The sequence below is a fragment of the Pinus tabuliformis genome, chromosome 3_2 (genome assembly GCF_031772625.1).
Source record: "Pinus tabuliformis cultivar Carrire ecotype Pingquan chromosome 3_2, CPIR1, whole genome shotgun sequence".
NCBI lineage: Eukaryota > Viridiplantae > Streptophyta > Pinopsida > Pinales > Pinaceae > Pinus > Pinus tabuliformis.
Window position 1 is genome coordinate 36,772,665 of NC_142302.1, and position 72,089 is coordinate 36,844,753.

At 37.3% G+C, this 72,089-nt stretch overlaps 1 long non-coding RNA gene across 1 annotated transcript; it reads right to left on the minus strand.

The window, feature by feature from the left end:
• Window positions 1-30,878: 30,878 nt before the first annotated feature.
• LOC149179697 (uncharacterized) lies at window positions 30,879-32,020 on the minus strand. Its single transcript, XR_016257402.1, has 3 exons — window positions 31,744-32,020; window positions 31,265-31,433; window positions 30,879-31,121 (listed from the first exon to the last, which is right to left on the minus strand). It is a non-coding gene; the product is annotated as an uncharacterized LOC149179697 (long non-coding RNA).
• Window positions 32,021-72,089: the final 40,069 nt, after the last annotated feature.

The window sequence follows — 72,089 nt, forward strand, 5'->3', positions numbered from 1 at the left end:
CGACGTAATAGAACTGCGACGTACGTCGGATGTGACAGCGGGGAAACCGCTTTCCCCGCGGGTTAAATCGCGGGCAGTTCGCACGATTGGGAGGAGCGACTACCATTGATCAGGCGACGGACGGTCGGATGGCGGGGAACGTGCATGAGGTTTAACGTGCAGGGGAAAACGCAGAGACCGTTAGATCGGGGTGATCAACGGCGGAGGAGCGATCGCAGTATCACGTCGGCGTTAGACACGGGGGCGGCTTTATAACAATTTATGCGATTTGCTAATTTGCGATGAGGGAAAAGGGACTTAAGAAAGGCACACGGTCATACGATCATGGTCATATGACCATTTGAACACGGCGCCCTGGGGCTAAGGAAATATGGTCTTTAATGAATTTCGGGGAGTTTTAAACGAAAAATGGAGAGGTTTTATGGAAGAAATAGAGATAACGGGGCTAGGAGAGTATGAGGAAATTGAATGGAAAGAAGGTAGATGACTGCTGCGAGCTCCCTTTCAGCATAAACACATGGCGGAGCTGGTATTTGGTTCTCCAAATGCTGAAGTTTGTAGCAAAGCTAACATTGGCTCCTTCTGGGGATGAGATCCTCCCTGTGAGGTCTCAAGAACTGCAGACCAATGCCTTCATACAAAATCAACTTAAAAACATTGCCTAGTATCCATTGGGCATGGAGTCTAATTAAGTCTATACTAAAAAGAACACAATTACAACATTAAGGCTTGAAAACTTAAAACTTCAAAAACTGCCCATCTGCTGGGCCACCAAAATTGTTGCCTGTCAGCCGGTTCATCAAAAAGCTGCAAAACTGGATTTATTTGATCATCTACCTCAAAGAGTTTAGGACTTTTGAGGTTAATAGGTAGATATGGATCAAATTTCATCCCCTCTCTATGTGCTCTCTTCCTTGGACGTTCTTCATTGGAGCCTCTGCACACCTACTGAATAAACACTGTTGCTGTGTACTTATCTTTGTCGCCTGTGGCCTGCACAATTAATATGAATGGAAAACCAATGTATTCTTGTGTGGAGGACACAGAGACATCATCTGCTCCTGCATCTTGCTTAGAACAGTCTTCATCCAAGGAGGGGTCCCAAAACTGTGCACCCTCTTCCTCTGTCATCTGGCAAGTTGCCCTTTCAATCTGTGTGGAGGCTACCTGAGCAGGTTTCAGAATATCAAAACTGAGGTGATCAGTCTCAACCTTGAGAATGGAGCTATTACCTGCCTCAGTGCCTAGTGGGCCACTGTGAGGGATTCTCTTTTAAGCAGGCAGAGGGACAAAAGATGATGGGGAGCTTTCCTCTCCCTTTTTGATCACTATGCTGGGGATGATAGCAGGCTGGGTAATTTGCAGATCTGCATAGTCATGTGAAGATGAGCTAGCTTTGGGCACAGATTCTTGGAGGATGGTGGGACCTGCTGTTGGCTGCTTCTGCTGATCAGCTTGTTGTTCTGCAAGTACAACAAACTGACAAGCAGTGCCTCTGGATAATGCTTCTTCATAGGCAGCTCTAGTTAGGAAAGGGGCAGTGCCCTTGTCTTCCAAACCATGGACCTCCTCCTCTTCTTCTTCATATTGCTCTTCTTCCATGATTATATTTTGTAAAAGGGTCTTCACCCCTTTATCTTCATTTGTAACGTTATCTCTTTGCACAATCTACAAATGCTCACTTGCTCCTCTATATGGATTTGGAGTTGGAAGAGCAAAGGTACAAGGAGCTCCTGCTTCCTGAGAATACTGCTCAGCTTTTAATTTGGAAACTTGAGAGGCTAACAACTCAATCATCCTGGCCATTTTATCTATCTCAGGATTTGAGGATAATGAGGACTCACCTCCCTGTCTTCTCCTTTCAGCATTGTCTTCGAGTCTTTCTGCAGCAATGATGTTTACTTCTACTTCAAAGGCTGCAGTTTGCATATCAGCCAAGGAAGCACATCCTCTTTCTCTCAATAGTAGGCAGAATTGAGAATCGAAGGCATGGGCATAAGTGATCATAGCAGAAGTAGGGGTGGGTTTTACTTCACATGGTATTCTGTTGTATATATGGTTGAATCTCTTGTTGAAATCAGACAGCAGCTCACCATCTTCTCTCTGCAAGTTCCCAAATTCAGTATGATAAAAGAGCAAATCCTTCTTATCCCCCCAATGCTTTAAAAACACATCATCTAGGGCCTCAATATTTGCTATAGACCTAGGGGTTAATTCTCTAAACCATTTTCTAGCCTCCCCATCTAGGCTTTGAACAAAAACCCTCATCCACACATCCTCTTCATTAATATCCAGGTTATCAGCATAGCTATAAAAGGATTTTAAATGCTCTTCAGCTGTTACTCCTTCTGTACCAGTAAACTTAGGCATAAATTCTTGATAATCTCCTGCAGGCATGGCATTTAAAGGGACAGGCAAGACCAGGGGTCCATACCTAGCAGCAACTATTCTTTCTATCTTTGTGAGAGCTTGCTGGCCTGCCATGATTGAGGTAAGTGGAAGGACACTGGTAGACTGAGTGATATGGATTAATGAAAAGGATGACAGAGATAGAGGAATACGATGGACAGCATGGGACTTTTTTGGACTAAGAACCGAAAGGGAAATGAATGACTATGGAGCTTTATGAATCTCTGAAGGTGATTTTCACTAACAGAGATACATGGGATTTTTAAGGCTTACCCGGTCCTGATGCTCCTTTCTATGAGATTTTCTTCTGCTTAATGATCTTCTCAGGGTCAGGCACTGGTTCAGCTGGTGGTTTTTGAAAATTTCTTCGAGCATGCCTCACAAACTGAGGCAGGTCGCCAAATGTTGGTCTTCCCCAGTGGAGTCACCAAATAGATGTATACAACAAAAAATGTGCCCAAACCTTGTCTATCATCAAAATCTGGAACTGTGTCATTCTCCTAGGGAAGCTGAGCTTCAATCTCCTCTCTCTGGCAACAGCGCCAATTAATGTTATCACCCCAAGAAACTCTCCTAGGTTGTATCTCAAGGATGCTTGGGAACATTACAAGCTCAACAAAAATGTTGGAAATAGGTGGATGAATGGAAGGAATGATGCATATTCAAGCCAGATAACCACTTCTACTATGCTTAACCCCAGACATGGGTGAACACCCCCAGACTACAAGACTTTAGACCACCAATTACTCATAGTTTGAGGAACAGGTGAAGATGGAGAATACTGACCACACCAGTAGATGCACAGAACCCTGTGATGGCTGACTGCAACTAGTTAAAAGGTTTGCAAATCTATTTCCTAATGCACAGACAGGATGACAGCTCTCTGGCATTAAAATAACAGAAACCTGCATACACATTCAATGATACATACTAGATTCTAACACAGAGGTGGGATGACAGCCCCTCTAATGCTAAACATCAAGAGCACATGAAAAAATGCATGACAGGCACAGCCTGGAACAAAGAAGAAGTGGAAAGTGAGCAATTAACAGCAAAAGAAGCTTGCATTAGCTGAAAATGAAGACCAGATGCTGCAGGTATCACAGTAGTTACAGTCTCCAGAAGTTGAACTTTACATCAAAACAATATCCATCAACCCTCATTACATCTTCTTTCTGGGTATTTATAGAGTTTGTTTACAAAGATATTCTGCTATGCTACGTGCAGAGGAGTCATAATTGACCACCAACCACATTAACTCTCTGAAATGGGCCTCTGCTGCAATTTGACTGCTTTAATGAACAAAACTGATCTTTTCTGATATTCTGCTATCCTTCCTGAGCAGGTGGAATGTTGTCTAAGAGGAGCGCCATAACTGATGAACGCGTTGATCTGCTCGAGGCCGTCCTTTTTCTTCTTGGCCATCCTCTTCCTTAAATATAGTTGTTGAGGAATTATTATGCAGAGTGCTGGATTCTGGCCTTCTTCCTCCTTCGGGTACACTGGACAGGCTATGGACACGGCAGTATGGCGGAGGCGTGCATATGACGAGAACAATTATTGGCCATCGGATCCAACAGCTGAACGGCGAAGATTGAATCGGAGGGAACTATTGGGAGGAAATGTGGATGGAGAAACGAGGGCTGTTGGATCTAGATGCGGCAGATCTGATGGTTATCGAGAGCGGAAAATATGCGGGCAATAACGAGCGGAGGACGTACGAGTGGGCGGTAAGCGGTTTCCCTGCACCGCTTCGGGAGGGTAGGTGGTAGCCGTATGCGAGGGTGCGACATAATAGAACTGCAACACGTGTCGGATGTGACGGCGGGGAAACCGCTTTCCCCGCGGGTTAAATCGCGGGCATCTCGCGCGATCGGGAGGAGCGACTACCGTTGATCAGGCGACGGACGGTCGGATGGCGGGGAACACGCATGAGGTTTAACGTGCAGGGGAAAATGCAAAGACTGTTAGATCGGGGTGATCAACGGCGGAGGAGCGAACGCAGTATCGCGTCGGCGTTAGACACGGGGGCGGCTTTATAACGATTTATGCGATTTGCCGATTTGTGATGAGGGAAAAGGGACTTAAGTAAGGCACACGGTAATACGATCATGGTCATATGACCGTTTGAACATGATGCCCGAGGGCTAAGGAAATATGGTCTTTAATGAATTTCGGGAAGTTTTAAACGAAAAATGGAGAGGTTTTAAGGAAGAAACAAAGATAACGGGGCTAGGAGAGTATGAGGAAATTGAAGGGAAAGAAGGTAGATGACTGCTGCAAGCTCCCTTTCAGCGTAAACACATGGCCGAGCTGATATTTGGTTCTCCAAATGCTGAAGTTTGTAGCAGAGCTAACAATTATCACAATATATAATAGTGGGATCCATCAATCCTCCAAATAAATCAAATAGAAGCTTCCTAAACCAAACAACTTCCTTTCCAATCTCACAAGCAACAACATATCCTTCAATCATTAATATGCTCATTAGATGAAAACTTCAATATTATCAGGGTTTTTGTAGCTCCCTCTTTCCATCATGCTCATCATTATCACGAGGTCATCATCAAGCATGAGATTTGATTTTTGTTCTTACATTTTCTCATCTAGTTTTCACAATTTTGAAAACCATCTTCATGTACCTACAATTTTCATCAACAAGTAAAACCAAGCAAAATATACACATAAGAGCATGATGTTAATTCTGTCAATCTAGGGTTATCATGACTTCAAAAGTGTGCATCTAGGGTTTTGGTTACAAACCTTAGATATCCCATGACCTAACCCTTATTAGGGTTTTTATCACATACCCTAGATTCTATCTACAAACCCTAGAAATCAAGAGCTAGGGCTTCAAGAGGGAACAAATAATAAGGGTTATAGTTTTCACTATTCTAGGGTTTTTCTAATTCAAGTCCCATCTAGGTTTTACAAACCCTAGATACCAAAAACCTTCAAAAATGTAAAGTCTACAAACCCTAGATTCTAATCATGCAAAATATGCCATCTTCAAACCCTAACACTTTCATTGTCTTTTAGACCTATCATAAAGAAACTACAAAACCCTAACACTTCACATGCAAAGACTATGCATTATTAACTAAATGATTGTACCTCCTTTTGATTTTTATTTTAAGATTGAACTACTCCCTCTGAATCAAAGCTTCTTTTAAATTCAAAGTTTTTCCAAGATTGAAATCTCCCTTTGAGGCTCCCTCTAAATCTAGCCACAATCTTTTGACTTCTTCTTCCACAAATAGCCTTTAGAATATACCTACAATCATTTTGTGGGAGATCATTAAAGAAAAAGATATAGTCAAGCAATGTATATAAAAACAAATGACAGTTAAAGAAAATAAGAGTATAAGAAGAGAGATAGAGCACTTATCTTTCAATAATCCCATTTGTAGTCAGCAGTCTTTCAAGAGACTATATCGGATGTTGATCACTATCTTTAGTTTCAACTATCATGTCTTCCATCCGGAAGAGTTCCAAACTTATCTAAAACTTATCCATACCATGTTCATTTTTGAGTTATCAAGCATATTCTTCTTCTTTCAAACAACCATCTAGTCTACTTCTTTTGAACGAATTGCCTCTTTTCTTGAAGATGAGACTTCATGTTATAATTGTACCTACAAACTTATTATACGATTACCATGTCATAATGATTCTTCCATATATTGAAACGCCTTTTCATGATTCTATCCTTGTAGAGGATCCTTTTGATCCTTATGATGACAAAGTGTTGTTGCATGAATAGGTCTTGTTGTCGCTTAAATTGTACACCAGAATGCAACAACGCTCAGGACAGGAGTTGTCAGTCTGATCACGACCCTCTCCCTTTAAGTTGTCTTTGTAAAGCAGGCTAAGGGGGTAGTCCCTATGGATGAGATGATGAGTTCGGGAGACACAACTGAATGGCCTAGAAACTTGGTTAAGGATAATTGGAAAGTTTAATTATTTAGCACAACTTGATTAGATTTATTGAGATTATCAATTAGAGACCAGTGCCTTAGGAGTCAATTTACTTGCACAATATGAATTAAAATTCCAAGTTACCAGATGAACAACTGCTGCTAGGATGAAAACTATCTTATATGAGATGCAACACTGAAACTAAGTGAGATGCAAGCTCTTGGTTAATTTTAGTTAGAATTCCTATTCTAGGTGAATCCTTACTCTCAATTGTTTTGAAATAAGTCTCAAATGTAGGTTGTAGAGGGAAGCCCACAAAAAGGAGGCTCTAGCCTCATTAACAATACCTCCAATGAGGTTCTAACCACCCAAGCATCTTTGTTCCTACAAGATATTGCTCACAAGAGAACTGCAAGATCACCTGTGTTAACCAAACATGATGGTCGAAACTTCGCAAGTCAGATGAAAAAGGTTTGTCCTATCTTTTTACAACCAAGCTTATGCTGAGAGGTATATTTTACAAATGCACTTCTAGTCCTAGAATGAAATACAAATGTGTGAGTGAATGCTTCAATGATATTAATTTGATTAAGATTAATTACTCCAATAAGATTATTTATTTTAGATATTCAATATGAGAACAACTTTGATGAAGTACTTAACAACTGGATTGAAAACTATCTCAAATGAAGCAAGATGGAAAATAAAAGAGATTACTTAGCAAAAGATTGATGGGTCTTGTTATCACAATAGCACTTAAAGAGCCAAAATTAGCTAACAATTCCAAGTGATTAGCAATATTAGGCAATCAAGATCTACAACAAGATTTATTTGATTTCAAAATACTTGTACAACTAACAAGAGAAACTTGAAATCACAATGCTTCAAGATATGCTGCCCAATTTGAATTATTCCACTAACTCACTGTTCATCAATGATTAACAAGTGAGAAGATATCATTAACAATATAGGAACATCCACCACAATGATTATCTAATATAGCCAATTAAGATTCACTTGTTGCCACAATGAAAATCAATGTTTATTGCGAGAGCACAAAAGAGATTGCTAACAATGATTTTTATAATTAGAGAACATTAACCATCAATGACTCAAATGCAATTATGCAACATAAAAATGAAATGCAATCATAGATCTTTTCACCACAGATCAACATTACACAAGACGCAAATGACCCCAAACAAGAGAGGTAAGGCCTATGTTGATTTCTAGTAGCATCGGATGTGCACTTAGTCTCAAAGTTTGCAGGGAGGCTTAGACACATGTATTATCCAATACGCAGAAATCGTTTTGGGAAATTCCACCCAGAGACAGTTTTATTAAAATAATTAATTTTTTTAATGGGACCATAAGTCTAAACTTAGGAAATTAAAATAATTAAAGAGCATTAATCTAAACTGTGGGTGGAACTTCTAGAAGAAGGCGGAGATCAAGTCAATATGATCCTAGCCATTGATTAGAATCTAATCTGGGTGATTGATTGATCAACGAGAGGATTATAAGAGAAGGCTTGATGGGCACTTGGAGAACACACAGAGAGAGTTCAGAAGATCGAATTTCTGACGCAGAGCAGCTGCCGGTGAGAAATTCAAAGTGAGTTTTTGCAGTGAGGGGCAAGGATAGTATTCGAAGGGAAATCTTTCCCGGTAGGAGAATACTCAGCGAAGAAGGCAGAGGGAAATCCAGCAGTAGCAGTGCAGACGCAGAGGGGTTGACACAAGGCCACACAGAGGCAGCGCAAAAGTCAAGAGGAAGTTTGAAAAATTGCTGGAGGAATCGATTGCAGAAGCCAAGAGCCATGGTGTGAGACCGGGAGGTAGAAATCAAAGTTCCTGGGTAGCAAATCGACCAGCTGAAGGAGTGACGTTGTCCCCAAAGGGTTTAACTCTAGGCTAACATAGAGACTGCGCAGAAGCAACGTAGAGGGCGATCATTCAGGGGCTGGATCAGTCAAGATTTCCAGTGATAGTGTGAGGTAATCTCATAGATCTCTCTATCAGTGATATTCTCTGTAACTGGATTGCCGAGAAGGCATCCAAAAGTTGTATTTAGAAATTACTACTGCATAATAATAAAACCCTTAGAGTTGTTGCACCAATTTTCTTGCATTGGGTTTTTCTGGGGACATTTGTCCAAAAATAACTGTGTAGATGTGTTGTATCTTTTTCCTGTTCAATTTCTTGTTTCAACATATTATTTTAAATAGTGAATGTTGCAATTGTATTTACTTTGATATTTACCGTAGAACACAGTCAATAACTTGTATGGATTAACAAGTAGGAGAAGTAACATCAGTTTGATATAGTAGGGATTCTGGATTTAGGAATTTTCACTTGGTATTACAGCTGCAAGTGAAGCAAGAAGAGCAGAGCTGAAAGACCTAGCGCTAAAGGAAGAAGGAAATTTGAAATTCTTGTAGAGGCAACAATTCGAATTCCCAAAGGGATTGCACAGTTCAGGCCAGGAGGGCAAGATTTTCGTGGTAAATCTCTCTCTAAGTGAGTCGACAAAGAGGTAAGATTTATAGATCAAAATCTGTCAACGACAAAGGGAGCAGCATAGCAGAAGATTCAGCAAAGAGGGGTTTTCTGATGGGACGCAGTTTTCTGCAGGCAGTTGTTGAACAGAAAGACGTTTGAGGGAAGAGAGAGACATGGTTGAGGGAATTCTTCCTCAGAGGACTTCTAGCCAAGGAGTCTGAATTCTCACTAGCTAAGTAGCAGCGGACAAGGGCAGATCTACAAGCTCCAGAAGGGAGTGTGTAGGCCAGTCTAGTGTTGCACAAAGGATAGAGGAGGCTATTCGACTTTTTCGATTGGCAGAGATGGCAGCTAGTGGACTGAGAGATCAAGATAGGTTGCATGGGGCATCCAACTATGTGATCTGGAAGGCAAGGATGTCATGCCTTTTGGATGAGCATTTTCTCAAAGTCTACGTTGACAGCATGGTAGCTAAGCCCATAGATCCAGATCAGCTCAAGAAGTACAAGGGAGAAATGGCGAAGACAAAAAGAATGATCCTCGATAGAGTGAAGGATCATATAGTCTGTCACATAGCTGGCAGAAACACTGCCAAGGAGATGTGGGATGCATTGTCGACATTGTATCAAGGATCTTCTGAGCAACGGAAGATGTACTTGGAGAAAAAGATGAGATCTACGCAGATGCAGAAGGGGGAACACATTGATCCGTTCCTCACGAAGCTTCAGGAGACCCAAGATGAATTGGAAGTTGTGGGGTCAACACCTCAAGGTTTCGAGATGATAAGACTAGCCCTAAATTCAGTATCTAAGGAGTGGCAAGTCTTTGTCCAAAGCATCCTAGACAGGGCGACTTTGCCAAACTGGGATGAGATGTGGGTGGCTCTTAAGCAAGAGGAGCTGAGGAGGGACTTGGTCAAGTGTAAACCTGATGGAAGAAGCAGCAGTGGGTCGAAGCCCAAGGAGGAGGATGAGAATGCAGCCCTCGCATCCAAGGGGCAACAAGAGCAACGAAAGAAGAAGAAAGATGTTTTGAAGATCACATGCTTCAGGTGTGGTGAATTCGGTCACTATGCAACACAGTGTCCTCTCGGGAAGAAGGACAAAGATGAGAAGCATGATCCGAAGGTTGCAACCGTGAAGATCGAGGAGGATGAATTTGCCATGACAACCGCAATACCTTCAGGAGGGAGGCAGGTTTATTTAGTGCTGTAGTTTGAAGAAGCTACAGATGGTCAGGATCCTTGAGGAGCCCACCTCTTGGATCAATTCCTTGCTATGGGAGCCTAGAACAGAAGTAGTAGGATGGACTGGGCCAGTTGATACAAAGGAGTGTCAGAGTGACAGTTGCGGTAGCTAGTAGCACCAGAGATTGGATAGTGCGAAGCAGAGTTAGCAGTAGTGCAGATGGCACAAAGAAGAGGTCAGCAATAGCGTAAAGGCTTTAGAGGGTCAGCGTAGAGACTAGCAGCAGTCAAACTCGAGCAGTGAGATGCATCATAGTGAACACCAGTTCAGTAATTCGGGATGCATTTCCGTTGCTGAAGCAGTAGCAGTAGTAGTTGGAGAAGGTTGCAGTGTAGATGAAGTTGACAGTGACAGTGCCAGCAGCAGCATGGATGCAGAATTAAGAGAGAGTTGCAGTACGGATGCAATGTTGACAGTGGCAGGGTCAACAGCAGTACAGATGTATCATTTGCGCAGTAGTTGGTGGACAGGATGTCAGACATTAGTAGCACAGAAAGAGATGTTACAGAACAGAGTGATGCTTCAGCAGGTTGCATTGCTAGAGCACATTCCTCGTTAAGAGGGAGTGTTTATTTCTGGTAGCATCGGATGTGCTCTAAGTCTCAAATTTTGTAGGGAGGCTTAGACACATGTATTCTCCAATACCCAAAAATCGTTTTGGGAAATTCCGCCCGGAGACAATTTTATCAAAATAATTAATTATTTTTAATGGGACCCTAAGTCTAAACTTAGGAAATTAAAATAATTAAAGGGTATTAATCTAAAATACGGGTGAAACTTCTAGAAGAACGCAGAGATCAAGTCAATATGATCTTAGCCATTGATCTGCATCGTTGATTGATCAACGAGAGGATTATAAGAGAAGGTTTGATGGGCACTTGGAAAAAACACAGAGAGAGTTCAGAAGATTGAATTTTTGAAGCAGAGCAGCTGCTGGTCAAAAATTCTAAGTGAGTTTTTGCAGTGAGGGGGAGGGATAGTATTCGAAGGGAAATATTTCCTGATCGGAGAATACTCAGCAGAGAAGACAAAGGGAGATCCAGCAGTAGCAGTGCAAAGGTAGAGGGGTTGACGCAGAGCCACGTAGGGCCACACAGAAGCAGCACAAAAGCTGAGAGGAAGTCTGAAAATTTGCCAAAGGAATCGATTGCAGAAACCGGGAGCCGGGGAGGCAAAAATCAAAGTTCCTAGGCAGCAAATTGATCAGCTAAAGGAGTGACGATGTCCCCATAGGGTTTGACGTTGGGTTGATGCAGAGACTACGCAGAGGCATTGCAGAGGCAACCAGGGTCTGTCATTCAGGGGTTGGATCAACTAGGATTTCCAGTGATAGTGTGAGGTAATCTCACAGATCTCTATAAGTGATATTCTCTATAACTGGATTGTCGACAAGGCATCCAGAAGTGGTATTCAAAAATTACTACTGCATAATAATAAAACCCTTAGAGTTGTTGCACCGGTTTTCCCGCATTGGGTTTTTCCGGGGACATTTGTCCAAAAATAACTATGTAGATGTGTTGTATCTTTTTCCTATTCAGTTTCTTGTTTCAGCATATTATTTTAAATAGTGAATGCTACAATTGTATTTACTTCGATATTTACCGTAGAACACAGTAAATGACTTGTATGGATTAACAAGTAGGAGAAGTAACATCAGTTTGCTGCAGTAGGAATTCTGGATTTAGGAATTTTCACAGCCTCTAGGGTTAAAGATGAGTTATTTATGAGTTTTAGAGCCTCTTTAGGTGTTCTTTAACCATTGCCGCAAATATATATCAGACCTCAAAATGCTTATATCAGAATTCAGAAATTACAAGCCAGACTTCCAAAATCACTTAGATGAGGCACAAAAGACAAGCACATGAGTTGATTAGCCTTATTAGATTAATGTGCAATGAGTATACCTTAAGTGAGAAATTTTCTTAGGGTTATTAATGGGTTTAGATCAGATTTATGCTATTGTTATGAGAGTTCTTTAGTTATGAACAATAAACAGTGAGGAAGATAATAGGGTGAGAGAGCAAACCCTTGACCCCTAGGGCCTTGTTGGATGGCTAGTTGACCTCAATGAATGCAAAGACCTACAAAACCACTTGTTAGTCCAAGAATACTAAGGATCAATGGCAAGACAATGATGCAATCCACTTCAAACCCTTGCCCAACTTCACCTAAGCCTGCAACCACAAACTATTAGCATGAAAACCCTTACCTAGGCCTGCAAAACAAGGATTAGTGTCAAAATCAACTATAAAATCCCACAAATAAGCTGACACAAGCCTGCAATAAAGGGAAAAATGGCCCAAAAGGGTTGCGATGTAGAGTTTCAAGGCCAAATCGGCCTTTATCCTAGGACTAGAAGCCCTCTAAGGCCTGCGGCTACACATAAAAAGGCCTCTAAGGCCCACAGAAAGGGTAAAGGGTCCTCCTAAGGGTTGCGGCTAAGGGAATGAGGCCCCTTATGGGCTGCGGCCTAGCAAAATAGACCTTCTAGGGGCTGTGGCTAGGCCTTAAAGACCTTAAAGCCCTTACGGCTAACCTCCAAGAGCCTTCAAATCCTCACGAAACCCCTGCAAACACAAAAATTTAAATTTTTACCTCAAAAATCACTACAAAATTGGCTCCAAGGGTTGTTGTCCTCCTTTCTGAGCTACACGTTGAGTAACAAGGGCTTGGAATGGCTTAGACCTTACCCTCTAGGGCCTAGATCAGCCCTCAAAACCCCAACGATTTCTTCCTTCAGCTTGGACGGCTTGCTCAAAGGGCTTAGAAACCCTCAAAACCCTAGTCGTCTAGGCTAGGTGAGGCTAATGGCTTCCCAAAATCAAAATCTCTTCAAATCCTTGAACCAATGTACCTACAAAAATGAGAAATGGAGATCCAAGAACCCAATATATACAAAAAAACCCCAAAACCCCAACAGTGATACAAAAATAAAAGGTTAGTATAAAAAATACAAGGGCTAGTGGAAAAATAATTTTACAAATATTTACAAAATAAAATTTGTTGTCATCAACATATTAATACTTTATGGCACAAGTAAATAAATTTGAGGATATTGAGAAAAAAAAATAGATTTTTCCAAAGCCCTCCTACATAGGAAATTCATTAGATTAAGACTTGAAGCCAAACAAGGGTGTGATCCCTTCATAGTCTGTGAACTTGGAAGTCAAGGGTTGGAGCAACTTGTATCTCAATGCACTTCAAATGATATATTATTAAATCAAAAGGTATTTGATCAACACAAAGGATCTATGGACTTGGAGGTACCTACCAAATCCCCTAAACCTGGAGTGCTTACTCTAGCCCAACACCTAAGGAAAGATACATGTACCAATAGATGTTCCTACTACTAACAATTGAAATAATAATCAACATTATAATAGTTCAAAGCATATCAATAAAACATCCAGCACATACCACAGATCAACAAGCGAGAGACACCTTGAATTGAACCCCAAAGACTTTTTATTAAGTGCAAAGAAATTCCAGCAGAGCCTTGCTCAGTACATCAGATAATCGTTACATCATCCAAAGATGAAATGAGGAGCTTGATAGCTTCCTTATATAGAAAATGAGAGAAGAAAACCCCTCCAAGTGGAAAATAATGGCTAGTTGGGTTGATCCTCATCAAAATAATCTCATCCATCGATCTTTACTTGAAATAACTTGATCTCCTCCGTCGATTTCTTATTTTTTTACTTTTGAGGAAAAACTCGATTTTTTCTTAAAATTATTTTTTTCTTTATTGAAAAGTTAATATTTTGGACTTTTGTCCTCAAAAAATTCAATTTGACTTGACCACCTAGGTCCAAGGGGTCAATTTCTCTCAAAATTTTCATTTTTCCCTTGGTGGAGGACCTTTAAAATTTAATTCTTTTTTAACCCACGATTTTTTTATGATTTTCCACTTGGAGAGAATTTATTTCTCTCAAATTAATTTTTTGACTCAAAAATAATTAATTCTCTAGCTAATTATTATTTTTTATTTTTTGCCAAAAAAAATTAATTAAAAGACTCAAGAGGGGAATAAATATCTTTTCCCCCCTCTAAGTGTATCTATAATAAAATAATTTAGCCATGGTGTCTAAATATGAGTAACCATGCACTAAATTATTCCTAGATACACTTTTACATCAAAAAATTACATTATCAACCCTTAAAAGGGGAAATACACATTGACATAGACCCTCAAGACTCTACCCAATTCTGCAACAAGACACATGATCTAGTATGAAAAATACATAGATTTGATAAACACTAGGATTGACCTAAGACCTTGTCAAAGAATTCCACCCTAGCTTTGGGGTATATCTGTGAGAAAAAACACCAAGGGTTATCTCAACTGGTCAAATTCCCATTTCTAAGTACCTTGCCTATCGGGAGGTCACAGGGTCAATTCTCCTTGACACCTTTAGGGTTAGGCCTTGCTAGTTTTGCCGGCAAGATTTGTGATTCCCTTGGGGGTTGATCTACCCGGATTTTCTCGTGGATGTAGCGGCCACCACTGTCCATGAACCACCATATATAAAATAAAAAACAAAAAAACAAAAAAAATCTGGGAGAAAAACTTTGTGGATTATCCGTGTTTATAAACACACATAATTTGGGGAGGTTAACAAACTCCCTAGAATGAAATCTTTTGAGAAGAATCATAGGCTTACTTAGGTGTTATTACATGGCTAAAAAGTCATACTAGAATCATTTACAATAAACTTGCAGAAATTGGGTTTGCAATGATAAAAATTATGTTGAATGATGATGATGATCTTTGGAAAAAATTGTCCACTGCTTTGTACCCTAATTCTTGAACTGTTGACATGTACATGGTCAAGAGGTCCAAAACATTCTATTCTTGCTAGATGATTACTTCCAATGCAACTGTCTATATGTATTCGAACTATTTTAATGCCATATACTTCTATCCATGATTTCATGAGACTTCAATAAAAGAGATCCTTGCGATCTACAAACATCAGCTTCTTTTCAGTTTCTTTTCTATCTACAGTTGTGTGAGCTCCATCCCTTGTTTCTTATTGTTCATTCTATTTTGAGGATTCTTAACACAATTACATCCATAGCATTTCATTTTGGACATATCTTGTCTTCCTCAAAATTTATTCTTTTGATGAGGTTTAAACTTTCCAAACCTTCCTTTCTTCTACTTCTTTCCTTTAGTAGCAAAGGCTTGAGACTTTTCATATGTGACTTTATACTTCTTCATAACTAGACTTAGATGACCCTTGATGGATTCAATGAGAATTTGTAATGTTCCAAACTTAAATAAATAGTGATGCAAAACAAAATCGATTTGTGACAGAGGAAATTAAAACAATCAGCAAATGCTCATTAAAACTCCAGAAGTGAGGACCAGCTGAGCCATTTTATTAATGAAATGGAGCAAGTACAATAATATGTACAAATGCACCTGGGCTTGCCTCAGGGGCAAGCTTTATAGGACGTAGGTGATAAAACAATAATCTCGAAGCTGGAAATGACTGCTTCTCTAATGCTTTGTGTTGTCCCCAGAAACTGCACTGCTAGCTGGAAAGGAACTGCAAGAAACCCCATCTCTAGTGCTCAGAAAATGCTGAAACTTCATATCTGGGATCCTTGTCAAAAACCCAAAAAGGGTTTGGCTTATCTCCAAGCCAAAGTCGAACCCATAAATTGGTGCAAATTCCCCAGCTACTGGCAATTCGCCTTGTTATAAGAATGAGGATTTCATACCCGAATATCACCCAGAAAATTCTGAAATTTTAACCACAGACTCCTCTCACAAAACCCAGAAAAAACCCAGAAATGGTTTGGCCGATTTTGACCTTCCAAAATCAACCTCCAATATGCCCCACGCCCTCCAAACTGCTCAAGAATACGGCCTGCAAGGGACACCAACAAAATCCTCCTCCCAAGCTCTGAAAATGAAGCAATCTCCTCCACAAATGCTTCCCTTAACTTCCCCGGCAAATTTCAGCCTCAAAGACTGATACTCTACCTCCCACATGTGCACCAAGTGTTGCCTCTGTGCTGGCCCAGGAAGTGCGAAAATCACACTGCAAAGAAGCACTCTCCTCCAGCTCCCAAACTCTCCAAGATGACAGCAAATCTCTTAGGCCTCCTCTCTGGAAAATCTCCCAACCAAACTCCACGGCAAGCCACCACAAGCAAACTCGACCTCCTCTTCACTGCATCCTCTAGTAATACGCACCACCAGAAGATGAATGCAACTGCTGGAAATCACAACGAAATCCCTCCTCTGGAAGAATGAAGAAAAACCTTCCTAGGGTGGCACTCGAAGTCCCCCGAAGAAAGGGTGAGCTCTTCGCTTGAAGAACTCGTGTTGAATAGCAAGTGACTCAACTAAGCAGCTCGAGCAACCAAAGAGAAATCAGTATGCCAAAAGATGATGAAATGAAGAGTGTTGCCTTCCTTTTATAGATTTCGTGTAGCCTTTTTCCCTCCATTTTCCCTCCACGAGTCCCTCACTAAGCCATTGATTTTCCCTCTCATGCAATTCGAACTATTGTCTTAGGGAATGCATATTTTCCTTGTGTGGGTGGCCCGCATATGCTACTAATAAAACAAAAATAACTTACTTCTAACTCCTAAGTTTCCTAATAAAATTGAATGGGCCCCAATTCCTACAAAATTGGCCCCAAAATGTAGAAATTAATCTTGTTCCAAAATAATTTAGGAAGGGACATTACAGTTCTCCCCTCCCAAATGTTGCTTGTCCCCAAGCAACTTCAATGTTGGATTCTCACATATGTGTTCACCCTCCTAGGTGGCATCCTCATCCGACAAGTTCCTCCAATGCACGACAAATTGCTTGTCCTCAAGCAATGCTTAAACAAGTGCCCTCTCTGACTGCGGACCCCCACTGTCACTATAACCTTCACCAGGGTCCCAAATGTGCCATTGGATTGTCCCTGATCATTGTGCTATCCTATAGTGAAGGAGTCCCTCGATACCAGGATCCCAAGCCAACCTGATCAATGTGAAGCCCCCCTTGCCAGATATGGGCGTTAGAACCCCTCTGTCTACCGCCAATAAGTAGAGCATCGCGACGATGTAAAACTATGTCCAAATCCTCATGATCCTGCCAGATATGGGCATTAGAACCCCTCTGTCTACCGCCAATAAGTAGAGCATCGCGACGATGTAAAACTATGTCCAAATCCTCATGAAGCTGCCCTACCGAATAGTCCACCCGATTCACTCAGATTGTGGGCCCCTAAAGATACAACTCAATCCCTATGAGAATGAAGCCTCTCCTACATGGGCTCCTCCTGAAATCTTCTCGTTGGGCATCCTGCCATGTTGATGAAGTCTCCCACACCCTCAACGAATCACTAAAACCCGATGGAGAATCTGGATGACACTCCCCTATAGAAACCAACTCACCCCTATGGGTAGCTGAACCGCTAATTACTGTGACACTAGGGTCCCATGCCCAATGCAGTAAGAAATTGTCCTGCTGACCCCGCGAAACCCTGGTCATCACTAATTGTCTAGCATGCTCGTACCAGAGCCTCCTCTTGCATAGGCCTCGGCCACAATCTATGCGATGATCAAGGTTAGGCCCAACCTGCCAAAGCAACGAAATAGTGCCATCGCCTATCTCTCCATCGCTAGCCCCAATCCTAAGCAACAATCTACCTTTCCCTATGGTGAGGGTTTTGGTGATTCCCCACATGTCTGCCTGTGAATGACTCAACTCGCCTATTATCTTGCCCAGCTCACTGAGGAGTGGAGTATCCCACCAATCCACTGGATCCCTGGATCCCATAACCATAATGGAGGTCCACAACCCCCAATCCTCTCTTCCTGTCGTTGTGATATGCTACTAGCCGTTGGGACTCCTTTGTGCCCTATTTCCGACTCATGTAGGTATCCAATAGGTAGGCACCAAGCATCAAGAACCTATGTTGTGAATAACCAACTGCTTCATGCCTGCCAAATCATACAGCAAGATCTATTGTCCCAACTCCTAATGAAGTGCTCGGGTCCTTCCAGAACCCTAAGCATCATCCTGCCAACAAGGGCTACCATTCCCCGCACCTCATGCTCACCTAATGTCTCGAGTTGTCCAGCTGGAAAAGCACCATACAACTCCCTCTCGGTCACCTCCCCAAGTGTGAGCCTAGGGTTGGAACATATGCTACCTCGACAATCCACCATGCCATCCCTAAGCCTGTAGTCGTCAACTCGTGCACCTACAAAGTGTCTCAACTAGAGAGTCTCCCACTAGCCCATGACATGCGGTGTCTCATCCAACTACCTAGGGTGAGCCTCCCATGCCCTATTGCCTTAATGGAGAGTGTCAAGGGGCAACAACCAAACACTTTGTGACTATAAGCGACACCGAAGGAGGATGGGTGGGTATGTCCCAAAGGCTATGATCAAGAGTCTGCCAAAATGCTCAAGAGTAATCCTACAGATGTCCCTATCACTGCCTCGGATCTGCTGACAACCCCCTCAAAGCCCTGTCTCCGTTAAACATGGTGTCACCAGATGCTCAACCATGTCCTCATCGATCCTAGGTGAGCTGCATCTAATGGTACACCTACTGCCTCTATCCATAAATCTCCTTGGAGGTAACGCTCCAAGCGCCCGCTGCACCGCATCTTCTGCCACTGCATACCACCCAGTATCACCGCACTCCTCGACATGCCACGGTATATCGCAACCTGTCCCTATACACCATTGGATACCCCCGACTAGAGCTATACCATCTTGTATCGTCCCATGTCCCTCCTGTGTCACTGCACCTGTCACTCCCCACATGTACTCAATGTGATGTGAGGTACTCCTACTCCTCAACGCAGTCCAACATACTAAGGCACACCCCCATGCATCTCCAGGCCCATCCGCAAACCACTGCGCCACGCTAGATGCTCCTACCCATCCCTCGATGTGATGGCCTAATGCTATGTCCATGTGTGTCGACCCACACCCGACCAGTATTATCACCTCCATCGTCGTATCACCATGCTCTCCGATGAGGGGATCTCCCCTCCAAATTCTCCCTAAGGGGCCCAAGAAGTGAATCTCTCTAGGGACTATTAGTGATGCCACTATTGCTCTGCTCCTTTGTGTCCTTCGTGCCCTACACAAGTGTGAGGAATCCCCAACTCCATACAAGGCACTGTCTAGTAGCCTAAAAATGCCACCCCCTCCGACAAACTCCTACCAAGGTACACTGATCATCCTATGCCCCCACATACGGCCAACATGCTAAGACAACTCATGGAGTCTGCCTGCTCCTCTGTCTGCTCGACCTGTCACGGGTGTTGTCCAAAACTCTGGTGGGAATATGAGAATGGGGGTGAGTCCAATCATTGGATCTACCATCCTGCTAATACCATGTCCAACCCAATTCATGGAGTGGTTGGGACTCCCACCTGGATCCCAATGATGATCCAGCCCTCAAGCCCCTATGGAAAACCATGGCCCCTGCTGAACTATGCTCCTGATCATGGATGTATCCAAAAACCTAGTCAACCCTATCAAGTACCAACTCAATATCTCTTGCCACCCAACCCCATGAGAGGGATCAAATGCAAGAGTCCCCGACTACATAACAAGTCCATCATGCGAGTGTTGCACCCTACGCAACTTATGTCGCCTCGTCTCACTAGCCCGGTCATCATATACAACCTGTCTAGGTAACCTAGCTAATCTCCCCCCAACGTGCAGAGGTAACCTAACAATACTACAGGCCCCATCTACGTAATATTGAAGAGAGTTATTGTCTGGAAGCACTGTAACTTTGTTGGTTGCCTGCGCATCTATCTGCTCCCCCACAAGCAGCTCATCGAGCATAACATCCTCATCTAGCTCACGCTCCTTAAGGTGCTCTCCCTAGTAATACGCACCACTAGAAGATGAATGCAACTGCTGGAAATCACAACGAAATCCCTTCTTTGGAAAAATGAAGAAAAACCTTCCTAGGGTGGCACTCGAAGTCCCCCGAAGAAAGGGTGATCTCTTCGCTCGAAGAACTCGTGCTGAATGGCAAGTGACCCGGCTAAGCAACTTGAGAAACCAAAGAGAAATCAATATGCCAAAAGTTGATGGAATGAGGAGTGTTGCCTTCCTTTTATAGATTTCGTGGAGCCTTTTTCCCTCCATTTTCCCTCCTTCATGGGTCCCTCACTAAGCCATCGATTTTCCCTCTCATGCAATTTGAACTATTGGCTTAGGGAGTGTGTATTTTCCTTGTGTGGGTGGCCCCCATATGCTACTAATAAAACCAAAATAACTTACTTCTAACTCCTAAGTTTCCTAATAAAATTGAATGGGCCCCATCTCCTCCAAAATTGGCCCTAAAATGTAGAAATTAATCATGTTCCAAAATAATTTAGGAAAGGACACTACAAAATCCTTTTAATCCTCACTTCACTTTTAAAGTACTTTGTCCATTCTTCAGTCTTATTCTTGCTTAGTTCTGCAACTACGCTTGTCAATAGATACTTGAAGATGATATTCCTTGATGCCTTCAAGAGGTATCCTTCTTGCTTTGATGATATTCCCAAGGTGCTTGTCACTTCTTAAGCCTTCTTTAATGATGCTCCAAAGGTACTTGATATTTCTTCAAACTTACTTTAATGATGGTCCCAAGATTCTTGTTTTCTTCAAAGACTTTCTAGAAGATCTTTCAAGAGAGAGAGATCCTTCTTCAAGATAATGACCTATAATCAAGAGCTTCCAATTAAAGAGAGAGAAAATTTCTTCCTTCTACCTTGCAAATGATGTCTTCCAAAGTCCTCAAAAGATCTTCCAAGATGCTTCTTTCAAGATGTTCCAAGATGTCTTCAAAAGTCTTTTCTCAAGATGATCTCTTGTAAACAAGAGCCTCTTAGTCTAGTAGCCTTCCTTCAAGATGAATGATGAACCTTCTTTCCTTAGAGCTTCTCCTTGCATTCTTCCTTATGTTCTTCCTTGTGACTCTCTTGTGTCCTTTCTTATGTCCTTCCAAGATGATTAGAACACATGTCCTCTTCTTATATCCTCAAGAGTGATCTCCAAGCTGCCTCTTCCTTCTTCACCTTAGCTCTGATACCATGTTGAGAAATCTATATGGCAGCACTTAGGGTGATTTCTCTTACTTGATAATTGCTTGTGATATTATATTAACTTCTTCTTATTATTATTATTATGTTATCTTTTATCAAACAAATACCAAACCATAAAACAATGAACGAAAGATGTAGGCTATTGAATCAAGGCTTTTGTGATCCATATCAAGTTTTTTGAGAATTATTTTCGGCGATAATCACATCAAAATTCATTTGTTGACGCGTTTCGAACCAGCAAGTGTGGTTCATCTTGTCCCGGTGATGAACCACACTTGCTGGTACGAAACACGTCAACAAATGAATTTTGAAAAGATGTAGGCTCCCAGCCAAGACAAAACCCCTCTTAGGGGAAAACTCAGTCAGAAATCTTCTCTTCTTATAGAAATAGCTTCAAATGAGAAATCCAAACCAAAAACCCTAGATCAAGGCCTCTTCCAAGCACCAAATTGTTGATTTGGGGTAACATCAGATGTGCTCTAGCCACAAAAATTGGTGGAGAGGCTAAGGCACATGAGATATCCAATACCCAAAAAGGGTTTGGGCAGATTCTAAACAATTTGGGAGATATTAAAATAATTAATATTTTTAATGGAGTCCCTAAATCTAAACATAGGGAAAATAAAATATTAATGTGAATTAATATAAAACTGTGTTAGAATGGTCCAAAAGTCATGGATCAAGCCAGATCTAATATTAGTCATTGATTAGGGACTTAATCTCATCCGTTGATTTGTCAACGAGAAAAGTATAAGAGGAGGCTTGAGGGTCACTTGGAGAACACACCAAGAGATCAAGATTTTGACTTTCTGGCGCTGGGTTTGCTGAGAAAGTTGAGAGAATGATCAAAGTTGCAGCTGAGGGGCAGTAAATACAGAAGCAGAGAGGCAGAGATAGCACTGGGAGGATTAGCGTAGTAGCTGGAGAGAGGGACGCAGAAGAAGCCAAGGGTTCACGCACAGCCAGCCAGCGCTCACGCAAAGGCAGTGAGGAGCTGCGCAGTGCCTCAGAGGGCCAGCGTGGGTGATGCAGAGGGCTAGAGCACTGATGCGGTGCCTCGAGAGGCTGACGCAGGCTAAGCCAGGGTGACGTTGGGCTAACATTGGGCCAGAGAGAGGCTGACGTTGGGGTTTTGTGGGGCAGATTGGAACTGTGTAGCTGCCGGAGTGTTTATCTGGGGTTTCATCTTGAATATCTGCTTTCGAGTAGAGAGGTACTACTGCTGAGATTTTTCTTTATTGGGTGAGCCAGATTTGGCACCCAAATTGTATTCTAAAATTGCTTAATAAATCAAACCCTCAGATAGCTGCACCGGCTTTCCCGCATTGGGTTTTTCCGGGGACATTAGTCCAAAAACAACTGTGTCACTTGTGTGCTTGTTTTTGTTTCCTTCAGTTGATGATCTGTAATGTGTTGAGCATATACTTGTATTTATTTCCAGTATTTACATGGTAAATAACTTGTTAATTAACAGAACAAGTAGGTAGGAATAAATCAGAAAGTACATGAAGGATTTCTAATGGGTTAGACTTAGAAATTCCAACACAAATCAGCGCTCCAACAAAAACCCTTCCAACTAGTCAAAGTCAAACCAAGTCAACAAAGGTCAAACCCTTCCAGAACTGCTACAAACTCAAAATTTTGGCCCCCAACATCTAAATTTCAAACCTGCAGTAGGTCTGCAATTTCGGCCCCTTGCAGCATCTCAGAATTTCGCACGTGTGATAGAAAATAGGCCAGAAACTAGGTCAGAACTTCTATTTTCCTTCTTCCTCGCTTCAGCTTCTCCCTCGTTTGACATTCTTGGCTTATTCCTTCAATTTCACACTCTTCTATTGCAGATCAAACTTCTTGTGTTAAGGGTTTATAATAAGGTCAAAATCACTTGTATTTATACCCTTTTCAAGGGCTCAAATAGCCTCTTCTAGGCCGACTTGGTCTTGGAGGTCAATATTGACAATTACTACTAAAAACTAATTCTTCTTTTCTTGTTACAAATTGCCCAATAGGGTCTTATACATAGGAAAAAGACTCTCTTGACTCATGACACATCTCTTATTGACTTGACAAATCCTAGGAGCATGAAATGCATGCTTGACCTAGATGACCACTTAAATGGAGCATGAAACCCATGCTTGAAAAATATTAATTTTATTTCTTCTTTTGATAGATACATAATATATACATAATGACATGAGAACAATGACAATTATGAAGACCGAACATAGTTACATTTTCAAAACTCTAGGCTTCGAATTGATTGAGGCACCCACCTCCTTCTCCAACTTCTTGTGGACCTCTTTTCAAAATCTTTCAAACTGAATCCACCTGCTTCTTTAATCAATATAAATATTTAAACTAAACAAATTGTTGTTGTAACACTGCTATCAACAATTTGTCATACCTTGTCCAAACTCTATTCCAACCTACTCATTAATTTGGTCACATAAAACCCTTTGCGAAACTTGTTCTTGCCATAAACTCAACATCAACTATAACTTGCTCATAAGCTCTCAAAACACATAAGATGGATTCTAAACATCAAAAATACATCATCAAGACTCTTCATGCCTCTAGGATTGTTCACCATTAACTCTGATCATCATGCTTCTTCCAGAATCCAAATTGGACTTAAAATGAGCCTAGAAACCTCCAAAAAATATCTAAGACTATATAAACAATTAATTCTTCTACAAAATGGATTATTCTAGATGCATCCTACAAAACAACAATTTATGGGCATCGAAAAATTTTAAGTGTTCAACAAAATGAACAAAACAGGTGCACCAATAACCCTTCTACAAAAAAAATTGAACGAGTCTCCCCAGGCTCGAACCCACGACCTGAACTGTACAAACCATATCATATAACCAACTGACCTGATCATGGAGTCGTGATTCGTGGGTGTGGTGCTATCACATATACTAAGCTTGGAACCTGAACAACAAAAACTGGTTTCAATGGAAATACCACACACACATGTAAAAAAAACATGCTTGAGAACTTGAACCATTAATTAATACGCAATAGATCAATTGTGCTACCACCTCAAGCTCACCACAAACCACAAATAGGATTTCATATTTTGTTCCGGTTGATTGATATTTGGATGGAATCGTGCTAATATATATATATATATATATATATATATATATATATATATATATATATATATATATATATATATATATATATATATGCGTGGGTGTTGTCTCGACCGACCTCGACGCTGACCACAAATTCATATAATTCTCATTCAAAAATTTGATGTGCGTATAACCTGGGGCTTAGCCCCACAAACGATAGAACCATGACCATATGACCTTACCTAAAATTTGCACTCAGCCTCATATTACCTTTCCATGTGACCCTGACCTAGGGGTCCATGGTCATCTGCATGTGACGTCAGCATGATGTCATCATGATATTGATTTATGGTAGCATCAGATGTGCTCTAAGCCTCAAAATTTGCAAGGAGGCTAGGACACATGTATTCTAGAATACCCAGAAATAGTTGTCGGAAGTTCCACCTGGAGATAGTTCTATTAAAATAATTAAAATAATTAATTATTTTTAATGGATGCCTAAGTCTAAACTTAGGAAATTAAAATAATTAAAGGGTATTAATAAAACTAGGTGTGAATCTTCTAGAAAAAGACGGAGATCGAGTCAATATGATCTAAGTCATTGATTAGAATTTAATATGGGTCGTTGATTACTCAACAAGAAGATTATAAGAAGGACTTCGATGGGCATTTGGAAGACACATCAAGTGAGATCAAGAGAGCAACGTAGCAGTTTCCAGAGAAGACATCGAGGATATTTCTTGCAATGAGGGGCAGGGATAGTTTTCTAGTTGGAGAGTTTCTTGATCAGGGGATACATTGCAAAGAAGTCAAAGAAATATCCAGAAGAGGCAGCGCAGTGCCACGCAGAGGCAGCGCAGAGCTTTAGAGGGAGTCTGAGATTCAACTGGGAAGTCAAGTTCTAGAGCCAGAAGTCGGGGTGTGAGACCGGACGGCCAGAGGAACGAAGTTCGAGACAACATAAAATCCATGGAAGACGTGACGTAGACCCTAGATATGTTGACGTAGATCTGCGTAGGCTGACACAGAGGTTGCGCAAAGCCAATGTGGGGCCAAGCATCGAGGGCCTGGATCGGTGTCGGTTCGCCAGTGATAGTGTGACGTATTTCTCACTAATTCCTCTGCCAGTCAGATTCTCTGTATCGGATAGCCAGTAAGGCATCCAAAGATTGTATTCAGAAACTATTGCATAATAATACAAACCCTCATTTGTTGCACCGGTTTTCCCGCATTGGGTTTTTCGGGGGACATTTGTCCAAAAACAACGGTGTCAATTATGTGTGTGGTTATTTCTTCTTGCTCACTTCTTGCTTCCGCATATAATTTAATTAGTGAAGGTTGCAGTTGTATTTATTTCGATATTTACAATGTAACGCAGTAAATAACTTGCATGAATTAACAAGTAGGAGAAGCAATATCAATTTGCTGAAGTAGGGATTTGGGTCTCCAAATTTCACATGGTATCAGAGGGCAAGCGAAGCAAGAGAGCAGATCAGAAGAGCCTAGCATTGAAGAGGAGGGAAAAGGAAGTGTTGCATAGGCAACAGATCAAATCCCTAGAGGGATTGCGCAATCCAGGCCAGGAGGGCAAGATTCTCAAGGAAAATCTCTCTCTGAGTGAGTTGATAGAGAGGTAAGATTTCCAATTCGTAATTTGTCTGTGGCAAAGGGAGCAGCACAACAGCGGATTCAACGCAAAGCAATCTTCAGGTGGGACGTTGTTTTTTGTAGCGTTTGCTGGGTTAGAAAAGCGTCAAAAGAAGGAAGAAGACACCTTTTGAGGGAATTTCTTCCTCAGTGAATTCCGAGCCAAGGAATTCTATTTCTTAGTTGCTAAGCAACAATAGCGAGGAGCAGATCTACTAACCCCCACAGGGAGTGTGTAGGCCAACCTAGCAGCTACGTAGAGGAGAGAGTGATCAGTTCGAATTTTATTGGCAGAGATGGCAGCTAATGGGCTGAGAGATCAAGATTGATTGGACGGAGCATCGAACTATGTGATCTAGAAGGCTAGGATCTCTTGCCTTCTAGATGAGCATGATCTCAAAGCATATGTCGATAGTGTGGTAGTTGTACCCGTCGATGCAGATCCACTCAAGAAGTACAAGGCTGAGATGGTGAAGGCCAAGCGGTTGATCGTCGACAGAGTGAGGGATCACGTTGTATGTCACATTGCTGGCAAAGGAATGGCCAAAGAGATGTGGGATGCCTTGGCTACGTTGTATCAAGGATCTTCTGAGCAGTGGAAGATGTACTTGGAGGAGAAAATGACATCCATAAGGATGCAGAAGGGGGAACGCATTGATCCGTTCCCATCGAAGCTTCACAAAGTCCGAAATCAATTGGCAGTTGTAGGATCAGCGCCTCAACCTATAGAGATGGTGAGGTTGGCCCTAAATTCAGTCTCAGAAGAATGGCAAGTATTTGTCCAGAGTATCCTGGGCAGAGAAAAACTACCGGATTGGGAAGGGATGTGGGCCGCTCTTCAACAGGAAGAGATGAGGTGAGACTTAGTCAAGTGCAAACTTGATGGCAGCAGCAACAGTGGGACGAAGCCCAAGGAGGAGGTGGAGAATGTAGCCCTTGCATCAAAGGGGCAACAGGAGCAGAGGAGGCAGAAGAAGGACATCTCTAAAATCAAATGTTTCTGATGTGGTAAATGTGGTCACTACACTACGCAGTGTCATCTCAAGAAGAAGGACAAGGACGAGAAACATGATCCACAGGCTGCAACCGCAAGGATTGAGGAGGAGGAGTTTGCCATGATTGCCCAGATACCTCCAAGGGAGAGGTGGGGTGATCTAGTACTGTAGTTCGAAAGAACTGCAAATGGGCAGGATCCTTGAGGAATCCACCTCTTGGATCAATACCTTGCTATGGGAGCCCATATCAGAAGTAGTAGGATGGACCAGTGTCAGTTGGTGCAGAGGAATGTCGGAGTGACAGTTGCATTGGCTAAGAGTGCCAGAGACTAAGTAGCACAAAGCAGAGTTGGCAGCAGTGCAATTGGTACAGTGTAGAGTCAGCAGCAACATAGAGACTTCAGAGGGTCAGCGCAAAGACTAACATCAGTCAGAACTCCAACAGCAGATGCATCACGTTGAACACCTTTGGTTCAGTATTTTGGATTTTTTTGTGTTGCAACAACAACAGAGTTGCAGTACAGATGCAGTTGGCAGCAACATACAAAGTCAGCAGTAGCACAGATGCAAAATTTGCACAATAGTTAATGGGCAATGATGTCAGACATCAGCATCGCAGAGGGAGATGTTATAGAGTCAAGGTGATGTTTCAGCATGTTGCATTATTAGAGCACATTCCTCGCTAAGAGGGAGTATTGATTTCTGGTAGCATTGGATGTGCTCTAAGCCTCAAAATTTTCAGGGAGGCTAGGACACATGTATTCCAGAATACCCAGAAATCGTTTTGGGAAATTCCACCCAGAGACAGTTTTATTAAAATAATTAATTATTTTTAATGGATGCCTAAGTCTAAACTTAGGAAATTAAAATAATTAAAGGGTATTAATAAAACTGGGTGTGAATCTTCTAGAAAAAGATAGAGATCGAGTCAATATGATCTGAACCATTGATTAGAATTTAATCTGGACTGTTGATTACTCAACAAGAACATTATAAGGACTTCGATGGGCATTTGGAAGACACATCAAGTGAGATCAAGAGATTGATTTCTCAAGAGAGCAGCTCAGCAGTTGCCAGAGAAGTCATCGAGGAGATTTCTTGCAGTGAGGGGCAAGTATAGTTTTCCGGTTAGAGAGTTTCCTGAACCGAGGATACATTGCAGAGAAGGTAGATAGAGATCCAAAAGAGGCAGTGCAATGCCACGCAGAGGCAGTACAGAGCTTCAGAGGGAGTCCGAGATTCAGCTGGGAAGTCAAGTTCCAGAGCCAAAAGTCGGGGTGTGAGACCAGAGGGCCAGAGGAACGAAGTTCCAGATAGTAGAAGATCCATGGAAGAGGTGACGCAAACCCCAGAGAGGCTGCGCAAAGCCAGCGTGGGGCTAGCCATCTAGGGTCTGGATCAATGTTAGTTCGCTAGAGATAGTGTGAGGTATTTCTCACTAATTTATCTGACAGTTAGATTCTCTGTATCGGATATCCAGTAAGGCATCCAAAGATTGTATTCAAAAACTACTGCATAATAATACAAACCCTCAGCTACTGCACCAGTTTTCCTGCAATGGGTTTTGCTAGGGACATTTGTCCAAAAACAATGGTGTCAATTGTGTGTGTGGTTATTTCTTCTTGCAAGTTAGTTCTTCTTTCTGTGTATAATTTAATTAGTGAAGGTTGCAGTCATATTTACTTCGATATGTGTAACACAGTAAATAACTTGCATGAATTAACAAGTAGGAGAAGTAATATTAGTTTACTACAGTAGGGATTTGGGTCTTCAAATTTTCACACATGCCACATGGAAACCAGTGAGGGGTGCCACGTGTCACCAATTTTTAACCGTTTGACCAACCAAAAGTTGTCATTTGGACCTACCGCATGGAAACCCTGGAGGTGCAACATCATCCCGCTGACATCACCTTGTCCAACCAAAACATGCCACATCATCCAATCAAATGCTACCAGGTGTCATCCATGCTACTACGTCATGGGTGAATGTTCATAGGGGGCCACGTCATAACCAAATTATCCAATCAAACACCGTCGTGTGTCATACCAGGATTAACCACTGTGGCGGGACTACTTCAGTTAACCAGTGCACATGTTGGCATATATCTACCATTCGATCTGAGCAATGTGAGCACTCTTTAATCATGTTAAAATTTGTGCATGTCTAGTCATCATCTGTGGAGGATTTAATTAATTAGCTATTGATCTACCCAGGAGTTAGCGCATTGTTTAACATATTAATGTTGGGGGGGCATCTCCCAATAGTTTTTGGTCCTTTACAAGTGTTGATTTTCAAATGACCATAATTTCTCATCCAGAAAGAGTTTTTTAGAGTGGGATATACCATTGGAAAGCTCTTAACGAGGACTACCCAACCATTTGTTTATAGGATAATTAGGGCATCATAACTTTGTGAAAAACTCAATAAACTTCATACCTCTTTTGACTTCACCTAATAAGGGCATGCAAGATATCTAGCTGTCATCCTGCTTTCTTTAACTCATGAAATACACTACTGCAGTTTTGAACATCCCCTTTGACATCAATGACACTTGTTGTCGTCAATAACAACACTATCTGCAACAAACCACTCATCACTATTGATCTGAGTCCTTCTACATGTCGTGACTTGTTTCTTTATTGACCCCGTGATCCTGCAAGTCATGAATGAACTTTAATAAAAAAATCTCAAAATGTTGAGAACTTGAAGGTTGAGTTCCTCAAACATAGCTTGACTGTTTTAGAAGTCCACATTGTGAATCTTTTTAACTAGATGACCTCTCCAGCCTTTCCACCCTCCTTGACCTCATAGATCATCCATCCCATCTACATGTTTAGAGATCAAAATGCCCTAATAGATTATCAAACCATCATGATTCAGCATACACCAAGATTTCACTCTTCCATACTTTAGTTGCACCTTCTCTCCTTTATGATTGTGAGGTTTGAAGCCAATATCTAATGCAAATTTGTCAAAACCATACTAGAAGGTTCTCATTACATTGTTGCCAAAACATATTCATGCCAAGACCAACAATGCAAAAGGTCCTCCTTCTTCCTAGGGCAGAAATAAATTTGAAGCTCTCCAAATCTGAGAACTTCATGGATGAAGAAAAATGTATAGATTTTAACACAAAAAATGCAAGAAGAGGTTCAGGACTGACTTAAGGGAAATATCTCCTTGATTCCTAATGGCATTACTGCCCCGTTCACCAACTTAGCAATATGTGGAGGAAAGTTTCATTAACTTCATAGACATTTGCAGCAGATCAAAAGTAAGGACAGAGCTGGGAATAAATCAGACAGAAACATCATGTTGACAAGAGATTCCAAATTGGCTTTGGCTATCTGGCCAACATGATCTCAGAGCTAGAGGTGTAGAGCCAAAAAGCAATGCTAGACAAAATTTATGAGAAAATTGTAGCTCTCAGCACTCTCACAAGGGAGGGATTTTGCCAACTATACTGCAAGCCAGAGGCCCCAAAAGCAAACTTTCTAGGGGGGTTGATTCAGGGAAGCACAGCCTGGCTCCATGTTTGCACATTGCTTTGTTTTTTGTTGTTTTCTGGACAAAAGTGAAATCTCTCATTCTTTCTTTCTTACTAAATTGATAGGTGCAAAAACCTGTGGTTTATAGAGCTTAGTTTTGTTTGAAGTTTGGCACATAGACAATACAGTTTATATGATTTTTCCGAATGATGGTCAGTCCCCAGTAATCGGTGATGGTTTTCTGTTATTTGATTGATATTCAAATCCATACATTATTGTCAGTAAGCAATCAGAAGTTAGGTGACAATATTCCCTTGTTTGCCAGGAGCCCTAACTATTTGAATTATTACTAACGCCAAAACAATAGTGGGGGGTGGTAATCTACAACTGCTCTGTAAATTAATGAAAGCCCTTTTTTTTCCAAACCAAAAGAAATCATTTGTAATGCAGTATAAATAATAGAGAAGTAAATGCATATGCAACATCAGAAAGAATAAGATTACCTATTCATATGCAATCTGACATTTCATTCACTCCAAAAACAGTGTTTTCTGGAGGTTCAACAATGCCTTTTGACCTTTAATGGGGAACTTTATCCCTTCTTCTTGATCATCGCATCCACTTAAAGGCTTTGCCAAGGAACCATCTCTGCTTCTGATTTTGCTGCTGCGTTCCACCTCCATTGCAGTAAGGTCATTATTATTCTGGAGATTCTATTGCTTTGCCCTAAATCCCATCACTTACATGTTCTACTGAAACATGAAACACAGACATACTCAATCAATAAAATGTAATAAGGTGTTATAACTTATGTGAACAAGATATCAAAGCGCATATCCACAATAACGGTAACCAATGCAAATAAATAAAACTTCAAATGTTTAAAATTTCTTACCATTTGCTGAATCTACAGCTCAAGCTTATTCAAATTTGAAATTTTTGAATCACTGATTCTCCATCATTGCAAACACCAGCGAACTTCCATCTCCTATTCTTTCATTCTCTCATCCTCAATGTTTGATGGAGCATCAGCTTTAATTGAAGATGGTACACCTGGATTGTAACTAGAGAGGAAATGGCATCATTCATAATGCAATTATTGAAAGAAATCAACTAATTGCAATTATGAATTGATCCTTCAAAACTTCTACAGCAAGCATCTTTGGATAATAGTACGTTACCAACTTCTATTACAATCATCTTTGAATTATTGTATGCAAACAACATAAAATAACTGTGTCCAATCACAATAGAAAAGAAAACAGAAACACAGATCATGTCATATTCGAAAAAATGATTAAAGAACTAATAATACAGGAATGTTCATTCGTCCGGGGGCCTGGATAGAAGGGTATGTATATAGTAGAGAGAAACCTTCCGTCTTCAGTGATGTTCCGGCGGCATGCCACCTCCTACTGCCCCCGCCGTTGCTTTCAGAGTGTGCTGATTTTCAGGCATTGGCTGAACCATCTTTGCCCATGTTGAAAACCTACTTCCATGATAAATTGGATTGGATACCAAGTGCTGATGTTGGAGAACCGATGGTCCTTGCAAAAACATTGTCCAGCTGGTCAAAGCCATTGCATGGCCACCCCAATAACCAGTGGCATCCTAAATGGTTGAATACACGATTAAGTGCATATATGTTCTCCTTAAAATTAAAAGAAAGAAGAAAGAAATTATTTTAATGTCTACGAGGCTAAAGATAGTCTATGGGACAGATTGCTTCTTCATCTCCTTGATGTATTCGGCCCTTTTTCTGTGAAGCTTCACAATAAATGCTCCCAGCTTCTTGACAAACCCCTCGCTAAATAGATTATCCCAAGAGCTCGCTGCCAGCATATCTACATAACTTTCCCGGTTGTCTTTAAAGGCCTCACATTCTAAAATGAAATGTTTTTCTGTTTCCATTTTTCCGGAAGAACAAAAAATGCATACCCTTTCCTCCCACACTTCCTTAGGCCTTTTCCAGTGCCTTGTTTCACAACGAAGTTGAGAGAATTAGTCCTTAACTGAGCAATAAGAATTTTGGCTCTCTAAGAGATAGTTGCCTCAATGTATGCTTTTGGTTGATGATTATGAGTGGGATTAAACACTTCAATATAGTAATTTTTCTTTCTTCCTAGCTTCTTGTCCCAAGTACGTTTGTGGAACTTTTCCATAACAAAAGCTTTTATCTCTGTTGTTTATGGGACACGCATTCAAGCAAATACCCCATTTACTAAACCATTTGTTATTTTGTTGCATTCAAGTTTTTTTGCTCTTACACAATCTATCATTAAACACAACCTTAGGCCATCTACCATCTTCCATTTGCTCAATTTTTTTTAAATACCTTATGACTCGCACCATAGCAATTGCTTCAATAGGAGCAGTCCCTGTTTCACTTAACAAGATATCATAAGGAACTGCACTTTTAATTTTAAATTTGTTTATAATCAAACACTTTTGAATTTTCTCAATTTGTCTCCACTGCATGTCAGAGGTACTGCTAGCCCACAGTTCACAACCAAAGAGAATCTTCGGAATCACTAGAAGCCCAAAAAGAGTTTGAGTGGTCTTCCATTCCCATAACTCTACCTCTCTACACCTATTTTGAAAAGCATAAAATGTTTTCCAACCCCCCAAAGTTCTTTTCTTTCTACAACCATTCCAACTTAAATTTTTGTTGAAGTCAATTCCGAGGTATTTGTAATCCGCAACTTCTTTTAGAATGTTGTCTTCAAAGTACAACTTATGTTGGTTATGTTTTCTTTTGTTAGAGAAGACCACTACTTTCATTTTGCTGATATTGACTTGCATCCCCACACTTCCACAAAAATGCTCAAGGGATAGTAAGTGCTCTTGCAAACCAAGAGTCGATTTAGCAATCAAAATAAGGTTATCTGCATACAAAAGAAGCCTTATAACAAACTTGCACAAATAGATACCATCACCCCGTTGCGAATATAACCACTCCTCAAGCTTGTCGATATATAAACCAGAAAGGGTAGGAGACAGTGGGCAACCTTGCTTGACCCCAATATTGCTTCTAAAACTTTCAGAAATGCCTGCTGAAGTTCAAATTTTGACTTTCACCTTTTCATACAGCCTATGCACAACTGCTCTCAAATGTTTAGGAACCCCAAGTTCCTCGATTCTCTGCCAAAGTTTATCCCTAGGAACCGAGTCAAATGCTTTTCTGAAATCAACAAAGCAACAAAAGACTTCTTCCTTTTTCTCCCAAACTTTTTCAATGATGTGCCTTAAAGTTATGCAATGATCAACTGTAGAATGCTTAGGTCTAAAACCTGCTTTCCCTTTAGCATGCTTATCTCTTTCCTCTACCCACTTGCTATTTTTGTTTTCTAGCATGCTTCCAAAGAGCTTTGCAAACAAAGGGTTTATCATGATGGTCCTATAATTGGAGGGATTATTGACGTCACAATAAAAAGAAAGGGTCATTCCAATTGAATTATGCAAGTTAAAGCATTAGTACTGGTGTTAATGTGTGAGGAGTCAGTTGCATTGGTTTTATGTACGGAGATATAATCCCGTTGTTGTTTTTGGAGATTTTTTTGTCGGAATAAAAAAATTTGGTTGAGATTTTTGTGGTTTAAAATCTATGTTTCACTATTTTTTATTGATTATAAATTTTTGACTACATATGAATTTAGTACGAGGAATTTTAAGAGTTAATATTTAAAAAATAATAATTCACTAATTTTTCTTTTTCTCTAAAAATAATTTTATTTTAAAATTTAAAATTTATATATATAATATATAAAATTATTAGAAATTTGAATGTTTTTATAATTATAAAATATATAAATTAGTACAATCACATTAATAAATGTGGTTGATAAAGATTAATAAACCTATATCAAACACATATATCAATTATCGATAATATTAAGAATTAATGTTATTATCAATAATATTAATATAAATATAAAACCATATTAATAATCATTAATATTATATTATTACTATCATATTAAATAATAATTAAAGATAATAACAACAATTATATTAATAATCATTTAATAAATTAAAATGAAGTATTTATGAAATTAACATTTAATAAAAAATGTGGTTGATAGAGAATTCAACTTTAAAAACTCCACTGAAACACAATTATTAAACGCTAGTCTCTTCCAAAACACACCTAGACTGATGACAAAAGTTGCACTAATTCAAATCAACAAGATAATGATCACGACCATTCACACTTTCCAACCAATCTCTTCTTGCATTGTCTTGCATTTTTGCATAACGTTGAAAAGAAAAAGGTGGTGAAATCTACAAACTATCTATTGATTTCACTCTTGATATAGTTGTAAATGTCAAGCCCTACCTCTCTGTCTCCAATATCTATAGTGGCTCATTGCAAGGGAATAATATTAAACCCAAGGTATAAAAACCCTAAGATAAATATTATAAACCCTAAAACAAACATGTTTGACCATGATTTACCATCATTGATTTTCATACTGAGGCGATGTTTGTCACAATGTGACATTGGGCCATGGTTGACCATGGTTTATTTTCATATTGAGAAAATATTTGGCACATTGTGACATTGGACCATCATTGACCATGGATGACCATAATTGTAAACCAAAGAGATTTATATTAAACCCTAGGATTAATATTATAAACCCTATGAATAATATTATACCCTAGGAATATGAACCAAATAAAGCCAAGGGATTGATATTAGATACCGAAGGGAATAAAAAAACCAAGGGATTAATTCTAAAACCCAAAGGTATTATAAACCCAAGGGAATAATATTAAATCCCCAAGGGATTAATATTATAAATGCAAGTGTATATAAACCCTAAAGAGATTGATATTATAAACCCAAGGGATTAATACTAAAAACCCAAGGGATTAAAAACCCAACGATTGATAATATAAACCCAAGGGAATAATTTTTTTTGTAAGGTTGGTAGGTCTTTTCCATTAATTTTTTTATCAAAAAAGCAGGTTATGTCCGCATGTTAGAAGATTAGGTGGCCTCAACCTGCCTAGAGGGAAACCAGGTCTGTTGACCACCTGACAGTGAAGTAAGTCATCCAGAAACAAAAAATAACAAGTCTTACTAGCCACACTATATATCTCTGAGAGTCTTTGTTCTTCCTACTAGCTAGATACCTATAAACATAACTGATAACATTCCTAAAATTTTGAAACTGCTTCATACAAAACTACAACCAAGGGTGCACTGTCACTCTACTCATCGTCAGCTAAATCAACAAGAGCAAGGTCTTTCACAGTAGATCCTGGCAGCTCCGTGTGAGGAATACATGGGATGTGCTTCTCAATGCAGCTGAGGCGTCCATTTTGTTGCTACAATTGAAATTGGATCTTTTGAAACTCTTTAGTATAATCTGAGTGCCCATGGGATGACATATGCATGCTTGTTGGGAACTGCTCCAAGGCTTTAGCCAGAAGGCTCTTCATCATCCAATATAAGTGGATTGTTTGCTTGTATTGGGTGGATCTTCCGTGCGTATGGCCAGAGTCAAGAATCAATTTTTTTCACTCGTCTAGATCAATTTCCAAACTTTCCTATGTCTATTTAATCTCCTCTTCCCAATCTGCTATGAGTTGTTTAACCAGGGTCGAACTGCCTGAATGATACACCTAGGTGGTTTCCTGGATAATTCTAGATGTCAATTTACGCCCATGCACAATCCCCCTAGATGAGCTAGGTTGACTGGCCTTAGAAGGGGATGCTTTCCTCTGTTTCTCGCGACTACAGCCTCCCCAGCCATCCCTTCCCTTACCAGAGGCACGAACCATATTGTTGCACCTGTAAGTCAAATAATTGGCTATCTCGATATCTCGAGGATGACCCAAACATAATCTAGGCTCAGGGGAAAGACACTTTTGGGGGTCACTCCAACCCTGAACACCTGCCAACAAAATTGCATAAGAAACCAACAAAATAAGGGGCCAGATCAAAATCTTGTTGTTGACAGGTGACCAATAAGGAGTTATAGTCTCGCGCCTACCATTGCTCCACCACTACCTGCAATTGGGCCTATACTGATAGACTGAAGCATCCAGAGGAAAAATCCCAGAATGGGCTAGGTGAATCCCATCTATAATTAATTCGAGCAATAGAGATGTATGTTAGAGAAAAAAAGAGCAGTAGAGCCTTGAGTTTCCCCTAGACCAGGTCCAGCACACAACCATTCACCGAAACCATATGCAATATACCATTATCACAGGGACAAAACTGACACAAAAGTATATATTAACATTATAAACTTTATGAATAATATTATACCCTAAATTTATAATATGAGTCCCTTTAGGGTTTATAGCCTAAATATTAACATTATAAACTTTATGAATAATATTATACCCTAGGAATATGAAGTCTTAGATTAATAAACCCTATAAATTATTATTTTATAGGTTTCTTTAATGAAAAAAAACAAAAATATAGTGCAAAATCTTAAAAACAAATGAATAATAAGTAATGAATTTTTCAAAAATAAATTCATATAAAATGAAATGAAATAAGCATTTGTAAATTCATAAATTCATTTATTATAATCTCATTTGAATATATTAATTTTTTTTAAAATATATCATGTGAAACATTATTGATTAAATTTTAAATCTATAAATTTACAATTTTTTAATGTATGATATATTTCAAAAATTGATAATTAAATTATTAAAAAAAAAACAATTTTATATTTTTACTTCATCTATTTTACCTATAATCAATTTGGCATCTCAAAGCATCAACCATAATTTCTTAATTTCATAATTTATTAATCATGGAGGAACTTATTAATATAAACAATGTACTTCATAAGTAAAATATTTCAATGTCAACTAATATGTACAATGAAAAGAAATAGATTTTCATGGTTAAAACATTTTTAAGCATTTCAATTAATGTTAGTATTTTATATTTGAGCTATATTTTTTTTGTCAATTTTATCTTTGAGATGCAAACATTTTTTTAAAATTTTGCATTATAAAAAAATTTACGTAAGAAGAAATTATATCACTCTAAACACTTCTTAGATTTGTGATTAAAATAGATCAATATCAATCTTTAAAGAAAAACTAATAAGATCAGCTTGCAATTTGAAAATTTGTTATTGAATGATTGCTAGTTAATTTTAGAGCACAAATTCATTCATGCTACTTTACCTAATTCTACAATAATATTACATTGAAAACCTAGGACATACCAAATTCATATCTGAGCTACTTTCATACATTTGTATTTTAAAAGTAAAGAAATCTTCCATAGAATGCTCTTTCAAATCATTAACATCTAAACCACACTCAGTTACTAAATTTATAGCGGACATATAATTAATCTCGTGGAGATTCGTGGCATTAGTTGGTCAAACCTTGTACTCCTCATTTCTACGTTGACACATATTCCTCTCAAGAGTCAAGGTCCTGTAAGTCGGCCTCATGATCCAATATCAAATGCCCATAGACGTTTTCCACGTAAAATTTTCCACTATTAGACACCTGTGGCAGTGTACAAATATATGTATGTTAAGATACATGTAACGCAGACAAGGAAGTAAGTTGTTGCCACGATTATAGGAAAATACCTTGTTATATATGGTATGAAAAACTTTGTTATTAATCGAAGAAGACATAGCATTCACAACTTGTAGCCCACATTCTTCTAGCAAGAGCAGAATATTGGAGTAGACAATATGATCTTCGAACACGTTAAGGGACATCTTAACGCCAGAATGGATGGAATTTATTTGCACCATAGTGAAGACGTAGGAAAATACTTTGTTATATATTTGCTTATATATAAATGAATTTTATAAATAATAACAAGGAACTTATCATGGAGGAACTTATTAGAATTGGAATAATCTCAAATCCCTAGGAAATTGGTGGGTGGGAGCTACGTGACACGAATCTATTTTTTTTAAATTTATTAAAAGTAATGAACCATTTTGCTAAATAAAATTTGCTTATATGTAAATGAATGTTATAAATATTAATTAGGAACTTACTAGAATTGGAATAATCTCAAATCCCTAGGAAATTGGTGGGTGGGGAGTCATGTGGCACGAATCTAATTTTTTAAATTTATTAAAAGTAATGGACCATTTTGCTAAATAAAATTTGCTTATATATAAATGAATGTTATAAATAATATTGAGGAACTTATTAGAATTGGAATAATCTCAACATGGAGGAACTTATTAGAATTGGAATAATCTCAAATCCCTAGGAAATTGGTGGGTGGAGAGCCACGTGGCACGAATATAATTTTTTAAATTTATTAAAAGTAATGGACCATTTTGCTAAATAAAATTTGCTTATATATAAATGAATGTTATAAATAATAATGAGGAATTTATTAGAATTGGAATAATCTCAACATGGAGGAACTTATTAGAATTAGAATAATCTCAAATCCCTAGGAAATTGGTAGGTGGGGAGCCATGTGGCACGAAGCTAATTTTTAATTTTTTTAAAAAGTAATGGACCATTTTGCTAAATAAAAATTGCTTATATATAAATGAATGTTATAAATAATCTCAAATCCCTAAGAAATACAGTAGTTTATAAACATTAAGAAGAAGCACATGGTGAGCATTTTTCCCTTTGTTTGGTTTATTATGGATAAGGAAATTAGCAAAGGAAATGGCTAAGGCTTTGGAAAGACAAAATGACATTTTGGGCACAATTATTTATAAAAATAATGGAAATTAGGAGAAAATGAAGATGAAAGGTCATAGGTTGCATGTGAGGAGGAAAATGAAGGAAAATAATGGAAAATGAATAAAATATAGGCCTAATTGATAAAAAGGCTTCTAAGGATGAGTTTGTAACCTTTTGTCAGTTTAGTTTTGGAGCTCTTTCATTATTCTCTCCCTCTCTCTCACTCTTGGACACAGAGTTTTCTTGGAGCACTTTGACATTGGATCAAGAAAGGAAAAGAAGGCAAGAGGAAGCAGAGATCAAGCAAGGAAGAGCAAGATCAAGTAGCTACAGCAATATTCTTTACAGGTATCGATTTGCGTGTATATTTTCCTTGCTAGATTTGGCATGCATGGTATTTCATGTGATTCTTTTGTTGTTATGGCGTGGTTTTCCCAGGTGTGACAGCATTTTCAACCTAGCCTTGCCATTTTCGGATAGCCATGGTGTGATGGGGTTCTCGTGTTTTGGTTGAGTTGTATTGTCAGATGGATTTGAAGCTGAGTGAGGTGGATCTCTGAATGACAGAACACATGGCCTAGTGGTCCCTGAACCAGACTATGGATCATGGTAAATCCACTGGCCTAATGACCCTTGAGCCAGACTGTTGGTTGCGGTAAAGCTAGGATTGTGTTGCCTTAGTGGGCATAGGAATCCTTAACAGTGAATGGCGGGATATAAAGTAAAGCCTAGAGGTGGTTTCCCTTGATTAGGCCTAGGAATCCTTGTCAGTGAATGGCGGGATATACAGTAAAGCCTAGAGGGTGGTGTCTCGGTTTAGGGCCTAGTGATCCCTGGATCAGATTGTGGATTGCGGTAAAGCCTGAGAGACTAAGAGACATGAAAATTCGTCACGGTGTAGGTGGAGAAATCTGGTGGCATTCATGCTTGTTTTGGCCTAGTGATCTGGTGGAGATCACGGTAAATCCTATTATTACATGTTCATTGTGTTGGCCTAGTGATCCGAGATAGATTACGGTAAAGCCTAGTTTCTATTGATGAGGGTGAGGTGGTTTAGCCTCGGGATGTCCTGGTTGGTTTTTTTGGTTTGATTACCACATTCATGCTTGGAATATGGCACGGGGGTGAATGGCTGAAGAGAGATTTGGCTCAGCCATTCTATGGTCAGGTGGAACGCGATAGTCTCATCCCGAGTTTGGATTTTGTATCGTCAATATGAGGTTATTTCTCCTTGTATTTCTATGAGAATTACATTGGTTTATATGTGGATCATATGGTTTTGATTTCATTGGTATTTTTGTTGCTATTATGTTGGTTATGTATGCGTTTTATGACAGTTCCTATGTATGGCTCTCATCATGTTTTTACTTGTAAATGAATTAACAATGTATATATGACCTAATAGATGATAATGCAACAAATGATATGAGGGAATAATGGTTCTTAGCGATTCTAAAATAAGTATGTGATTTATATTCTTAAATATGTTGTTTACACATGTAGATTACATATTTGTAATGTGTTTGACGAAATGCCTATCATGGCTAGTAGTGATTGAGTTAAGGGCTTGTTCAAGTATTTACTTTTGCATCATTGTTTCCTTGTTATTTTTATGTTCTGAAGGTGTCATTCAATTATGGGCAATGACCTGGGCTCTGGGCTTGAAAAAGTGGCTCAAATCCTGAGGACGCTGACACAACACTGAGCAAAATAGTCCCTAGACGCTAGCATGCCTTGTCATGAGAGTGTCCAAAGCCTCTTAGACGCTATCAGGCCCATAGCATGGGAGAATCTAAAGGTAAATTGGCCTAAAATCTTAGTGGGACCTAGGGGTTGATTGGCATAAATATTGGGATGGTTCCTGAGGGTCCTAATGCTGATGTTGAAAGTCTATATGGTGTGTTTTCGTCAGTTCCACTTCCTTAAGGTCACCTAGGAGGTTGAATCTAATTATGGTAGCCTCTTGTCACATGTTTACCCCGGTTGGCCAGTTACTTAGGTAGATGTGGGAGGAGGTGTTATAGAGTGGTATCAGAGCATGGTTCGCCCCTCGGACTAGATGGGTGGTGTGTTGGTCATGAATTCATGTCGTTTTCACGTGTGGTTAATCATCCTTGTGGTCTATGTGCTTGTTGCATATGCATGGTGTTAGTCATGGTTGTAGTGATGTCGCCATGTGGAAGAGGATTTTGTTGTTATGAAGTATGTCGTCATGAGTGTATGATTGGTTATCTGTTGTTTATGCTTGCGTATTTTCAGTGTAAGTTGGTATGGTTGTTGTTGTCATGCATGAGGTCATGGTATGTGTAGTTGATATGGTCATGCATTGATGACTATACTCTAGCTATACTGATGGTTACATGGTTATGTGTTTATATATTATATGTCTATATGTTGTTATGATTATATTTATACATATATCACGTTGATTTGATGATCTTACAAATGAGATATCCTTCATGAATTTTGCTAAGGTACGTTGGTTTATTATGATTTGGTTTAGCTGACATATTATGCTTTGCAAGAGAAAGATCAAAATGACTCTCCCTATGAATCAGATGAGCGGCGTGGTGTTGGGCACTCTTTTGATTTGGCAGACACATTGAGAAGCTTAAAGGAAGAAATAAGGAGTTGTAAGGCAGACAATGACAAAATCATGCAAGCACAAGAGAAACAAGCAAAGGTGAACACTATATTCCTTCAAAGTTTGTCGGAATTGTAGCAAAAAGGGCCACTTCAAATCAGCCATGGACAAGAGGATATAAATAATGGGGCATATGGTAGTAGGTCTCATGGTGGTCACATTTCATATAGAGATGACATTGTTAGAGATGGCATATTGTTGGATACTCTGGATAGGAGAGGTGATGGATACATGTACTATTCTAGTTTTGGTTCTGACAGACATCATGATCGTCATTGTTATCATCCTTATAGGAGGAGTGATAGGGGATACTTGCCAGATGAGTTTAAGAAAGAAAAGCCACCTACTTTTGATGGAGACTTGAAGAAACCGGAAGATGTAGAGGCTTGGATACTTGGGATGAACAAGTTCTTTGAGTTGCATGAGTACACAGAAAACATGAAGGTTGGAATTGTTATCTTCAGTTTGAAAGGTAAAGTAGACATTTGGTGGGAAGATGTGAAGCGGGTCAGAGACATCAGGACATGATTTGAGTTGGCATGAGTTCAAGAGGCTTTTCAGGAAGAAGTACTTGCCAGAAACGTACTACGATAGTAAGGCCAAATAATTCTACGAGCTAAAGATGGGATCAATGACAGATGAAGAGTACACAACTAAGTGCCTGGAGTTATTAATGTATGTATTGTATCTTAAAGATGAGAAGGCTAATAGCGATTTGTCAGTGGATTGCCATTAGCATTTAGAGATTGGATTGAGTATGATGAGCCTAGTTACTTGAGGAAGTTATTGGGAAATTGAAACATTGCTATGAACAGTCAAAGCGTAAGAATAAATCTCAACAAGAATGGAAAGGGAAGGATAAGGATAAAGGTAAAGGTAAATGACAGCCGAAAAGAACACGGCCTCAGAATGTTGATGAGAAGGAAAATGTGGCACTACAAAAGAGGTTCAATACAGTTAGACAGGGACATGGGTCACGAAAGCAACATAGAGGTGATGGTACTGGTCGGTTGGAGTGTTGGACATGTAGAAAGGAACACCTTAAGAGATATTGGCCACATAATTAGGGTGGTAGGCCTTAGATATATAGTGCGCAGGAGGAACAGACTGTTGGCGATGTTGGTCAGAGCGTTCATCGTATTTATGCAACATTGGATAACAAACAAGCAGACCATCAGGTATCTATCATTGAGATGGACAATAAGATTTGTGATCAAGTTATTTATATTTTGATTGCACCTAGATCTAATTAAAGTTATGTTAGTCCTGACTTGGTGGATAAGTGTGGTTTGAGTAAGAAATTGCATGTAGAATCTTGGTTAGTGCAATTGGCTACAGGTACAAAGAAGCGAGTTCATCATTAGGTAAGAGCTTGTGCATTTGATTTAAATGGTATGCCTACCACAACACATTTGAATGTATTACTCTTGGGATCATAAAGTATGTTGTTGGGCATGGATTGGTTGTACCTTCATAGGACCAAGGTGGATTGTTATGAAAAATAAATTGAGTGTGTGGATGACAATGAGGAACCAAGAGTCTTACAGGGAAAGAAGAAAGCCACATCAGTTAGGATGGTGACAACTATGCAATAAAAACGCAATCGCAGGAAAGAGGGTGTGTTATTCGTAGTGCACATTTCTAGTGACAAGGGTAAGAAAGTTGAGGATCAGATGTTCTGAGCAGGTACATAGTTCTACAACAGTTTCAAGATGTGTTTCTCGAATAGATTTCAAAGTTTCCACTTCACAGGGAATTAAACTTTTCTATTGAGTTAGTGTCAGGGGTAGCTCCAGCATTAAAAGCACCTTACAGGATGAGCACACCTAAGTTGGTAGAGTTGAAGTTGCAATTGAAGAAAATGTTGGACAATCGATACATTAGACCAAGTGTATCACCTTGGGGTGCACCAGTATTGTTTGTAAAGAATAAATATGGTACTCTCAGATTATGCATTGATTACAGGTAGTTGAACAAGGCGACCATCAAGAACAGGTACCCATTACCGAGGATTAATGATTTGTTTGATCAGCTAAAGGGAGCAGCAATGTTCTCGAAGATTTATATGAGATCCGGATATCATCAAGTATGCATCAAAGAGGAAGACATTTACAAGACAACTTTTTGGACCAGGTATGGGCATTATGAGTTTGTTGTAGTTCCATTGGGTTTGACTAATGCCCCAGTTACATTTATGTGCTTGATGAATAGCGTGTTGCGTTCGTATTTGGATAAGTTTATTATTGTGTTCCTTGATGACATATTGGTATATTCTAAAAATGAGGAAGAGCATGTCGAGCATTTGGCAACAGTGTTGAGGTTGTTGAGAGAGCATCAATTGTATGTTAATCTCAACAAGTGCAGTTTCTTTCAGACTGAGGTACATTATTTGGGACATGTTGTCTCCAAGGAGGGCATTGCAGTAGATCCAAAAAGATAAGGGCCATCATGGAGTGGGTAGCTCCTACAAATGTGGACGAGATGAGATCTTTCATGGGGTTGGCAGGTTACTATAGGAGGTTTTCAAGAACTTCTCACATATTTCTTATCCTATTGCATCATTGCAAAGGAAATGTAAGAAATTTGAATGGACATAGGAGTGTGAGGCTAGTTTTGAGTGGCTTAAGCAGTTGTTGACACATGCTCCAATGTTAAATACTGTAGATCCAAACAAAGAATTTGTAGAATGTATATATGCTTGCAAGAGAGGACTTGGTGAAGTCCTTATGCAAGATGGACATGTGGTATGTTATGGGTCATAGAAACTAAATGAACATGAGCACAACTATCCGACACATGATTTTGAGTTGGCAGCGATCATACATGCGTTAAAGATGTGGAGGCACTATCTTCTGGGCAGGAGGTTTGTATTAAAGAGTGATCAGAGTGGGTTGAGATACTTGTTTAACCAACCAAATATGAATTCCAGGCAAGGTAGATGGTTGGCCACGATCAGTGAGTTTGACTTCGAGATCAAGTACATCAAAGGAAAAGGGAACAGGGTCGCAGATGCTCTTAGCAGGCAGATACAGGCAAATCACTTAGAAACTATGAGCTCCTATGGGACAAACTTATAGGATAGGATCTTGCAGGCAAATCAGCAAGATGTCAGGTATATGGAGATTATGCACAGGTTGCAGCAGAGTACAGGTACATGTACATGTGGTGGTACAGGTATAGGTACATGTGGTAGTACAAGTACATGTACAAGTGGTAGTGAGGTACAGATACATGTAGTGGTATAGGTATAGGTAAGGATGCAGCTGCACAAGATGTGGATTATTGTCTTATAGCAGATGGATTGGTTAGATTCAGAGACAAGATATATGTGCTAGACAGTAGTAAGCTCAAGAAGGTGATCTTGAGGGAGTTTCATCCGAAATCATATTCAAGTCACGCAAGCTATTAGAAGACATTGATTGCAGTAAAAAAAAAATATTATTGGTCAAATCTAGAGAAGGATGTAGCAGAGTTTGTGGCTAGGTGTTTCGATTGTTAGTATGTGAAGGCACAGTGTAAACATCCAGGTGGAATGCTACAGTCGATTGCAATTCGAGAATGGAAATGGGAGTTCCTTTCCATGGACTTTATCACGGTTTTGTCGATGACAGTGAGAAAACATGATTCTATCATGGTTGTTGTGGATAGGTTGACAAAGGTTGCACACTTCATTCCAATGAAGTCTACATTTTCAGCAAGCAATGTAGCACATGTATTCATTCGATATGTGGTCAGACTGCATGGAGTTCCAAAGAAGATTGTGTCAGACAAGGATGTAAATTTCACTTCCAAGTTTTGAAAGGAGATGTTTGCAAGTTTGAGCACAGAGTTGGCCTTCAATACAACTTATCATACGCAGACAGATGGACAAACAGAGAGGGTCAACAAGATATAGAAGGACATGTTGAGGATGTACATGATGCATCAGCAGCGGAAGTGGGAAGAGTACCTTCCACTGGTAGAGTTCACTTACAACAATGGGTATCAAGAATATTTGTAGATGAGTCTGTTTGAGGCATTGTATGGGTGGAGTTGCAATACTCCCATCAGTTGGAGTGATCCAATTAACAGGGTGTTCTTTGGAAAGGACATGTTGGCAGACATGGAACAGAGATGTGGGTTATAAAGAAGAATCTAAAGACAACACATCATAGGTAGAATAGCTATGCAGATCAAAACATGTTGTTCAAGGAGTTCCAAGTTGGGAAACAGGTGTACTTGCGCATCAAACCGAAGAAGAGCTCCTTGTGGATTGGATCATGTGTTAAGCTGGCACCATGTTTTTGTGGATCCTTCAATATTGTTGAGAGGATTGGGTCAGTAGCCTATCAACTTGCACTGCCTCCAATAGTGAAAGTCCATGATGGTTTCCATGTGTCATTGCTTAAGAAGTATGTTGAAGATGTTGATCATTTGATTGACTGGTATGTATTACAGGTGGAACCAGATGGAGAATTCCAGTCGAAGCCTTAGTGTATATTGTCGAAAAAGGTGCTCAAGCTCCAAAACTAAGCAATCAAGCAAGTTAAAGTGAAATGGAATTACTTTGGGCCCGATGAAGCTACATGGGAGATTGCAGATCAGATGTGGGTTATGTATCCTTCATTGCTTTCCAGTTGAGGCAAAGTAGTTTTGGTATGGTGTTTTGATATATGTCTTTGGTATATGTTTTGGTACATGTTTGATGATGTTGTGGTATATGTACATATGTATATGGATGTAAATACCGCCATGAGTTATGTTATAAAGCTCCAATAAGCGGTATGGGTGTCATGTCATTATGTTGTCATGTTGGTTTTCTTTTCAGCAGGGTGATCATTGTAAATACTGCATCGAGTTATGTTATAAAGCTCCGTGGGAAGAATGTTTTCTTTTCAGCAGTTCTACTGAGGTATAGGTGTGGTTGAACACCGAGGACGGTGTCCCCTAAGGGGGAGGGTTCTGTAACAGCCTTGGTGAAAGTTCCATGTAATAAAATTTAATAAAGACAAAAATAATAACCACGATTGATGGGACGCTTATTCCAAGCTAAATGTTGGGCAAGACATCCTAGTGTGGGTGATCATTCAACTTATTATGGCTGAGGGAATTGGCAAAGGTAATGGCTAAGGATTTGGAAAGGAAAAATGGAATTTTTGGCACATTTATTTATGAAAATAATGGAAATTAAGAGAAAAGGAAGGTAAAAGGCCACAAGTTGCATGCGAGGAGGAAAATGAAGGAAAATAATGGAAAATAAAGAAAATAGGGGCCTAATTGATAAAAAGGCTTATGAGGATCAATTTGTAACCTTTTGTCAATTCAGTTTTGGAAATCTCTCATTATTATTTCTCTCTCTCACTCTTGGATAATTAGAGTTTTCTTGGAGTACTTTGTTATTGGATCAAGAAAGGCAAAGAAGACAAGAGGAAGCATACATCAAACAAGGGAGAGTAGGATCAAGCAACTACAGTGGTATTCTTTGCAGGTATCGATTTGCATGTATATTTTCCTTGCTAGATTTGGCATGCATGGTATTGCGTGTGATTCTTTTGTTGTTATGACATGGGTTTTGCCAGGGGAGACAATGTTTTTAGCCTAGCCTTGCCATTTCTGGATAGCCATGGTGTTATGGGTTCTCATATTTTGGTTGAGTTGGATTGTCGGATGGATTCAAAGCCAAGGGAGGTGGATCTCTGAATGACAGAACACATGGCCTAGTGGTCCCTGAATTGGACTGTGGGTCCTGGTAAAGCCACTAGCCTAGTGACCCCTGAGCTAGACTGTGGGTTGTGGTAAATCCAAGATTGTGTTGCCTCGGTGGGCCTAGGAATCCTTGCCAGTGAATGGAGGGCTATACGGTCAAGCCTAGAGGTGGTTGCCCTTGATTAGGCCTAAGAATCCTTGTTGCTGAATGGAAAGAAATACGGTAAAGCCTAGAGGATGGTGTCTTGGTTTAGGGCCTAGTGCAGGGAAAATTTTAAGGATGGAAATTTATCTTGAAGTTTAGAAACCATGGCGAATCTCACTGGTCGATAAAATGAAATCTATAAAAATTTTGATGATATTTTTCTAAAAATATTCAAATTCCTAATAATTTTATATAGTCTTTATATACAATTTTGGCCATTTTTAAGGTAAAATATTTTTATACTATAAAATTTGGGCGAATCATTTTTAGGAAAAATGGAAATTAGCAAATCTTTTTTTTGGAAAAAGCATGGAAAATTAGCCCACTTGTGAATATTAGCCCCTAAAATTTTCCATGGCCTAGTGATCCTTGGATCAAGTTGTGGATTGCGATAAATCTTGAAAGACTAGGAGACAGAAAAATTCTTCATGGTGTAGGTGTAGAAATTCAGTGGCATCCATGCTTGTTTTGGCCTAGTGATCTGGTGGAGATCATGGTAAACCCTGTTATTACTTGTTCATTGTTTTGGCCTGGTGATCTGGGATGGATTACGGTAAAGACTAGTTTTTATTGATGAGGGTGAAGTGGTTTATCCTCTGGATGGCCTGGTTGGTTCTTTTGGTTTGAGTCCCACATTCATGCTTAGAATATGGCACGAGGGTGAATGACTGAAGAGAGATTTGGCTGAGCCATTCTATGGTCAAGTGGAACATGGTAGTCCCATCTTGGGTTTGATTTTAAATCATCAATATGAGGTTATTTCTCCTTCTATTTCTATGAGTATTATACTAGTTTATATGTGGATCATATGACTGTGATTTCATCGGTATTTCTATTGCTATTATGTGGTTACGTATGTATTTTATGACAATGGCTATGTATGGCTCTCATAATGTTTTTACTTGTAAATGAATGAACAATGTATCTATGACCTAATAGACTATATTATAGCAAATGATATGAGGGAACAATCGTTCTTAGTGATTTTCAAATAATTTTGAGATCCATATGCTTAAATAGGTTGTTTACACCTGTAGATTGCATACTTGTGATATGTTTAATGAAATGCCTTCCATGGCTAGTAGGGGTCCAGTTAAGGGCTTGTTCAAGTATTTAATTTTGCATCATTGTTTCCCTGTTATCTTTTTATTCTGAAGGTGTCATTCAATTCTGGGCAGTGACCTGGGCTTCGGGCCTGAAAAAGTGGCTCAAATCCCGGGGACGTTGGCACAACACTGAGCAAAATAATCTTTGGATGTTGGCATGCCTTGTCATGAGAGTGTCTAAAGCCTCCTCGACATTGTCAGACCCATATCATGGGAGAATCCAGAGATAAAGTGGCCTAAAATCTCAGTGGGACCCAGGGGCTGATTCGCAGAAAGGTTGGGATGGTTCTTGAGGGTCTTAATGTTGATGTGGAAGGTTTGTATGGTGTGTTTTGGTTGGTTCCACTTCCTTAAGGTCACCTAGGAGGTTGAATCCAATTATAGTACTCTCTCGTCACATGTTTACCTCGATTGTCGGTTACTTGAATAGATGTGGGAAGAGGGTGTTACATAATCAATCTAGGAAAAAAAAAAACAACAACAACAACAACATTTTATATAAAAACTAAATTAAATTAAAATCAACCAATAAATTTTATATAAAAACTATATAAAAATAAAATTATTAAAAATTTAAATATTCTTAAAAATCATATTAACAAAATTATTACAAATTTAAATATTTTTACAAACATATTTTTGAAGAACCATCACTATTATAAATAAAGAATTATGTCCTCTCTTAAAAAAAGTTGTGATGCAAAATGGCACATCTAAATAGTTAATATATAATATGCATATCTAATATTTTTACAATATATTGACAAACATTTTATACCTTACATATTATAAACTTACATATTATAAACTAGTGAAATTGGCTAAAATTACTAAACTTTAACATAAAATTTTATCTTTAAAATTCCCCTTAAAAACCATTTCACATCAATTATGCTAAATTCTAAACAAATTAGCCTCCAAAATGTATATCAGATAAACCACGACATATCCACCCTAGTTTCACGCATTTTAAGATTCTGCAGCATGATGCCATCCATACTCACATCCCGTCGTTGCCCGTCTGAACATTCACCAGCCTGCCAAACCCATCACCCGATCTGTCGTCCCTCTACCATCCAGCGCACGAAGTTAATCCACATGTTATCCCTTTGAGGATCCTGGAGCCATGGCCCTCTTTCCCTCTCAACAATGCATCTTGTAGGCTAGTTGCGGCCCTGTGGAAAGCTAGAGAAACACGGGTGCAACTCTTTGGAGCAACTGGAGCAGAACGATTATTGTTCACCACTATCATTTAATCTGTCCTCGAGAGCTGAAGAAATGCGGGCGCGGCTCCCTGGACCAATTAGAGCAGCATACAAAATTATAGTTCACCATTATCTTTTAATTTGTCCTGCAACACAGGGAGTATCCAAGCAATTCGAATTACGATCTCTCTTTTTGTATTCGAATAGATTATCAGGTAAAGTGCCCGAATCCTTGGGAAATTGTCCTGCGTTGCATTTGGGTATAGGTCATTGGGGTTTAACAGTAAGTTTCACTGGGTGAAATCCACGAGATAAGGGTTCAAATTCCATTAAGTATATATATGACCTGTTGTGTCTTGGCGAGAAGAGTAAGCCACCTCATAGCTGACGTTTTGTCTTTTGTTGGGGCATAAGTTTCCTGCTATTATGCGGGGGTTGCACATAACCTAGGTTTATAGTGACAGCCAATTAAATTTGATCCTGGATCTGTTCAGAATAACTCTCACCAATTACTGAATATCCTAAATTTAAAAAAACTTTCCTTCTAAAATTATCCCTTCTCATCCCTTCTCAGCTTACTTTTATCCCTTCCAGGTTTATTGCACGCCTTTTCACCACTTTCGAGCCTCTCTATCTCGGATTTTGAATGGCCCTGCTTCAGCCTTGTCGAAATAAAAAAAAATCCACTTTTGTTTCCATTGTATATTCATAAAAAAAATTCAGACTATCCTGTTTCTTCCGATAATGTCACGTTTAACACCATTTGCACCCTTGGAAATAGACTATTTCCCTTCTCCCTTTTGGTAATTCTTGGAGACTATGAGAACAATTGTCAGCAGTGGTCTTGAATAGTTTTCCTTTGTGTAATTTTGGGGGCACCTGGAATTATTGATAGTTTATGTCACATCATGCAAAGATCATCATTCTTCAAGGTTTTGCTTCCTCATATACGGTGCGGAAAACTGTACATTTCTTATACATTTATATCTTGTATTTTGTAGTAGCAAGGTGGAATGCATTGGGCATGATTATAATGGTATGTGATAGCAAGCTTTTATGTTGAGACCAAAGTTTTCTTGAAGGTTCGATCATGCATTTATGAGAGCCTATTTACAATACTGCAGCCGGACTTCTACTGAATACATGTCTGTCAAATTTACATCTATGTTCAAATTTACAGGGTAAATTATTGAACAACAATTTTATTATTCTTAACCTTGGAACTGTCCCACATGTTATATTTTTGGAGATATTTTTTTTGGTAAAAAAAAATGATTTTCAATTAATTTTGAATTTTTAGTTGAAGTTTATTAAAATTTTGAAAAAAAAAAATATTAAATTAAGAATAAAGTTATAATTTTTTTAAATATAAATTGTTTTTTAATTGGTTGATGACTACTTTTATTTCATAATGTAAATTTTTGTGATTCATATTGATTTTTTAAGAGAATTTTTTTAAGTAAATCGTATTCAGTGTTTTTGGTCTACTGTTTCTAACCACTAAATGTGATTCATCAAGATTCAGAAAGCAGGCTTCTGTAATCCATGATATATACCAAATATTTTATTCTCCTCTATATAAAATAAATAAATTTCCCTCTTTTATTATTTATTTTCCTTTTTCATTGACTCTTTTTTTTTTTTTTAATTAGTATTTCTATTAAATGTTCTAAGTTTTATAATTTTAGTTGTATATTTTTCTTTTCATTATTTCATGACTTTTAGTTAACTTTCTTACCTTTAGTTTTTTATTTTAAAAAAATAAATGAATGGAAATAATAATAAATATTTTTTAATTTAATAGAATGAAAATTTCAAGAACTATTCATATTTGAATAAAATTTATGGATGGAACTCTGTATAGGATTAATACCCTGTCCAACGTTTGGGTTGGACACTCCACCTATCATCAGTGACTAGAGAATTCTCTAGTCACTCATGATGGGTGGAGTGTCCAACCTAAACGTTGGACAGGTAATCCTATACACAATTCTCTAGTCATTGATGATGGGTGGAGTGTCCATCCCAAATGTTGGACAAGATATTAATCATATACACAGTTCTCTAGTCACTGATGATGGGTGGAGAGCCCACCCCAAATGTTGGACAAGATATTAATCATATACACAGTTCTCTAGTCACTGATGATGGGTGGAGAGTCCACCCCAAACGTTGGACAGGATATTAATCGTATAGACAGTTCCATCCGAAAAATTTCTTCAAAAATTTTCTAATTTTCTTTTGAGCTTTATTTTTATTCTTTAGTATTATTTTCTAACTATTTCATTATTTTTATTTTTTAATTTTGACTTTATTATTTTTTGTAATGTTCATTTTTATTATAATATTTTTAAATTTTTTATTGGGATTAATCCATTGCATCTCTACAATTTATTAGTTCTATGGTTCAACGATGGATCTATGTATTTGGTATATTTTTTTTATGTGGTTTTAATTGAATTGTTTAAAAATAAAAAAATCTAAAAGAAATTCTTTGTCATAAAAATTTAGACTTTGTTATGATGACTTATCAATACCACAACCCAAAAAACCATAACTCATTTCAAAATCAAAATATTTTATACATATTTTATTTTAATTTAGTCTTATAATATTTAATATTTTATAAATATTTTATTTTAATTTAGTTTTATGATATTTTTTAAATTAATACTTAATATTTAAAATATAACAAGATTCTTAATCATGGATATTTATCCTCATTTTACCATGGTAATCGTTAACTTGTAAATAGACTCTATTATAATACCATGAACTAGTACCATGGTTTATTAATACCACTTGTCATGTCAAATCTAACACCATTTGCGTCACTGGAAATAGACTATTTCCCTTCTCCCTTTCTCCTTTTCATAGAAACTAGGAGAAAAACTAGGAGAAAAATTGTAAGCAGTAGTCTTGAATAGTTTTCATGTGTGTAATTTTGGGAGCACGTAGAATTACTGATAGTTTATGACCTAGCATGCAAAGATGAGATCATATTTGAAAAGAAAAGATCACCATTCTTCATGGTTTTGCTTCCTCATGTATGGTGTGAAAAACTATAGATTGCTATAACTTTATATCATGTATTTTGTAGCAGGAAGGTAGAATGCATTGGGCATGATTATAATGGCATGCTATGGATTTAGCTATGCGATAGAAAGCTTTAGTCTCAACAATTGTTTTGACCATGAATGTTGAGACCAATGTTTTCTTCAAGTTTTGATCATGCATTTATGAGAGATTATTTACAATATTGCAGTCGGACTTCTACTGAATACGTATGTCAAATTTACAGGGTAAAGTAGGGGAGAGATGTCTAATGTTGTGCAGGGACCAATAATTGATATAGTACCGGTCCCACCAAACCACCAGAAATTGAGAGATATGCAACCAATTTTTAAACAAAAATAAATAACATCAAGTGCAAATGTGTTAATTTATGTCCAAAATTTCCCAAAACATTGATTGGGCCCACAACTATCCTTAAATAGTATCTTAATACTTAAGAGTACAAATCATATTGACCCAATTAGAAAACAGATAAAACCATAAATCTTTCCAAAATGGTCTATTCCAGAAGTACAATGTAGTAGTCACTTCAACCCCAACTCATCAAAACTGAAGCTATGTATCTCAAATAAATATTCATACCTGCACATAATAAAAGTGAATGTATGCCAACCATAATTGTTGTGTTGTTCAACATTTAAACCCATTGTGTTGAATAAATTACACCCAACCCAATAACTTCAATAAATGACACCCAACCCATTCTATTTCCCATTAAAACATATCAAAGTACATGGATCAACAAAAAAAAAAGCTCAGCCTTTGGATCACATCCAAATCAATCCAAACCACACATTCAAAATGAAGCCATTGCAATCCATGTCCATCCTTGCCACCAATTAAATGCAAGTGCAAAAAACTATAAAAGAAGTTCAACCACTGTTGAAGTTGCATGTTTAATATTCAAACTATTCACCAGCCCTGGAGACAAACCATCACAGAACATTTGACATTATATTCAGGTTAGTTATTTCAATTACAACACATTTTTCTTACAATTTCATTTTCATTTCTCACAATTTTTATTTCAATACTTACAGTTTCATTTTCATGAAAATATATATTTTTTTCTATTTTTCTATATTCGAATAATTTTAAAGTTGATTGGAAATTATGGCACAACCATAATGAAGAGTATTGGCTAGTATGGCTAGGTACACATGAAAAAGAACATAACTCGCGGAGACAAAATTTAAATTGAACCGACAACTACATATTATAATTCTCAAACCACAGGCATTAATTTCTTCTTTTATTGAAAATAAGCATTTCATTAAAAAAATTCTTGAGCAAAAATAAGTCCAAAAATAAACGTGTGATAGACGATCCAGATCAACAACTTAACTAGAAAAGGAACCAGGTGACACTTTTCATAGTTTAAATTCCTCTTAGAGCTTCCTTCATGTCTGAAGAGTGTTAGCTATAGGAATAACAACAATAATGACATTAGGTCTCTAAGTTGCCAAAGAACCCAAATGAGAATTCAAGGATAGCCCCAAAGAAAACAAGCAAGGAAGAAGTTTATGAAGCATTACAGTCAACAATAAGTAGAGGGGTTTGCTCATAGTACCAGAAGAAGGTGGTGTTGGCATTATGGTACATGTGTTGTCCTTGATGGCAACTCACATATATGATAACCAGATGTATCCACAAGTCAGTTCAGAAATGATAAAGTGATGTATGAAGGCAACTCACATTGTAACAGGTCAATTCAGAGGTAACAGAGTAATGGCACAGAAGAACATGATGATGGGACAAAGGATTACATATCAGAATCAATAAATTGAAAAAAGAGAATGTTTTAAGTTGTTTATGTTGCTAAACCTAGTCCAAGTCGCATATCCACGTGGGTACACATAATAAAAGGTGCATATACATGCGGATCTGACACTTCCAAGTAGCGTTAACAAAAGAAGGGCTTGTTGTTAAGAAATGACTAATCTATCTGATCAGTGCTGCTATTTTACTGTTATTTTTCAATGATGTTTTCATTAGATCTAAAGTTAAACTAATTGTATAAGGAGATAGAGTATGGTTGACTGATTGATTGAGTAAGAAGGGTGATCTTTAGCTGCTATATGTTTAGAACTATGTAATATGACAATAGATCTTCATAATGTCTTTGGTTAGTATAGTTTTTGGTTCATGATTTTTATGATTCAGTATCTTAGAGGTATACGCAAGTTGATTTATAAAAAGTAGCATATACACGTAGGGTGTCCTCATTGAAGTAGCGTATACATTCTAACATATGATTTTTGAGGTTGCAGTTGGTTCTGGTTGTTGATGCAGTGTTCTGGGTTTAGCTCTGTGTTCTGGTGACAATGATTTGATTATTCAGATTGATTGATTGTTTTTTGCTTCATAGTTGATGGGTTTTAGTGATTGGTTGATGCAATTGTGTTTGATGGTTGTATTTCAGTGGTGATTGATTTCGATCTTCAATGTTACTGATGTGTCCAATTTGAAAATTTGATGAAGCGTGGCCTACATATTGTGTTGATGTGTACCAGGAGTATCCAGTCTGAAAATTTATGAAACGTGGTCCCTGAAGAATGGGTGAAGGTGGTAACCTTCTGTAGGTCGTCGCCTACGTACTGGTAACCATATCATCCAGTACAAGATCTAGGGGGTTGGAGCTCCCTTCCATAGAAGTTGGAAAAGGAGTGAAGGCTGTAGTCTTCAGCAGGTGGATGTCTGTGTACTAGAAAGAGTCTACACCAGTACAAAACTTGTAAACAATTTTAATAATAAGAAGATTGAAGACTGAGATGACAACAACGGTGGTTTTTTCCCACATTGGGTTTCCACCTTAAAAATCTTGGTGTTCATGTGTGCTGCTTATGTGTGTTAATTTATTCTATTCTTACTGCATCTGTTTACTGCTCAGTAAATACACACTCTGATTTAAGTTCAACAAACAATGAATTGGTTGTTTTACAAGTTTATTATCTATATGTTGGTTTCATTCATTATAGTCGCGACATATGTTGTTTGGTTTCTATAAAATCGTGTATACAGTTTGAACAAGAAAATTATTATTGTGAAAGTTTAAAACACTGATTCACCCCCCCCCCCCCCCCCAAGTTTTTCCCAACAGGTGGAAACCCAGGGAAAAGAAGAAATGAAAAAGTTTATGAAGCATTACAGTCAACAATAAATAGATGGCCATGCTCAGATGACAAGAACGTAGACACCCAAACGATCTTTTGGGCAAATTCAATACTAAAAGCATGCAAATATGTTATTAGAGGCAGACATGATAGTGATATCAAAAGGAATGAAAACGATGTAGCATTAAATCATATGTCACGCAACCTAACAATAACCTAACTTGTCTCGAAGAAAAAATATAAATATTGTTTAGATCTTGGTACTTAGAGACCTAATGAAACTAAACAATATTGACAAACATGAGGCTAAACAATTAAATTCAAATAACAATTTATAAAAAGAATTAAACTAGATCAATATATTAACCAGAAATATCACTTTTTTTAGTTGAAATTCCTAGGATATCTATGAGTGTCTCCAAAAGTGTCAAACTTTACAATTTTCAACATTTAAGGATTAAATTTAATTGAAACAATAGCAAGTCAATGCACTTTATAACTAAGTCCAAGTACACAACTAAGGCTACCCTTAGCAACCAAACAAAAGAGAGAATTTTTCAAATTGGTGCTGCCTAGATTGGGATTGCAAGGTGTCATTTCACCATCCCTTGGCAACTTCTCATTATTACACACTCTCGATCTTTCTCAGAATAATTTGACAGGAAGAATCCCAACAGATATTGGGTAGTTAAAGGCACTAGGAGTTCTCGACCTGAGCTTTAATTTTCTCTATGGTTATATTCCAAAAACGCTATGTAATTGTACAAAGATGCAATTGATCTGATTCTCAGTAAATAGCTTGGTAGGGAGTATACCAACAGAAATTTTTCATCTAGTCTAATTGGAACATCTCCGCTTGAGAAACAATAATCTTAGTGGAAGTATTCCAACTTCTCTGAGAAACTGCACTTCTCTCCAGGTGTCCAATCCCCTCTCTACCCTAAATCTAGATGAAAATAGCATGATGGGTAGCATACCTGAAGCTATTGGCAATTTGACTGGGTTCATGTACCTAAATGTTTCTCAAAATAACTTTATTGATAGCATACCTGAAGCCATAACAAAATTGAGACAATTGACCACCTTAAATTTAGGGGAAAACAATCTAACTAGCAAATAATCCCACTAGGAACACAGTTTGACACTTTCAACGCTACTTCATTTCAAAGAAACAAATGTTTATGTGGTTTACCTTTACAAATATGCAAGGAAAAAGAAAAACTATTTATAAAAAAGAACTAAACCAGATCAACATCTTAACCAGAAAGATCACTTTGTTTAGTTGAAATTCCTAAGATGTCTGTGAGTGTCTCCAAAAGTGTCATACTTTACAGTTTTTGACATTTAAGGATTAAATTTAATTGAAACAACAGTAAGCCAATGCACTTTATAGCTAGGTCTAAGAACACAGCTAAGGCTACCCTCAACAGCCAAACAACTTGCAAAATTACCATGTCTTCCCAATCCAAACCTAGGATGTCTGTGGTCACTATGAATAACAATAATGACAAACATGAGTCTAAACAAATTAATTCAAACAACAGTAACTACCAGATCAACATCTTAACCAGAAAAGGAACCAAGTGACACTTTTTATAGTTGAAATTCCTCCTAGAGCTTCCTTCATGTCTGAAGAGTGTTAGCTATAGGAATAACAATAGTATTGACATTAGGTCTCTAAGTTGCCAAAGAACACAAATGAGAATTCAAGGATAAACCTAAAGAAAAAAATAAATGCGTAAGTTTATGAAGCATTACAGTCAACAATAAGTAGAGGGGTTTGCTCATAGTACCATAAGAAGGTGGAAACCCAGGGAAAACAAGAAATGCAGAAGTTTATGAAGCATTACAGTCAACAATAAATAGATGGGCCTGCTCAGATGACAAGAATGTAGAAACCCAAACGATCTTTTGGGAAAATTCAATACTAAAAGCATGCAAATATGTGAGTAGAGGCAGACATGATAATGATATCAAAAGGAATGAAAACGGATCAGATGACAAGAATGTAGAAACCCAAATGATATTTTGGGAAAATTCAATACTAAAAGTATGCAAATATGTGAGTAGAGGCAGACATGATAATGATATCAAAAGGAATGAAAACAGTGCAGCATTGAATCATCTATCATGCAACCTAAAAATAAACTAACTGCAAGAAGAAGGTAATGGAGGAGAAAAATAAGTTATGAACAAGATCCCATTTGAATCAAAGTGTCAAAAAGGCTTTTGTATATATCTTATGATGTAATTCATATATCTATGCAGGTTGGCATTTTTGTGGATGCTCTTGCATTGTCGGATCTAGAGTTCTTGTCTCAAAGAAAAAATATAAATATTGTTCAGATCTTGGTACTTAGAGACTTAATGAAACTAAACAATATTGACAAACATGAGGCTAAACAATTTAATTTAAATAACAATTTATAAAAAATAACTAAACAAGATCAACATCTTAACTAGAAAGATCACTTTGTTTAGTTGAAATTCCTAGGATGTTTGTGAGTGTCTCCAAAAGTGTCAGACTTTACAGTTTTCAACATTTAAGGATTAAATTTAATTGAAAAAATAGTAAGCCAATGCACTTTATAACTAGGTCCAAGAACATAGCTAAGGCTACCCTCAACAACCAAACAACTTGCAAAATTACCATGTCTTCCCAATCCAAACCTAGGATGTTTGTGGTCACTATGAATAACAATAATGACAAACATGATGCTAAACAAATTAATTCAAACAATAGTAACTACCAGATCAACATCTTAACCAGAAAAGGAACTAGGATAGTGCCAAAGAAAACAAGCAATGTAGAAGTTTATGAAGCATTACAGTCAGCAATAAGTAGAGGGGTCTTCTCATAGTACCAAAAGAAGGTGGAAACTAACAATAGTTTTCCAAGTACAAAAAAAGTCATGGTATTTTAAGTGTAAAAATTGAAAACAACAATCACTGATAATTTTAAAGACATACAACAAATTCATTCCATAGATTCAATTTTTCAAGGATACTAACATACATGTTGATAATTACCTGTAATAAAGAAGAAATAATTTTGGCTTATATGAAAGCATAATTTTCAAATATTCTTAACTAAATGTATGCAATAATTATGCAGGTTTTTTCATCTATGGCAAGAGTTAGTTATGTTTCTCAACAATGCCCCAAGAAATGTTGATGAGGATGACCATGCGACTGAAGTTGATGTTGTCACACCATCACCCACAGATCCACCGTCAACAATAATCCAAGGGGAAAGTTCAACTAAAAAGATCAGTGCTATAAGAGGTTGGAAAAAAGAAGAAATGTTAGTTGCAATTGACGACATATAGTTTAATGGATATTCAGTTCGCACATCTACAAAAAAATGGTATTCCTCCCTCATCAATACATTATTGGATAAATGGACTGACTCACACAAAACATAGAGGACCTCTTACAGTTATGACTGAAGAGGAGGAGGAAGAGGTGGTTGAGTGGTGTAAAAAGATGGCTCAATTGGGACATGAGCTAAAGTTGATACAACTCAAATCCATAGTTGCACAAATCTGTCAAGGGAGGCCAAACCCATTCAAAGATGGGTTTCCTGGTAAATCATGGTGGTTTGGGTTCAAAAAAAGGCATCTAGACCTTGTATTGCGTACAACTGAGGGCCTTGACAGAGACAAAACATTAAATTTGCACCCTGCAGTTGTATGTAAGTTTTATGACACTCTTTCTAGTTCTTATGATAAACATTCTTATGGTGCAGGCCATATATGTAACAATGATGAAACATGTTTACAGGCAGGAAGGAATTGTGGCATGTGGATAATTGCCAAGAGAGGGAGCCAAAATGTGCCAAATATTTTGCCTAAGAGCAGGGAGTGGATAACTATTTTATGTTGTGTCAATGAAATTGGTGCTTCAATCCCAGGAATTTATCTATTCAAAGGTAATAATCAAATGAAAAACTATATACAAAACTGTGAACCAGGTGCATTCATGGTTGCACATCCCCATGCATGGATGACTAAAGAACTTTTTTTAAATTAGCTTTGTCACTTTGCTGAATCTGTACCAAGTGGTGTCTCACCTAATAACATACACCTATTGATATTAGATGGCCATGGAAGCCACATGGCTATACAAACAATTGAGGAAGAAAAAAATTTGGGTATCGACCTGTTGACATTGCCCGCTCATACCACTCACAGATTGCAACCCCTTGATGTTAATGTGTTTGGCCCTTTCAAGAACTATTTCAGGTCAAAACGTGTTGCATGGATGGCAAAGAATCCATGGGTTGAGGTGAAAAGGTTTGAGCTAGTAGAGCTTGCAAGTAAAGCATTTAAAAGGGCTCTGACACCATCAAATATCAAGGTTGGCTTTAGGAGGACAGGAATCTGGCCACTGAATTATGATTCTCTGATGAATGATGTTGGTTGTATCCAGGCATTTCATTTGGATGGTCAGGAAGAAGGGCATGTCCAAACAGGTGTTGAAGTGCAAGAAGTAGATGAATGGGATGATGTGGTTGCAGTTGGTAATATGATTTCCCTCCCTCAAGGACGCCTGTATGGTGAAGATGATGAAACTGTATGTGAAACACAGTATAATCATGAATAAATTCACAGTAACATGGAGGTCGTTATACCAACTCAAGAACATGAAACTTATGTTGTTGATATTGTTAATGACATTGTTGAAGATGCAGTTGACAATGATCAATTGACATTTCCAAGCCAAGTAACCCCACCGTCATGGCCAGCAGAAACCATGATTAATTTAAATGAGCATAGTGTCTCAACAACCAATGAACAAAGCATGAACATGCCTTCACAACCAATAGAATTGAACAATTAAATTGTTCATTTTTTTGTGGACAATAGATCAATGGAAGAAGATGGAGCACATAATGAGGCATCAAATGAAGATAACAATATAGTTCAATCAGTTGTCTCAGATACTGAAAGGGAAGTACTAACCAATGACATGCAGGTGGGAGGGGTGGAGAAGATACTTGGTCGGTTCCTAAAGCTACCAGTAGAGAGAGTATCAATGAAAAAAAAGAAAGGTATACCTGGTAGTCTTCGATTGGGCTGAAGTTCACAGTTACTCACCTCAGAAGACTATATAAACCTATTAGTTGAGTATGAAAAAAATAAATTTGAAATGCAGGAATTAAAATAGAAAAAGAAGGATCTAGCCAAGGAGAAGAAGGCAATAAGGATTGTTGCAGCACAACATCGGGCAGATGAAAGGCTTGAAAGAGATAAAACAAGGCAAGATAAGGACCAACAAAAACAAATGGAAAGACAGGAAAAGGAATCAAGAAAGTCACAACTAATACTTGAAAAGGAACAAGGGATGATCAATATGGTTGACAATGATGCAAGCATAGTTGATGAAACCAAGATTATGTCAAACACATTGGACAATATTGCAGATAATACACCATTATTCCAAGACCTCATAAACATTCAAGTGCCTCACTATCAAAATGAGGGTTTACCCACTTGCCTTATTCCTACCATAGGAGGTGTCAATTCTATGTATGCTCATCACACACCTCCACTTAATTCACGGGTTAGTAGTGCAAATGCAAGGTATGGGTACTCAATTCCTCCACGGTTGGAAGGTGCAAATTGGACTCAATCACATGGTAGCAATCAACCCTTTTTAGGTAGGTCAACCTACCTAGCTCAAGCAGGTAACTCAAGGAGTTTTGGCACTCAACATTCTCAAGGCCATAAATAATAGGGGTGTCATATGTTTTTGGTTGTAACCACATTATGATGTGGATTTTGGATGGATTGTCTCTTTTTCTTGTCACAAAAAGATTTTGGCTTACAACCTAGGCTGTTTTATTTCATATTGTTTGCGGCATTGTAACCTAAATCCATTTTAAAAGGAATATATATAGTCTATTATAATGTAGAAAACTTACCTGAGAATGCAAATGGGATTTTATGATATGCCTCTACACACCAAATGATTTACAACACATTTATAACTGAGTTGTAAATATGATGACAAATGAGTGAATAATGAAATCTTGAACAAGTCACTTATTTTAATATGAAAATTCCATAAAACAGTGAACAACAAAAGTACCTAACCTCACACCACATATGAAAATTTGAAGAGAATAATCACTATTAAAAATGATAAGTTAGATATTTTTAAAGAGAAAATAATGGAAAAAGATGGAATTATAATTGAATATCAGAAGACTAAAATTAAATTGCAAGGACAATTAGAAAATATATAGGGAAAATATAATTATAAAATTTTTCAACTCTAAATTTTGGGACAAATTAAAATCCCTTAGAGTTAATGACTACAATGATCATGGAGAAAAACAAAAAATTGACAAAGAGGAATCCACTCCAACAAGCTCAAAAAACTTGTAATGTAATTAAAAGAAGCATTGAACATTTTAGGAATAAGTTCAATAATATGGGAGAAATGGTTATACCAACTTATGGATTTTTCTCTTGTTATAAATTGTAGCACTTGAAATTCATTAATATAGAAAAGTTACATAGCTATTAGTTTCACATTCACAAAGAACCTAGCATTCCATACATCAACAAATATTTCAAAGAACCTAACATTCCATACATCAACAATATTGAGACAGAGAAATAAAGAAGCTCCTCAAGATGGCAAGTTACAAAAGGACAACTTAGATCCATCTGATATAAACTCAAGAAGAAAACAAACTAAACCTAACCAGAACCAAAACCATTTCCAAAATGACATAAAATCCAGATTTCTTCCACAAGCTAGATGCCACAAAGGAATGAAACAACAATACACAAGTACATTCATTCCAACCCAAACATATTTTAACCATACATTCGTTCCAACCCAAACATTAAGTGAAATTACATCTTTTAACTGTAAGTGTTATAGAAGAAGGAATCAGAAAATGAATTTCACAGATTAATGCAGTCACTGCATTTAAAGTATCTATCTAAGAAGTTCGAATGTGAAATCTCTACATATTATCGCAGACTCTATTCCAAACAATACATAAATGAATTAAAACACAATGAAAATGGGTTGGTCTACCCACTATGAGCATCAAATTACCTTTATAAATCAATGTACTTCCAATTAAAACATAATACAAATGGGTAATTCACTCTCTGCATTGAATTTCCCTTATAACCCAATTTACTTCGAATCTAAACACAATGCAAATTTGCTCTTATAAATCAATTTACCTCAAATTCTGCCAACTATGGACATTGGATTACTCTTATAAATGAATATACAATTGAAATGGGCTCGTAGACCAGCCCACTATGGGCATCATATTCCATTTATAAATCAATATACTTCCAATTAAAACACAATACAAATGGGCAATGCACTCTGGGCATTGAATTTCCCTTATAAACCAATTTACTTGAATCCAAACACAATGCAAAGTTGCTCTTATAAATCAATTTACCTCCAATTGAAACACAATCAATTGGGTTGTCAACTATGGACATTGAATTACTCTTATAAATGAATATACTACACATCAAATGCAATGCAAACACTTGACTTGATAGCAAAAAAATTCCCATATTCATAACTTTACTTTTATGCAAATGTAGAGCAGAAAGATTTGTCCAAGTTGACAATGATTTTTCCATATTCATTGCTTTAACATAATGCAATAATACATAAACTGCAGTCCTTCTACTGGTCACTGCATATGTTACCAAATTTTGGGATAAACTAAAATCCCTTACAGTTAATGACTACAATGATCATGGAGAAAAAAAAATGACAAAGAGGAATCCGCTCCAACAAGCTCAAAAAACTTGTAATGTAGTTAAAAGAAGCATTGAACATTATAGGAATAAGTTCAATAATATGAGAGAAATGGTTATACCAACTTGTGGATTTTCCTCTTTTTATAAACTGTAGCACTTGAAATTCATTAATATAGAAAAGTTACATAGCTAGTAGTTTCATATTCACAAATAACCTAGCATCCCATACATCAACAAATATGTCAAAGAACCTAACATTCCATACATCAACAAATATGGAGACAAAGCAATAAAGAAGCTCCTCAAGGTGGAAAGTTACAAAAGAACAACTTAGATCCATCTGATATAAACTCAAGAAGGCAATAGACTAAATCTGACCAGAACCAAAACTATTTCCAAACTGACATAAAATCCATATCTCTCCACAAACTAGATGCCACAAAGGAATAAAACAACAATACACAAGTACATTCATTCCAACCCAAACATTAAGTGCAATTACATATTTTAACTGTAAGTGTTATAGAAGAAGGAATCAAAAAATGAATTTCGCGGATTAATGCAATCATTGCATTTAAAGTATCTGCATAAGAAGTTTGAATGTGAAATCTCTACATATTATCATAGACTCTATTCCAAACAATACATAAATGAATTAAAACACAATGCAAATGGGTTGGTCTGCCCACTATGAGCATCAAATTACCTTTATAAATCAATGTACTTCCAATTAAAACATAATACAAATGGGTAATGCACTCTCGGCATTGAATTTCCCTTATAACCCAATTTACTTTGAATCCAAACACAATGCAAAGTTGCTCTTATAAATCAATTTACCTCCAAAAAAACATTTGGCAATAAAAACAATCTTCCATCTCACACTGATTAGGTTGGGTAATTAGTTGTGTGATTTTTTTAGGACCTCCATTGGATACCATAGAAAGTAAACTCCACCATATACAACGTATAATTCCCAAGCTTCCAAATACAATCTAAAATGCACCAAATCACAACCTCCTGCCAACGATGCTATGAGAAACAACATAGGAAATACTATAGGCATTTGAGCATTTATCTGAAGTGTTGGTAAGGTAGTTGTTAGGCTATTTGGGACTTCAGGCCATGATCAAATCATACCAAGAGAGGAAAAGGAGTTGTAACGTGGTAGGCTGCAAGCCTTACTGTAAAAGATGGTTAACTTTATAATCCCATAAATTTAGCCAATTACTCCTTATCCGATTTCTTTGATGTAACAATTAATTTATGTGCGGAATCATTGAATAAAATATTTCCTCACCAAAAGAGGGAGGAAACTAACGTGATACCCTTCAGAAAGGGTTTTAGGAAGCAAGGTCACCTATTCGGGATATGTACAGAGTCATTACCATGAAGAGAAATCCACGCTAAGGTGGATAAAATGCACACCAATTGGTATTGGGGAAACATTGAAGAATGCTATTGAGCACTTGTTACAAACTTAGAGGGCTTGCTAAAACTCATGAGAGACCGATGATGTGTATAATTAATAGCCATAAAATCTGTGGAGCACAAGTAAAAGGAAGAACAACATGGATTGCATCCATCTAGGATTGGCTTTACTTCACCTGGTATCCATTCATAAGCATTCAGGAGGAAAACAGAGCAATCAGAGCAAGTAGAAATCGCAACAGAGCAAGCAAAAATCACAAGCAAAGCAAACATAGTCGTAAAAGAGTAAGAAAAATCATAATAGAGCAAGCAGAAATCAGAAGAAAATGTAGAAATTGTGCAATAAGAGCTAATTTCCCAGAAAATTCAAGTGTTGAAAAACACAACAATGCAACAAGAGAAAAATTACAAAAATCCCAACAACAATTTTCAGTGTTGAAAAACACAGTGGCTGGTAGGATTTTAAATCCTACCGGAGAGAGGCAGAAGCCAACACCATGTCCAAACGTCCCCGAGACCTCGTCATACCTTTGCTACAATAGCCACACAAATTACTTGCAACCAAAACTTGCAAACACATGAAAAAATTAGCAGTTGGGAAAAAACCCACAAACAAATAACAAATTCGAAAAAAAAACCCATGAATTTACAGATTTACCTTCATGGACCTCGAACTGGTTAGAATTTGGCAATGGCTCCTTCACAAACAACACTGGTTCCTTCCCAAACAACAGGCTACAAGGATGAAACAACAACCAAGGTATTTGTAAACCCCTAACAGTGAAAAACGAACAACAACAACGACATTTGTAAACCCTCGATGTTGTAGAACGAACAACAACGACAATGTTAAACCCCGCTCGAAATAGGTAAAGCAAAAAAACCCTAAACCCTGAATGAGAAACGAACGTGTGCAAACAGTAATGCCAAGTGTAATTAAGAAACCACACCATAAACCCTAAATGGTTAACGAACCACTGCAAGCAACCTCGCCCGGTGAGCAGCTCCAGAATGGCAGACAAGGTGAACCAATATTGGAGTCGTCCCAATCCATCGTCGGTGGAGCGCATCGCCCACACATCGGACCCGAACGAAACAACACAAGGCAGAGAAGACATGCCACAAAACACGCAGAATGAAACCCTAAATGGCATATTAATTGTTGTCTTAAATGCCCCCACCCACCACAACACGTGGCAGGAGCTACTCGGCAGGTGATGTATGAGTTTGCAGGTGTATCCACATCGGCAGCTGAGGTGGTCAGGAGGGTGCACACGTAATGGCATCCCTCCCCTAGTGAACAACAATTTTATTATTTTTAACCTTGGAACTGCCCCACTTGTTATACTTTCTGGACATATTGTTTTTTATTTTGGTTAAAAAAAGTTTTGATTTTCAATTAGTTTTCAAAATTTTTAATTGAAGTTTATTATAATTTCAAAAAAAAATATTAGATAAATATTTTGAAAGTTAAAAACGAAGTTTTATGTTTTCTTAAATATATATTTTTTTCTTCTAATTAGTTGATGGCTATTTTTATTTCATAATGCAAACTTCTGATTCGTATTGATTTTTCAAGAGAATTATTCTAGTAAATTACATTCAGTGTTTTTGGTGGACGAGTTGGAACCACTAAGTGTAGTTCATGTAGGCTTATGGGATTCATGATTTATACCAAATATTGTATTCACCTCTATATTAAATTAATAAATTTCCCTTTTATTATTTATTTTCCTTTTTCTATTGACTCTTTTCTTTGAATTAACATTTCTACTAAATGTTCCAAGTTTTATAATTTTATTTTTATATTTTTCTTTTCATTATTCCTTGTTTTTTAGTGAAACAGGGGTTGCTCCTATTGAAGCAATTTCTATGGTGTAAGTTATAAGGTATTTAAAAAAATTTGAGCAAATGGAAGAAGGCAGATAGCCTAAGGTTGTCTTTAATGACATATTGTGCAAAAGAAAGAAGACTTGGATGTAGTGAAATAACAAATGGTTTAGTAAATGGGGTATTTGCTTGAACACGTGTTCCATAAACAGTAAAGAGATAAAAGATTTTGCTATGGATAAGTTCCACAAGATTATTTGGAATAAGGAGCTAGGGAGAAAGAAAAAATAATATATTGAAGTGTTTAATCCCACTCATAATCATCAACAAAAAGTGTACATAGAGGCCAATATTTCTTGGAGAGCCAAAATTCTTATTGCTCAGTTAAGGACTAATTCTCATCAACTATGTTGTGAAACAAGGCATTGGAAAATTCCAAAAGAAGTGTGGGAGGAAAGAGTATGTATTTTTTGTTCTTCTAGAAAAGTGGAAACAAAAAAGCATTTCATTTTAGAATGTGACGCTTTCAAAGACAACAAGGAAAGATATGCAGATATTCTGGAAGCTAGCTCTTGGGATAATCTATTTAGCGAGGGGTTTGTTGAGAAGATGGAAGCGTTTAATGTGAGGCTTCATAGGAAAATGGTTGAATACATCAACCAGATGAAGAAGCAATATGTCCCATAGGCTATCTTTAGCCTCGGGGACGTTAAAATATTTTTTTGTCTTTCTTTCTTTCTAGTTAACTTTCTTACCTTTCGTTTTTTATTTAAAAAAAAAAATTTAATTTAGAAATAATAATAATAATAATAATAATAAATATTTATAATTTTCTTTTGAGTTTTATTTTTATTCTTTAGTATTATTTCTTATTTTTAGGATTTTTACATTATTTTTATTTTCTAATTTTGACTTTATTATTTTTCCTCACATTCATTTTTATTGTAATATTTTTTTATTTATTTTTTACTTTGTCCATATATTTATTGATGAATGAATGTGTGATATTTTAACATCCACGAGCCTAAAAATAGTCTATGGGACTACCAACTTCCCTATTTTTTTTTCAGTTTTTTTTCTTACTCAAATTGATGATGAGCTAACCCAACTTCTAACAGTCCCCTCACTTAAAAGACAATGTCAAGGAATTGATGCTAACACACTGCCATAACCGTCTGTGATGTCTCTTAAAGCATCACATTCCAAAATGAAATGCTTTTTCGATTCCACTGCCCCATAAGTGCAAAAAATACACACACATTCTTCCCAAGCTTCTTTAGGTCTCTTCCACCATCCCGTTTCACACCGAAGTTGATGTGAGTTAGTTCTTAATTAAGCAATAAAAATCTTTTCTCTCCACAGAATGTTGGCTCCAATGTACTTTGTTGGAGATCACAAGTGGGGTTGAATGAACATAGTATTTCTTCTTTCTACCCAACTCTTTTCCCCGTATATGCTTATGGAACTTCTCCATAACAAAATTCTTTAACTCCTTGCTATTTGTGGGACATGCATTGAGGTAAATATTCCATTTTTGCATCCATTTGTTGTTTTGTCTCATCATGATTTCTTTCTTTCACTCATGCCTTCATTGAAGATAAATTTTGGTCATCTACCTACTCCCATTTGCTCAATTATTTTTAGATACCTTATAGGACGCACCATAGAAATTGCTTCAATGAAAGTTGCTCCTGTTTTACTCAACATTATCTCATAAGAAACTGAACTTTATTATATTATTTTTTTTATACTAATTTTTAATATTATATTAATTTAAAAATATATTAAAATATGTTATTATATATAGAAAATTATCGATACAATTATTACTATTATTTTAAAACTATCCATTATTAAATTTCAATGTCTTAAAAAATTATAAAAAACTCTTATTTTATTAATTTTTAATATTATATTAAAATATATTATTATATATAAAAAGTTATCAATACAATTATTACTATTATTTAACATTATCATTTATTTTTTACCTAATTAACGTTATTATAAATGTTATCACTATTGTTAATATATTATTGTTTAACACATTTGTACAAGATTAATGACGATTACATGATATTTCACTGCCGCTCAAAGAAAATATTTGTCCCACATCCAATCTGTTATGATAATTAGAAATATGAAAGTGAGATATTTTATTTTTGAGTCAATTCTCAAGAAAATCGTTCTTTGACCTATACAAATATAATTCCTCATTACAATTCTCTCACCTTTTTATTGTGAACATCTTAAATTAAATAATCGGTCTTTATTGGTTGTTTTTAATGTTAAGAGAAATAATAATCTTAAATATGTTTTGCATGCGTTAACCAGTGAATTTATCCTTTATTATCGAAATGGTTTTTATTGTTATGAGAAATAACAATCTTAAATATGTTTCGCATGTATCAACCAGTAAATTTATCCTTTATTATTGAAATCTTAGTCTTATTTATAGATTAACATTTTTTTTTAATGGTTATCCTACATGATACATCTAGAAAATCAATTATGATGTTATTTTTGGATATTTCATTTAACAAACTAAAAACTTATTGCATCATCCCATTGTCATGCAAGGTTTTAGGGAAAATAGTGGTGCCAAGATTTTGTTGCACATCTTAAATATTGATAGAGTTTAATATAAGTTATTAAGAATTTAAATATCAATTTCTTCCAAACTATTGCTAAGTATTTTAAATGATTTATTTAAATGAATTAATTTAAATAGCAATTTAGGATGTTTTCAAGCATTTTAATCTTGATGTTAAGGAAAATTGCATAAAAGACAAGGACAACTAAGTAAAGTTTGATCTATTTAAACAAACATTTGCTAGGATACAAGTATTTGATAATGATTATGTTGTACTGGTAAGAAGCAAGGCTCAAATGACATGGAACTTGAAAAATCTTAATGAAGTATATAGTTTAATTTTTTAGCACACGAGTATTTGATAATGATTATGTTGTACTTGTAAGAAGCAAGCCCTAGACGTCATGGAACTTGAAAAATCTTATTGAAGTATATAAGTACATAGTTCAATTTTTTAGTGTTGGAATTTAGTTAAATTGATTTTAAACAAGCTAATGTTGAAATTTTGTTAAAGTTTATTTTAAACAAGTGTTTCACAAAATGTTTTTGTTTATTAATTATAATAATTTCAATTGATTTTTAACATAATTATTGTTCACATATTCATTTATAAGGAATTGAGAAAATGGAGAAAAATAAAGATGATTGGGACACAATTATTTTTTTAAGAAGAGAGAAGGTCTTTATATTTTAGAGGGAAATATACATGTTGTTGCCTATGATAGATTAATCACGAGCCATAAAAATTGGCTGCTTTAGATAATCATTCTTAAATTATCAGTTGATGATACAAAAAATGTCTTTGTTTACAGTTGTGCCTTCAAAGACTCTAATTATTAAAACCAACAAAACCAGAAAGATTGAAACATATTGTATCCATTATTGTAACAAAAAAGTGAGAATAACAACCTACATCATGATGTCAAGAGCTTTAGTTATGGCGTCATCAATAATATCCCAATAACTAAAAATTCCAACTGACAATTGCAGAGCTTCCTTGGACAACTAGTCATCTTGCCCATTAAATTCTCTAAAAATGTGAGTAAAAGATAGCTCCTCTCAAAAAATTGTATGGATTCCTGGACGATTTGGAGAAGTGGGTTGAGACAAATGCTCTAAACAAAAATTTGATTGTTAGCCTACTTGATTACCAGTTGAGAATCACCAAAAATCTAAACCTTCCTAAAACATGAATAGGATGTAGTTATCAAAGGCACCAAACAAAGTTTCTCTTCTTAGTTGGTGAATGTGTTGACATCGTGGCCTTAGTAAAAATATATGGTTTTAATCACCATTATGTTATGATACACAATCTCCCTCCAATTCCTTAGCTCCCAAGAGGTTGAGTAAGAGATAAAAATGTTAAATGCAATACAAAATCGCCAAATAAGATATAAATACAAAATTCAAAGATCGAATATGATGTAGATGTAAGGTTGTGTTGTGCATGCAACCAAGGATATAAAAAAAATTTCAATGAAGAAAATATTTCTATTGCAAATATTTAATGACATTTTTATGTGATGGTTTTTCAATAATATAAATTCATTATTATGGACTAAATTCATCAGAACTCTTTTGTGCAGTCATTTGCTACATTTAATCAACTCAATAATGTAGCTTCAAAGAAAAAAATTCATGAAAAAATGCACCCCTAAGATTAGAGTCTACCTTGTAGATGTATCGACATGAATAAATTCATAGATATGAATTTAGAATGAAAAAAGGGGCTTTTCAATGATGTAAGGAAAGAAGAATTAGAAGGACATGCCCATATACTAAACTCTAGGAACCTAGTAATAACAATGAGTATACAAATCTAAGTTCATTTTTTCACATGCATTATTTTCAAAACTTTTTAACTTCAACTATTATTTATTTTTATTATCAATTGTATACCATTTCCCATTATTATTCATATTCCTATCATAATCAACACAATTTCCTAGAGAGATCTTCATACAATTTGGTTGTTGCATATAGATCCACTAACTTGGAAATTCAACCAGCATCAAGTTGTCAACCATTACAACATTCACCTACATGTCAAGAGGTTTTGGAGGAAGTAAGTTTGTTTTCATAGAACTTATTTTACAACAATGTGAACATATAAATTATTATACTCTACTCGGATGACAAGGTGAAATATATATACTCTATTTTTCAAATTTTCTTTTGTTATTGTTTATATGGATTTATTTATTTACTTTATATGTCATATCTTTATGGTGCATGTGTTGTTTTTGGAACCATTACCATCATTTCAAACTCCAAAAGTTGGTCAAAATATTGAGAAGAATGTAAACAAAATGGATCAAATGTTACAGTCATCTTCACATTCAATGTTGCAATGCAAGGTAACTATGTATGTATTTATAATTTTTATAATTATTAATTGATTTTTTACATTTATTTTTA